At 44.0% G+C, this 70848-nt stretch overlaps 6 protein-coding genes and 1 pseudogene across 6 annotated transcripts; 1 reads left to right on the top strand and 6 right to left on the bottom strand.

The window, feature by feature from the left end:
• Positions 1-20049: 20049 nt before the first annotated feature.
• LOC117847759 (uncharacterized) lies at positions 20050-22293 on the bottom strand. The gene is made up of 2 exons (XM_072292862.1): positions 20478-22293; positions 20050-20383 (listed from the first exon to the last, which is right to left on the bottom strand). Exon 1 carries the CDS (start codon positions 22044-22046, stop codon positions 20505-20507), a length of 1542 nt encoding a protein of 513 aa, XP_072148963.1. The 5' UTR covers positions 22047-22293; the 3' UTR covers positions 20050-20383; positions 20478-20504.
• Positions 22294-26707: 4414 nt separating this feature from the next.
• Positions 26708-33043, bottom strand: LOC117850484 (uncharacterized). The gene is made up of 23 exons (XM_034732304.2): positions 32671-33043; positions 31786-31865; positions 31610-31696; positions 31484-31534; positions 31274-31391; positions 31137-31193; positions 30849-30913; positions 30607-30690; positions 30243-30293; positions 30100-30162; positions 29938-29984; positions 29353-29422; positions 29203-29265; positions 28853-28942; positions 28563-28601; positions 28324-28473; positions 28153-28230; positions 27993-28078; positions 27665-27713; positions 27489-27569; positions 27314-27407; positions 27031-27127; positions 26708-26922 (listed from the first exon to the last, which is right to left on the bottom strand). The coding sequence occupies exons 1-22, from the start codon at positions 33026-33028 to the stop codon at positions 27051-27053; spliced, it is 1938 nt and encodes a 645-aa protein (XP_034588195.1). The 5' UTR covers positions 33029-33043; the 3' UTR covers positions 26708-26922; positions 27031-27050.
• Positions 33044-38103: 5060 nt separating this feature from the next.
• On the top strand, positions 38104-39345 carry LOC117847654 (uncharacterized). The gene has a single exon (XM_034728894.2). The coding sequence runs from the start codon at positions 38154-38156 to the stop codon at positions 39075-39077; it is 924 nt and encodes a 307-aa protein (XP_034584785.1). The 5' UTR covers positions 38104-38153; the 3' UTR covers positions 39078-39345.
• Positions 39346-45268: 5923 nt separating this feature from the next.
• LOC117850744 (uncharacterized) lies at positions 45269-47663 on the bottom strand. The gene is made up of 2 exons (XM_072292861.1): positions 46399-47663; positions 45269-45551 (listed from the first exon to the last, which is right to left on the bottom strand). Exon 1 carries the CDS (start codon positions 47617-47619, stop codon positions 46402-46404), a length of 1218 nt encoding a protein of 405 aa, XP_072148962.1. The 5' UTR covers positions 47620-47663; the 3' UTR covers positions 45269-45551; positions 46399-46401.
• Positions 47664-47819: 156 nt separating this feature from the next.
• Positions 47820-50713, bottom strand: LOC140220138 (4-hydroxyphenylacetaldehyde oxime monooxygenase-like; annotated as a pseudogene).
• Positions 50714-50866: 153 nt separating this feature from the next.
• LOC117848963 (uncharacterized) lies at positions 50867-55128 on the bottom strand. Its single transcript, XM_034730563.2, has 3 exons — positions 54800-55128; positions 54391-54610; positions 50867-51285 (listed from the first exon to the last, which is right to left on the bottom strand). The coding sequence occupies exons 1-3, from the start codon at positions 54994-54996 to the stop codon at positions 51070-51072; spliced, it is 633 nt and encodes a 210-aa protein (XP_034586454.1). The 5' UTR covers positions 54997-55128; the 3' UTR covers positions 50867-51069.
• An 11689-nt stretch (positions 55129-66817) lies between these two features.
• Positions 66818-70632, bottom strand: LOC117849305 (uncharacterized). Its single transcript, XM_034730860.1, has 3 exons — positions 70436-70632; positions 70047-70272; positions 66818-67042 (listed from the first exon to the last, which is right to left on the bottom strand). The coding sequence occupies exons 1-3, from the start codon at positions 70630-70632 to the stop codon at positions 66818-66820; spliced, it is 648 nt and encodes a 215-aa protein (XP_034586751.1).
• Between the last annotated feature and the right edge of the window lie 216 nt (positions 70633-70848).

Below are 70848 nucleotides of genomic sequence, written 5' to 3'. Positions count from 1 at the left end.
AGGTTTTAGGGAGGAAGAAGAGGCCAGCAGGGGTTACCGCACTAGTAGAGAATTGGCTTTCGATGCGCCCCCTTTTCTCCCGGTTTAAAGTTGGCTCGGGACAAAAAGAGGTGCGCCACGGTAGGCAAAAATGGAGGGGGGAGTTAGTCCCGGTTGGTAATTGCAACCGGGACTAAATGGGGGCCTTTAGTCCCGGTTGAAATGGCTAGCTGGGGCGCGTCGGTGGCGGTACCATTTTATCCCGGTTGGAGCCTCCAACCGGGATACAAAGTTTAGTCCCGGTTGGAGCCTCCAACTGGGATAAAAGGGTGTTCCTTTTGTCCCGGTTGGAGCCTCCAACCGGGACTAAACTTTCAACCGGGACAAAAGGTGTTCCCTTTTGTCTCGGTTGGAGTTTTTAACTGGGATAAAAACTCATCCCCCATTATATCCCGAGACAGAGGACTTTCTTCCTCCTCCAACCCGAGCTAGTCCAGCACATTGACAGAGAGCTGAGTTTCACCTACTCTCCGGTGGTGCCGAAGCAAGGGAGGTGCTGCCCGAAGTTTTTTCCCTCATTTTCGTGGGAATTTGACTCAACCAACACAAGTGTTGTGAAGGTTTGCTACTTCATCCTCGTGTTATGCTTTGATTTATGCTTTGGAGATGGAAAGATTATTTGCTAGAATGTGATGAAGTAGAAAATGGAGAGGTATTTTGAGGTAGAATGTGAGGGAGATTGATGTGTCATATATAGTATGCATTCTTGCAGTGGTTTAAGAATGATGCTACCTTGTCTAGATGGTTTATCTTATCAAATTCAATAAGGTTTTTCAAATCCATACTTATTGAACTTGCATACCGTGTTCATCTCTCCGAGGATGTTCTCCGCCGAGCAGCAACGTATGTCAAGAAGGAGGTTCGATTCTACGAGAAAGAGTGGATACGGACATCGTGACCGTGTCCCCTTTTCCGTAGAATTGAACCTCTTTCATGACGAAGTGCGGTGCTGCCCAGTTGAGGACATGCTCGCGAGATGATCACGGTCTTCAAGTTCAACAACTTATGCAGTGTTAAGGTAATAATTTTTGTACATAGATGGCTTCTGCTACTGGAGGAAGTGACGATGGTGAGGGCGATCGTGGTTCCTATTTCGGCAAAGGGAAAATCATAGTTGGCCCTCAGCATAAGCCGAAGAAAAAGATCACGCTGAAAAAAGCAATGCTTCGTTATTTGCAGCAACGTCATGAAGAAGCTGTTGTCGCGGGTTAGGAACCTCCTTTTGGTGGTCGTTATGCTCCACCCTCAGTCCCGGGTGTTTCACGTCCACTTAGTACTACCGTTTCAGGTGGCACAAATAAACCTAAGGATGAGGCTGGGTCAGCGGAACCTTCATCTTCACCGTCCAAGGATGCTTAAAGTCCTCCTAGATAATAACCAATGGATGGCTTGTTGTATTGTATCATGTTGTTTGGATCTTTAATTTAAATATGTGTATTTGGATCTTCATGTTGTTGTATTGTACCATGTTGTTTGGATTTTTAATCAATTTTCACGCGTAATCCATTGTCAAGTGTAATCCATTTTCATGCGTAATACGATGCAGATGGACCGGCAATGGATGTATAATGCAGACAGGCGGAGCAAGGTGTTTATTGATGGCCTGCATTATTTTCTCGAAGTGGCCAAAGCGAACAAGCCAGAGAATGGGTTCGTATGTTGTCCATGCTTCCAATGCAATAACAAGAAGGAGTATTCAAAGGATTCCTGTGGGACTATTCACAGTCACTTGTTTAAATACGGTTTCATGCCTAACTATTTGGTTTGGACCAAGCACAGTGAACTAGGGGTCGTAATGGAAGATGGCGAGGAGGAGGAGGAAGATGACACCATTCCGGACTGGGTTGCAGGCCAAGCTTTTGCAGGTACTACAATGGGCGAGGCTGATGAAGATGAGTTTGTAGAAAATGGCCCTACTGATGACCTTGGTCAGGTGATACGAGATGCATACAGAGATTGCGAAACTGAGAAGGAAGCAGCAAAGTTGCAGCACATGATAGATGATCACCAAAAATTGTTGTACCCAGGTTGCCAGCAGGGCCATAAAAAACTAGGTACGACACTAGAATTTGTGCAATGGAAGGCAAAAAATGGTGTGTCCGATAAGGCATTTCAGGGGATGTTGAACATTGTCAAGAAGATTCTCCCCGAGAATAATGAATTACCGTCCACAACATATGAAGCTAAACAGATTATTTGCCCTCTCGGATTGGATGTTCAGAAGATACACGCATGCCCTAATGGTTGTATCCTCTATTGTGGTGATGAATACGAGAAATTGGATGCTTGTCCCGTCTGCGAAGCCCTGCGGTATAAGATTAGGCGAGATGATCCTGGTGATGTCGAGGAGCAGTCTCCCAAGAAGAGAGTTCCCGCGAAGGTGATGTGGTATTTCCCTATAATACCACGCTTGAAGCGCTTATTCAGGAACAAGGCGAATGCTAAATTGATGCGATGGCACAAAGAAGACCGTAAGGAAGATGAGATGCTGAGACACCCCGCAGATGGGGCACAGTGGAGATCAATTGATAGAACATTCCCGGACTTTGAAAGTGAAGCAAGGAACATAAGGTTTGGTTTAAGTACTGATGGATTCAATCCAGGTTTGGTTTAAGTACTGATGGATTCAATCCATTCGGCGGTGAGTTGAGTAGTGGCCATAGTACTTGGCCTGTGACCCTTTGATAACCTGATATATATATGGCTAGGTTTAATTGAGGTTTTAGGGAGGAAGAAGAGGCCAGCAGGGTTACCGGCGGCTAGGCCGTACGCGGTGCCGACGACGGCTCCGAAGCCCACACGCTCCAGGCAGCTGTCGCTACTCGCCATCGATCACCTCCTCTCGTCCACCTCTGGCTGCCTTCGTCTCGGAATTCACCTTGTTCTTGCGTGTAGTATCTGTCCGGGTCGCGGTTCGTGACAATTTTTGTTATTTGGGAGTTGGCCGGGACTAAAATTTTTAGTACGCCGGCCGTAGGGTTGGGATCTTAATACTTGTATAAGAACTGTCGTATCCGTTCATGTAATTTGCTCTACAAGGATATCCAGAAAGGTTAAGAAAGCACTGACCACTGATTTTAGACATGCGGAAGTTCCCTTTTAACTTTCAGCTGATTACCGTGGCCTTCTGTGAGCACGTATCGATCTATCCTTGTTGAGTTGTTTTTGACGTCTATTGTGCTGAGAACTTGGACATGGAGCACGTAAACTGCATGCTTTATCGCCTTGATCGCTTGGCAAAATATGCGCAACCGGAAGGTAGGATAGGATGTAACGGAGGCGTTTTTTTAATTCTTTTCGATCAAGCACACATACCATTCGACAGATCGGCACATACACTCGCATTTTATTGAATGCTATTTTTTTTTGTGGTTGGCGACGTACCTTTTCGCGATTACAAAATCCAAACTAGTGTTTGAGGTCGTAGGCATGTACTAATCGGTGCTCGTAGCCTAAGAGGGGGAGGGGTGAATTAGGCAAATTTAAACCTTAACCTATGACTTCCACTCCAAGTATCAAAACATAATCTAGATCATGCTATCTAGATGTGCATCTATGGTTGATCTAGTGAAACTTCCCACCAAAGAGTTTTGCAACCTATAGCCAATCCTAGAAAAAACTACTTTATGAAAGTAAAGGCATACAAGTTGCATGAAGGAAATGCGAAAACGTAAAGGAGTGGGTTAGGAAGGATGCAAACTCGGCACAATGATTTTATCCCGTGGTAGTGGTAGGCAAATGCCACCACTAATAAATGTTGGAGCTCCACCAAGGATATGCTCCCAGTCACCAAGTCTCTCCCGGTCAGGGTCTTGGACTCACCACAAAGGCTCTGGCCAAGCTGAATGAGAATCTTGCCACACAGGCAAGGCTCACCACTCCCTCTCTTCCGGTCACCTTAATGCCGCCTCCACTACGGAGCTTCTCCACAAAGGAAGGGATCTCCTCGTCCCCCACACACGGTCGTCGTCGTCGCTCCACACCAAGTCGGAGGGTCGAAAACTTACCGGCGGGCCACCAAAGCTCCAAGCCACCGGTGCACCAAGCTTACAATGGTGGTTCACTCCTTGAATCAATCACAAGGTTGCAACACCTTGCACTCACTCTCTCTAAGCCTATCCTAGCACTAATCACTCTTCTAAGCTTGTACTAATTGCCTTTTGATGATCACTTTAATACTTTGGTGGCATGGATGTGTTCTTATGTGTCTTGCACTCAAATGGACTCTTGCACACTCCAACAACTGCAAATGGGCAAGTAGGTGAGTGATGGTGGTATAAATAGCCTAAAGACCTCAAAGAGCCGTTGCTCCAACGGCTAGTAAAAATAGTGAGCATCGGATGTTCCGATGGTCACTTTTGGTAGGCATCGGAACATGCAGTGCCCCATGCTGACGCAAGTAGCCGTTGGACCCCTTGCCCAAATTCATCCGACGCTTCATCCGATGCCTCATCCGAACATCTGGTGCTGAAGGAGATTTGCCCGAAACCTCTCTGGAACTTCGCAAAGTAAATATGCTTCATCCGACGGTCACTCCACAAGGCATCGGATCATCCGGTGCTGTAGGTCTTTTCCCCTATGCTCTACGAGTTGCTCCGACGCTTGTAAAATTCATGTTGTCGGATCATCCGGTACGGTTCTTGATGCAACTCAAGTTGATTTTCCAGTTGTACCAATTGCTCCGATGGTTAATCTGATGGTTGCTCCGGTGGACCATTGGAATATCCGATGGTATTGATTTTTCTGAGTTGAATACCGCCACTTGCACCCCAAAGATATCATCACTTGGATGGTCTAGATTTTCTCAGTCATTTGGATGCTTGAATACCATAGAATAACCTAGATATCGTGGCTTGGTCATTTGAATACCACCATATGGATACGGAAAATACTGTCATTTGGATCACTTGAATACCATGATTTGGACTTTGCCATGGTTTGGTTTGCATACTTGGGAACTATAAAACCTACAAGGTACATGCTAGACAAATCATTAGTCCAATGACTATGTTGTCACTCAATCACTAAAATCATAAACAATAACCTAGTGAGGCCATGTTCATTACACCTTCTCGTCCTCATGCTTCTATAGGTCTAGGGGTTTCACCCCTCCCGAGCTAGTAACACATGGCCCCTTCCTACTCCATCCTCCTCTCGTACATGGTGTGTTGAGCTGTCCTGTAAACATCGTCGGTCACCTTGCAGATGGGTACGTGGTTAGCTTCTTCTTACGATATGAGGACCTCCTGGTGAAACCGCTAGGCCTGGAAGCATCGTGTGCTGGTGGGCTTCTGACCTCGTCAGTCAGTGGGGTATGCCATCCTGTACCCCCAACGCCCTTCATTGAGCCTTTCAGCACTTTGGGGGGCATCCAGGTGCTTCCCGTCCCCTGCTAGATTTTGGAGGTGACACCCTACCGAAGCTCCCCCGCCCCTGAGATATGCAGTGATTTTAGTGATCTATGATTATAGTCTTCCCTGATGGTAATCTATTTCTCAGCAGTGCCTGTTTTATAAAAAAAAGAAAAAAACTATGATTACCACTAACCCTCTTTCAGCCGTCGATAACCACACTTTGCTCTGGTCAAGCAGCCAATTGCGTCCTGGAAGGAAAGCCGGCCCTTGAAGGAGGACGATCGCCGGCCTCATTTTTCGTGTCTCTAAAATCTAAACTCTCAAGGGACCTGGAAGGAGGATAGCTGGCCTTCCGGTAGAAGTTTGTTGATCCCTGAAGCTTTTTTTTAGAAGCAGCGTCTACATCTTCGAACCAAAACAAGGTTAATTATCAAACACTACTGCACAGACCTACATCACTACCGGCTCCAAACCGGCCTTCACCGACGGTTTGGAAACCGTCGTTTCACTTTTGGCAATGATGAGGTACCTCATCACCGCCAATTCCAGAATCGACGGTGATGATGGATCATCACCGCCGGGTTGGCTCTCAAGCCGGCGGTGATGTTGGACGCCATCACCGCCGGTTTTCAACTCAAGGTGGCGGTGATGATCCCGTCATCACAGCCGATTCTTTCCACAGTCCAGCGGTGATGAAACAATTTCACCGCCGGTTCCAACCGGCTATGATGACCTTTTGCAGAGAAAAAAATCCATAAATTCAATTAAAATCACCCATTTTACAACAATTTATATACATATTTATATATATATATATATATATGTCACAAAACCAACCGAATATAGGAACCCATACACAAACCCACAATCAAGCATATAACAAGTCCACATAAAACATATTATTACAAGTCCATACAAAAGTTCAGAAACCGCAAGTCCATTGATCCAATTAGTTCACAAACCACAAGATACTTATAATTAATCCTCCCTAAGCAAGTAGTACTGCCCGCTTGGATTGATAACCTGATCGTGAATGAACCCGACTAGTTGTTCTTGAAGTGCTATTAGCTGTCCTAGGTGGAGCGCGGAAGTGTACACCCCTTCTCTCTACAAAATAAATCAAAGATGTATTAGTTAGGTTCAAATACTCAAGTGCTAGTCATGAATGGTAAATATGGAGGGTTTCAAACATACATGTTCACCAACCGCACTGAAGTTATCACCACTATAGGTATGCATCCACTACAACATAAAACCCACAATGATCATTACCATCAGGCTGCTTTAGGAACAATCTAACTAGGAAAAGCATACAAACTACCAATTACAAGAGAAGTTTCAAATACACCTTGAATCACGTGAGTTTTTGTGCTAACTTCACACTTTTGTGGCATCCATGAAGAAATTCCTCAAAAATGTCCTATAGACAAGAAAGACCCTCTCCATCACATTTTTCATAATTTTCCAAAATCTAACTAGGAAAAGCATAGAAGGAAAAGACCTCAATTTTGCAATAATCTAACTAAGCATACATGGAGTCATGAGCAAGATACTAACCTTCAAGCAAGGTGGTGATGAGCAACCTTCAAATTTCGGCTCACTCCATTGAAATTCCACCACAAATGAGCTCTAAAAAAGAAGCAAGAGAGCCTCTCCATCAAATTCATACCAAATTTTAAAAACTAGCCAAAGAAACAAGCTAAGAATTTAAAGGATTGGTAGTTACCAACCTCAAAATAAGATGTTAACGTGTATCCTTCAAAAATAGGAGTTTTGTTGAGCAATTGGAAGAAAAATGGCCGCAACAATGGAGGAAGGAGAGGAGGGCGTCAGGTGGAAGAAGGAGGAGGGGAGGAAGGGGGTTTTGTACTATGCAGGTCTATCACTACCAACCCTTATTACGAGCCGGCGATGATGGGGCACTTCACTGCCGGCCCGTTTAAAAAACTGACGGTACCTTCACTACCGGTTTGAACTACGAGCTGGCGGTGAAGGGGAGCATCACTGCTAGTTTTAGACTCTGACACGCGCACTCCCGCGCATAGCCGTTAGGCCTGGCGGTGAAGACACATCACTGCTGGCCCACCCAAAACCGGCGGTGATGGGCCGACAGTGATGGCACATTCTATAGTAGTGAGACTTGTCTTTGAAGCGTTCTGCTTCATCTTGCCTTGAATCTCTGAACTGTGCCAAAGACACACCTTCAACCTTCTCTCAGCTTCATTTGTGTTCCTCGGGGTATTACCTAGATTTTTTTGGACTTTTCTTGACTATATCTTAATTGCCGCAACGATGCGCTGGGATCTAACAGCATTATTTGGGGTTCATGATAAATCTTGACCGATTATGAGCAGTGTTGATCCACCGTAGGAGCATGAGATCGGAATTACTCTGATGCAACAAACATAGTTAATATAAGTCTCAGATGAGTCTGATTAGGAGAGACTTACGAAAATGATCAATATAAGTCTTGGCTCAGCTAAGAAATAAAGGTATATTTTCGACAAAAAAAGATTAAAAATTTCTGATTCATACAAATCCACTATATGTGGTTGTAATCTCAAAAGGTGAAGTCCTAGTTTCATAAAAAAAGGTGAAGTCCTACACTGAGAAGACTTGCATGCTGCAGTCGAAAGCCGTAACAAATTCATTTTAAAGATTGGGTGTAAATTACTTCTGTGCATATATGAAATACTCACCTATTTATCTTCTTGGCCAGTTTATACGTAGTTTTTTTTCTCACTTTTCCTTTGGAAACACGTGGCAGAAGCACAGTTTGTATATGGTCACAATTTGTTTTGTGTTCTGTTGTACAGTTATCCTGTTTTGGTGAAATCGTACAGTCATATAACAACAAGAGTTGTTGGAGGCGAAGTGACGAAAATAGAATGTTTTCTATCATGTGAAATTGTTTGCCTACTCACAAAGCAAAACTAATATGGACGATGAGTCTGGCAGACATAATAAGCTGGAGGGCATATTACACGATCAACGTTTAAATCTACAGAGCCTGTCTCTAAAAGATTTGAGAGAGATCACAAATGATTTCTCTTATGAGCGGCTACTTGGCCAAGGTGGTTTTGGTAGGGTTTATAAGGTAAGATTAAGTCGTATATATTCCATAACAAAACTTTATCAAGAAACTCATATCCATACCAATAACAGAGTTTAACCTCTAAATAGGGAGTGCTACAAAATGGGGAATGTAATTGCTGCGAAGAAGCTTACATTTTTTTAAAAAAAGAAAATGTTTCCGGCCTCTGCAACCGCACATAGCTAAGTTTTACAGCATTCTCAGCTCAAAAAGCTGATGAAAAAAAAGGAAAAGATGTACGCATACAAAGGGAATAAATCAAAAGCAAAGTCTATTATTGCTTCTCCGTCATAATGGGGATGTAATTGCTGTGAAGAAGCTTACATGGACAGCGGAAGGAATTCAGGATAAGCAGTGTGAGAATGAAGCTGGTCATCTCATGAAGCTTAAACATCCAAACATAGTGCAACTTGTGGAATACTGTTCTGAAACAGAGAAAGAACTTGTACTGCACAATGGGAAATACGTTTATGCTGAGAAGTTAGAAAGGTTACTTTGCTTGGAGTACCTGCCTAAAGGAAGCCTTTGCAGGCATCTATCTGGTATGGCGATCCAATATCAATATATCATGGGTGTAGCGTACTTTATGTGGTTAGAATCCTATTATTCGCATACTATCCCGAGAACAACTATATTTTATTCAGATATAGCTTCATGCATACTATAATTATAATTGCCGATGCATCTTCTGGACTTGATTGGGACACACGCTACAAAATATTAGTGGTATTTGCTATATTTTACACTTATCTTCATGAGGAGTGGCAAGCTAGTACACCTATTATTCATAGGGACCTAAAACCTGCTAACATATTGCTCACTGATAACACGGTGCCAAAAATTGCTGACTTTGGTTGTCGAGGCTCTTCGGTGAGCTACAAACTCGAACAATCACAAAAAATCAATATGGGACATTGTAAGTCAATTTCCTCTCAGATTCAATTTTTTGTCATCACCAAATGCCTTTTTGTTTACATTTCTCCCGAGGTTTCAAAGTTGACCCACTCATGTTGCGATATAGGGGTTACATGTCACCAGAATACTTAAACAGAGGTATAAACACAAAGAAGTTAGATATATTCAGTTTGGGCGTAATAATCATAGAAATAATGACAGGGGACAAGAACTACCCTGATAAGGTCGAAACACCATCCCAGGAGTTCATTGAGCTTGTAAGTAAATTATGTTTCAACTTTCAAGGAGGAGGCCACTTTTTCCATAGATATGCTATTACATTTTTTCCATTGCACTGTAGTAGTAACATTCTAGGCTTGTGATCGATCTAGTTTCACAGGTACTTGACAACTGGAAAAAAAAAGGCTGGAAAAGGTCCCAGGGTATACATCCCGAAAATTTGATTGCCAACAAATAAGAATGTGCATTGAGATCGGTCTACTCTGCGTGAAACTTGATCGGGCAGAAAGGCCAACAACACATCAAATTTCGAGATGCTCACATTGGTAGGTGCAGCATGCAGCAACGAGAGAGAGGTAAGGTCGCCAAAAAAAAAATATGACTTATTTCATTGTACCACAATAGTGATGGAACGAAACAAGTACATTCATTTGAAGATGATGGGATTTATATACCTCACCTTGTAGAGGTAGTTACCTCTTTGTAATAATTGTGGTCTGATGCATCTTTGGAAAACAAGATGTTTGAAGCTGGAACTTTCCTTCATTATCTAAGAAGTTGACAGGACTCGGTATCGAGATTTATAGGATTTAATTCTGATTTGAACCAACTACAAATGATTTGAATCCAATTGCTCCGTTTCAAATAACCAAAAGGATATATAAAAATAGCATCTTGTCAAACTATTTTAACCTTGGTTAACAACTTTCTGTAATTATATATCCATTACCAATAGAAAATTTATATTAATTGACATGTTTCCAGTCATACTTCTTTTTGGGATTGCTATATGACACCAGGGCGTTAGCTCCTCTTGCAACACATGAGTTGTTCCTTTCACTTTTTCTCCCCTTAATTTTTCCAAAGTAGCATGCTTATAAAAATGGAAGAAAACAAAATTAAGGTGTATTTAAGGTATCTGGTGCTTGAATTTCAAGTTATTTCCAGTTTATACTGGATTTATATTTAAGTTTTATTTAAAGTTACATTGATTCTTTGGTGTAATTTCCTAGTAGAAGTGTAGCTCAAAATTCAAGTGTTGAACTCCTCTAAAATACCTGGATTTTGCAACACCTTTAATCTAGATGCCAAACACCTAAAAAATACTCTCTTTTTTGTAAAAGGAAGTTGCATGCATGTTAACAAAATTCAAATGTGGCTAGCAGAAGCGAATACCCGGGTGCTAGTCAGACAATCCCTTTCTTCTGTAAGGAATTCATCTGAGGTTCATATGACACTGGTATAAAAAAAAATGCAGGGAAGAATGGCACGTCCGTGTTCCACTAGCAATGCTGAACAACATACCAGGTACGAAATGAACAATTTGTCTCAACCTCAAATGTTGCATCCCTCTGTTACAAAATGTAATGTTAGGTGTTTTAGTTTGTCCCGTGTCAAAGTTCTCTTATTTTGACTAAATTTATAGAAAAATATACAAACATCAATAAAACAAATAAATACACTATCAAGACATATTTTGCCCGTCGATGAATTTGTGGTGAAGTCATGCGACCCATTGAACATTATCTTTGTCATTTGGTGAATATCTTTTGTGGTTCACACAGGAAGGTGCTAATAAAGAAGAGGCCGAAGGCAAAGGTGAAAATGGAGCAACGTGTGAGGGTGTGTGCTCGGGTGACGACTGGGATGACGGCTTTAACTGGGAAAAGTATGGGCACAAGGAGATTCATGGATCTAAGCAACCAAGGTTGGAGCATCTCGATGGGAGATGTTTTGGGTTTTCTTTCCAGAGCTTTACCTGCATATGTGTGTTTCTTGCGAGCAGTAGCAGACCAGGGATTTCAACCATAACGTTACAAAATTATGCGATGCAATAAACCACCAAAGTTGAAGCTATAATATAATCTAGCAATCAAATTAGGAGCACTACGTGAAGTATATTCTCTTTTTTTTAAAAAAAAGATCCGAGGCTAGATTATGGTATCCAAACAATACTAACTACTCCATAAAGAGGTTTTGCAGAGTTATTTATAAATGAGCATTTTGTACAAAAAAAAAATCGACTGCTTTTTTTGCGCCGGATGGCACATGGGCTCAAAAGATTCATATTTGGCACCGTATTGCATAACCATTATATACTATGGGGGTATACATACTTGATATTTGAGCAAAAACTTTTGGGGTACAGCTGTGCCCCAGACCTTGCATCTAAAGTAGATATATCTGCCCGTGCTCACAAGTGGAATAATTGAAAATTCACAATTAAAATCTCTCCTTTTCTAGCGGCAAATTTCACACAGTTACAGCTTAGAAAAACACTATGCCTGACCTGCATTGTGCAAAAATTTGCAGTGGCTACTACCGGTGGACGCAACACTTGTCTCAAGGATGCTTGGCGACGAAGCAGGTGCAGCAGACCGACGAGGACCCGACGCAGTTCGACGTCATCTACCATGGGGCGCACACCTGCCACGACGAAGAGGACCTCCTCGACATGAGCGTGGCAAGCATTTGTAGGCGATCCAAGCCCTCTGATGATTTTATTTAGCTGATGAAGAATATGGAATCGGAGCAGCTGATGTGATGTGATCCAGTGGCTATGTCCATCTGGGTTCCTTGGCGTTCTCCCTGGAACAACGGGAGGGAAGAGCACGAGCTCTACTGCTTCCTGGGTCTATGCAGGTGTTGTAGACCATAGGAGATGAAGAGTAGTGCACGGAGTGCTCTCGAGAGTTTTTACCTCTAATGCGTGGAGTGCTCAACTTGATCATCTTGCCCTAATAACAACTTTGATCATCTAAATGGAATGCCTTTGTAATTCATACTTATTTTCTTGATGTTTTCTTCCAGCTTATAGAAGTGCTAGTACTTTTTTTAGATGCTCGAAATGCTATTTGGGGCCCATTGTTTGTTGGCACTAAACAGAAAGTGAGAAATGTATAGTGCATTTCAAATTTCAACAGGAAAGAAGAACCGCGAACTTGTTTCAAAGTTCAAACCGCAGAAGCAGCCCAGCCCAACCCTTCTTGGAGAAACCAGACCAGCAGCCCAGGGAAACCAAACGGGCTGGTTTGGAAAAACAGATGAAACCGGTGTAAACCTGAGTGAACAGGCCTACTAGGCTGTTCTTTGCGATCCATTTTGTTTATTTTGAGCAGCCTTTTCGTTAATCGATATATAAAGTAGTGACCTGATCAGATAAACTTAAATGATAATAATACCAATTGTTGATGAAAGATGACGATAAAGCTTACCAGATCAGAATATCAGGTTCCACTGGCCTTGAGAGTGTAGCTAGAATAGAACGCAGATGACACTGAAACCCGTCAGTAGGCTGATCCAACAGAAACAAAGGTAGCCTGTAGATGATATTATAGAAGTTGATGCAGTCCCCTTCCCTCCATCACTGGACCAAGGAAACGAGGGAACGAAAAGCGTCAGAAAACGTAGGGAAAATAGCAGGAAGGAAACACCAGGGGCGCCTCTCTTGTCTAGTGCGGTCGTTTTCCTAATAAGATTGCCCTTGGGGCTTTCTTGTCTAGTTCAGTCCCCGTTGCGGACACAACCCAAACATCCAAACATCTCTGGCGAGTTGCAAGAACGGGGGGGACGATCGAAACCCAAACCCAAACCCAAACATCTCTGCTCTCTAGTGCTCAACAAGTCAAGGCTGCTTTCCTTGGGTTGGTCGGTCATGAGTTTCCGCACCAAACATCACTGGGAATTTTGCATCGGTACAAATTTGTTGATGTTCTTTTAAAAAGATCATTTGCTGATACGAAAACTGGAGTTTTCCCGCTACATTCCCGTGAGAGGATCTTCTGCATCAGCACACTCACGTGGCTTCAGGGGGAAGACTTCCTCTGTTTGCTTGATATATCCCCTTTAATTTAGTTGAGCGTTTGTTTGCTGTAAATTAATCCCCTTAAAGTTGGCTCGATTTCTCCTTTTAGTGTGTACGGTACCATGTCCTAACTCAAACTGAACTATGATGCGCCTGCTTCGGCAATAACGTAACGCCTTCTTTAGTGCCTTGGCTCTGTTTAGTTCTCCTAAAATCTCAACTTTCGCACTATGCAAAAAGAAGATTTTCTATCACATCAAACTTACGATACATGCATGGAGTACTGAATGTAGACGAAATTAAAAACTAATTGCACAGTTTGGTTGTACTTTGCGAGACGAATCTTTTGAGCCTAATTAGTCAATATTTGGACAATAATTCACAAATACAAACGAAACGTTACAGTATGCTACAGTGCTGGTACAATGATTTTAGGCAACTAAACAGGACCTTAACAATAATGTAACGTCTTGGCAATAACGTAACGCCTTCTTGACACCCATCCAGTGGACCTTTCCTGAATTTTTCTGCTCGCCTCCCAGTAGCCTATGCAATTTTAAGTATGGTTGCTGTTTTTTCCTCATTTGATTGATCAATATCAATTTAACATTGTCGTCATGCCATGGTTGGTAACTTGACTATGACTTATTTGATCTATTTGTTTGGATAGATGCGGCATCAGATTTGTCGTTTCATGAATCCCTTGTTTTAGGTAAAATAAAATCTTGTTCCCTTCCCACTTAATCTCATATGTTACTACTTCAATTTCTTCGGTGCTTTAACAACAAAAGCCCTGTAATTTAGGGCTATCGGGTTAACCCTGAACAAATCTAAACCAATTCATATCCACACATATAGTGGTGTTGGTGCTGGCCCATCCTACATATCAAGTGAACAGACACATTGTTCTGTTGGCCTTGCGGCTGTTCAAGGTTAGGGGATACCAGTTACTTGTCTTAGCAGCATCCGGATGTGCCCTTTTTTTTAGAAAATGGATAAGGTTCCGGCGTCTGCGACCGCACACAACTAAATTTACAATATCTTTAGCTTACAAGCTGATCACAAATAAAATGGTAAATAGTACGCAAGTGAAGGAAAAAATCAAAAGCAAAATCTATTATTGTTTCTCTATCCATTCTTAGCAAATATATCCAAAGCGATCACCTCCAGTGCCTTGCTTGCTAAGAGGACAATCTCTCTTGCATCCTCACGCTGTAACAGGGATCAAATCGCAACCAATATGCTCCCATAAAAATAGCCTGCATAAAAGAGGTAAAGCGTTTTTTCTTAAAAATCAAATCATTACACGTACACTAAATTGCCCACATAAGAGCTGCCACACCCACAAAAATCAAACGTCGTTCTTTCTTGCTTATGCCTATTAACCAATTGCTAAGCATATGCGTTATAGATTTTGGTAGGGTTAACCCAGTAGCTATATTAACAACTCTTCAAATGGTCTTAGCACGTTGACACTCGAAAAAGATATGCTTAATTATTTCATTACCATCACAGAAGCAACATTTTTTGCTCCCAGACCGATTTCTTTTAGTTAAATTATCCTTTGTTAAAATAACACCTCGTTGGAGGTACTAAAGGAATATCTTATCTTTAGAGATATTTTCAGCTTTCATATAAATTTGTTGGTGAAGAAAATGCCTTGATTTATAAGATATTGGTACATAGACTGCACGGTGAAACTACCATGTCTATGCAAGTATCCGGATGTGCCCTGATACTGAAGAATTCCTTTTCAGTTGGAAGTACTGGCAGCTGAAGGAATGAGCCTTACTCGGATTGAGTCATCCTGTCAGAATGCAAACAATGACCCTGTCACCACCTCCTCCCTTCCTGGTCACAACAGCATAGTGCATAATTATCAAGGTGCTTATTTCAGTCCTGTAACTGTTTCCTTTTCTACAGAGTCTTCCTTTTGCAGATCATCACAGTGCACCGTAGTGGGTGGTCCATGGGCCCCTCGCTCAAAAAGAAAAATCAGCACTCTTGGCAGAAAGCTTTGATTTTTTTTTTTGTTAATTACTTGTCCGCTACTCTGCTTGTCTTGCAAACATGCAGTATGCAATACCCTAATATGGAGAATCTTCTTTCAGTTGATGGTATTCCAGTTCCACCACTTGAAGGCTTGAGCCATGCTCAGATATTATGTGCAAATGCAAGCAATAATGATCCTGGTCCTAGCTCCTCCATTGCCGGTCACCTGCACACATATAACTACCAAGGTACCAGTTTCGGTCCCCTAACTGTCTTCATTTCTGCACAAGCTGCCTTGCACAAGAACTTCTGATGCTCTGGTCCGTAAACATAGCAGAACAAGGATCTCGGCTTGCTGCTCAGGGGCTGTTCTCGTCTTTATCTAATGCCATGAATCAAGACCCCCTTGAAAGTGTGAGTGGTACGAGTCAATTCGTCTCCAACGAAGTTGCCCAACTGGCGTTTCTCCAGCTTCAAGCAGCCATTAGCAACTGCGGTGCGCCTATTTTGTGTGCAGTTGTCTTGGGCAAACACCTGGTACAGAACTGCCTAGCTGTTGATCATCCCTCTTTTTTGATGCAGTGACACCAGGTTTAGATGATGTTGCAATCCAAAGAATGCACCCCTGGCCAGGCAGTGGCACCTTAGGTGCATCAACATCTTCTGACATCAATATGGCATTAACACCACAACAACATATAATGGATGGTATGTCTTTCAAGCCTTCTCTACATCCTTAGATAGGTACCAAGTGGTGCCACTCGTATGGGCTCCCCTTTACCTCTTAATCTTTTTCTTAACAGATAAATAAAAAGTATGAGTACATGCATTTATCCTTCTCATACTTAAGCCAGCATGTAGGCTAAAAATGTTTGATGGGCGCACATATAGAAAAGGAAATGACCAGGCCATTACTTTTTGTTTGTATGATTGCTAAATAAAAAACAAAATTCAATGTAATAAAATAGATTTTTCATCGGGGAATAATAAAATTTAACTTTCAAGCTGTTTAACTGCGTTTAAATCTCTTTAGCTGAGAACATGTCGTGAATATCAACTGGCGTTTCTTATCGGTTCAGCAGGCCAGATGGCCCCTTTTTTAATCACCTACTGAGATCAACCAAATATCTATCATGCAAAAAAATGAGTCTAGTATCTTGATTAGTTCAACATTTCTACTATAAAACTAGTGCAAATAAGAACTGACATATTTGTGCTTTCGGTTGAAATAGTTAAATTTCAAACCAAACTCAAATCTTTATCAAGAATTCAACTTTTTTGTACTTGAAATCTAAAATGATAACTGAAAGGTAGATATAGCAAGGTAAGTGAAATTCTACCAGCGGTTGTAAGAAACTAATTCATGACTCTTACCACCATGAGGTAACAGAATTATAAACTTCAGGATCTATTTGCAGTGGATGGTACACAGTAACTTGGTGTACCTTAATAAAAGAAAGCCCTTATTGCAACATAAGAGGTACTAAAAATTAGTACCTTAGATTCCAATCTTTTGTACCTCCAGTACCATTATCAAGACATAAATTTGGTATCTCTTGGTATCGTTTCGAAGATACCAAACGTACAAGGGCAGCTCCAAGTATAAATTAGCTGGTTTAATTATTAAAGAAAAACAAGTTAGTTCGGGAAAACAAAATGAAAGGGGGGAAGGGAGTTGTTGGTAACCAACATAACTTTGTTTTTTCGTGATACTTCTTTTGTGATAATATCGAAATAGTGATGGAGGTGGACATATTATTGCGTTCCAAGTGCTTTTCAAGCAGCTAATGCCATGTTTGCTTTGGCCTAATGTAGGTACCCCAAGACGAGCTCAAGGGAGCATGCAGAGCCAGATGCAAGCTCCCATGGCCCCCAGCAATGGTGTCCCAGAGGCAAAGGGTCATTCTGAAGATTGCCATACGGTGATCGGACTTACCATATCCCAGGATGGCAGGATCAGTAATGTCATTGGGTCTCGGTAGCCTAGCAGCTCTGCATTGATTTGATTCAGCGAACCAAAATGTAATGTGGTTTTACGGCACGTACTGTTCTGCTCTCTTGTTCTTGACTTCTTGTAATATAGAACCTGTACCGTGGTGTGTGATTCAACTTTACTGCCATAGGTTACAACCTGTATGTACGTCTTTAAGTTGTGATTATAATAATCTTCCTCAGATGCGTGACGAGGAGCAGACAGTGGCAGAGCTCATCCATCCTGTATTCCTGTTAACTCAATGGCAATAAGGCTTGGCAGCTTCAAGGAGAGAGATTTGCAATTGAACTACTCGAGAACAAGTTTGCACTTGTTCAATAAGTACTCGTAAATTCAGATGAGTTCATATGAATTCGCATGCTTGTTAACAATGTGCACTACGAATCTCCGACCGCTGTACTAACAATAGAAATACGGTGAAGGTTTTTTTTTTTTTTTTGTCAGGCATCCCGTCAGCTGATGAACTCTGCTACATAGAAGAGGGTAACGAAATCTGCAAAGATAGGAGATACATGAATGATGAACCTACTGCTTTGGTAGAGGAAAACATCCCATAAGAAGAGAATACACGAACATTGCATATTTCTGTGTTTTGGATTTTATTTTGAGCACACATGGATTGTTGAAAGAAAAATTTCTGTGTTGTTTCCTTTGAACAAATTCATATGGGCCTCGCCGTGCTCGACTCGGCCCGCGGAGAAAGAAAACGGCCGAGTTTGATGGCAGGCAGAGCGGGCTGGCCGAACAAAAACATATGGGCTATTGGGCCATTCAGTTCATGTCCTTTTCTTCGTGGTGCTGTTGTTGCATGCTCAAAGCAAGAACTATAATCAGCCAACCAATACGGACAATAGTTCTGCATTAGCAACTTTGAGCACAAAAATTTAAGCAAATTCATAAGTAACTGTCCAATCTTTCTATATGTTGCAAACAGTGGAGCTAGAATTGAACATTTTGAAGCGTCGTACCCAACACGCGACGAACTCTGAACTCCCATATCCAAGTCTTTGAGCTCAAAACAGAGCGACTTTACATGAACAAGTTTCTGAAGTTTTCCACTCCACAGATGTCAAACTTACACAAGTCGGTACAAAACGTATTTTTTTTTGTTACTGAGTACGTATGTACTCCCTCCCTCCTCTTTTAATAGGGTTATTTTAAATCTTAAAAATTCTTTTTTGATAGTCTTATTTTAATCCAACTGTTCATTCTTTTAACGACTGTCTCGAGTTCGAGTTTGATGCGTGACCCTTCGTTCTTTCGTGATACGGGCATCAAAAAGTTCTGAATCTTAATAAATGGAGTAGCTAATGGTATGTTTAAATATATGATAAGTGGGGACATCGAACAGCCTCCCCATGAGCTCGCCGAACTTCTCCGCCTCAGACCTCATCTCCTCGATCTCCTGCTCGGCCCTCGCCGCCCTCGTCCTCAGCTTCTCCATCTCCTCGGCCCAGGCCAACCTGACCAGCAGCGCCAGCAGGAGGTGCCTGTCCCTCTCCTCTGCCGTCGCCACCGCGCCGCCGCGGCCGGCCGCCGCGTCGGTCTGCACCTGCCGGCGGAGGAAGTCGGCCAGCTCCTTTACTGTCCTGGCACGCTTCGCCTTGGCGATCTTGCTCTTGCCGGCGCTGGCGGCGGCGCCGTAGTCCTCGAGCACACTAGCTCCCGCAGCATCTCGTCCTTGGTGGCCTCCACCTTCGCGAGCGCCTGCTGCATCCTCCTCTCCTCCGCCGGTGCGTTTGGCTTCGTCTTCGTCGTGGAGAGGTGGCGACTGGCACTGGCCGTCATGGCCATTGCCGCCGCCGCTGCCGGTGGCGGCAGGGGAGAAGAGCCGGCGCCGACGACGCCGTGGAGGTGGTGGAGCCCTCCTCGCAGCGGGGGAAACGTGGCGGCGCTACTGCCGACGACCGGGCGGTGGCGGAGCGCGCCGGCAGCCGCGCCTCGGAGCATCGAGGCGGCGGCCATCGTTTTGGGGATGATCTCTGATCTCGATTGATCGATCAATGCATGCGGACGAATTTGCGTGGTTACGGTAGGAATCTGCCTGAGATGCAGCATATACACGATGCACGTGTTGTACTGGGACACGTACGCAAAAACAAATTGAAGACAAAATCAATAAGCCCGGCCGTATTTAGTGGCTTTGGAAAGAATTAAGCCCTTAAAATCTATATATAAATTAGGACACCACCTATATTATTGTGAAAAAATAATCCAAAATAACATTATAACCATCATTTAAATTACCTAGCAATGACATTGTAAAAAGTAATTTAAGGCAACCCCTAATTTGCATGTTAATTATCTATTTCCACTCTTACAAAAAAATAACCTAAATTACTCCACCTATGCCATTACGAGGTCCCAAGATTTACTTAAAGGCACCCTGCCATTATAAAAATAACCCAAATAAATCCCAAACCTGCATCTAAATCAACTACTGCCTTGGTAGAGGACAGCAGCAATTTTGAAATAACTGTAAAAGTGATTGTTCAATGTTTTATACTTACTGTTGATGATAGAAATGGCAGCTCATTGGCTGGGTTATTAAGCACTAACATGGCCGCATAAATACAGATTAGTAGAGTGATTTCAATTAACCTGGTTTTGGACATATATAAATCAATGCTCGGTCAGGTCAAGAAAGCATCGATCAATTAACGACTCACCACCAGAAAATTGGCTACAAAAGGGCTCCTTGGATGAACAGGTTTGGTGAAGTTCAAGAAATGAATTGAAAGGGAACAAGCAAAGGGGAAGGTTTCAGGAAGCAAAGCAAAAAGAAACAGCAGTGACAGAGGAAGAACCGCAACAGTGACAGGAAGCCCCCTCAGATCGCAGAGTCGGTCAACAACGCTCTGTCTCCACATCAAGCACTGAAGTCCACTAATACCACGAACTCCACATAGTTGGCACAATGGTGACGTGGGAAGCTTCACTCTGAAGTTAGTTCAATTTCAAACAACAGCGACCTATTTGCAGACAAACGGATAAGTTCAAATGACCTGCAGTGCAATTTACTCAAACAGAGATACGTTCTTTTAGTACCAGAAATTCAGAACTTACATAAACATGATTTATTTTGATCATGGCCTAGTTTGTCAGACCAGCCAGTTGCATTTCGTTCGCCTTCTGAATCCATTCGATGAAGGACCTCTGAAGCCTAGGAGGTGCATGTGGAACCCACAGATTGAGGAAGTCTTTGATAAGCCGTATCCATCTCTCCAGCTTAGGGTCTCGGCGTCGCTGGATCGCCCACCTTCTGTCCCCAACACTGCTGATGCATCTCGGTGGCATCTTCGTCAGGCATGTCTTCTCAACCAGAAGGAACGCAGTGCCATGCTTGGACTTCCAGAAAATCTGATACGCCGTCGTATCAGCCTTCCGGTGAAGACAATCGATTGCCTTGGGAAGCATCAACTCGTCGAGCTCCTCGAGGCTAACGTTCGTGCGCACACCACTCTGCTCCGTACCGTTGATCACCACGATCGCAGAGCTCTCAACTTGGGGATCCAGGTCTTCGGAGGAGCCATGGGGGCTGAAGAGGAGCCCAAGCTTCAGATGCGGCGAGTTCTTGAGGCAGCTACTTTCACCTTCAACAGCTTTGCTTCTATCCATGTTGTACTCATCAGACAGCGGGATGTGGCCCTGTAGGGACACTTCGATAACAGGTTCCAGATCTGACGACTGTTTTACTGTGCTGCTGCTGCTATAGGAGGGCCGTTTCTGCTTGCAGCACATTGGGTTGGGGCGAAACCACCGGGTCATGTTGCTGTGGATGGTGTTCCAGTGTTCCTTGTGACTGGCCTCAACATATGGAACCCACAAGAAGTCCTGCGTAGGCAGCTGAGAGATTTCTTTGCGGGCGGATTCAGCGGTGGGCTTGAACTGAGGAGTGAAGAACATTTCTAAGCACTTGATGATGGTCCCAACTACGTCCATGCTCTCGGAGAGCCGCAATTTAGAACCTAGGCACAGGTTCTTCTCCGGTGCCTCATCGTCTTCATACACAAACAGGAGCTTGGCCTCCATTCCCCGGTCCTCGAAGCGAACGGGACGCACACAGAATAGGTGGTACTTGCTTCTCCTGACGAGCCTGTACCGTAGCTCTTGGCCGGCGAGAAGGCGTCCGATGAGAGGGTGGAGCATCATGTACCTGCGAGGCGTGCCACCGAGCTCCACGAACCTCAGGAACTCGCTGGCGCCATCGGCGAGACGCTCGAATCTTTCAACGGCGTAGCTGCTCAAGACATCATGGTTGTCGTCGCGGTTGAAGAAAGCCTTGACGAGTGATTTGGTGGCATGAGCCAGTCGCCTGGGAAAGGAAGAGCTCTTCACCTCCTGCTCTCTCACTTCATCATCGATAGCGCGCTTCTTGCACTCACGCAGCACGTCGTCGCACTCCCGAGCTGCGCGCTTCAGCTTCTTGCGCCAGCGCAGCAGGGACGACGCGCCCTTGATGTGCCATTGGCGAGATGTCTCGAGCACGGCCTCCAGCTTGATCTTCGCCATCTCCAGCCTCTCCATGTGCTGCTCCTTCTCATCAGCTGGTCTCCCTACCTGCCTGCCAATCAGACCAGCAAAGACCTGCTTCACCGTCTCCTCTGCAACCGCAGAACCAACCATCTCCGCCATTACTGAGGATTATATCTGCCAAGAAAGAAAGAAATATGATTTTTGCTCGCATAAGGAATTCCCAAGGAAATTGTGCCTCATTTTCATCTGGAAGCCGGTAAATTTCCAAGAATAGTGGCAAATGGAAATCACCGAAGTCTTCTGTGTTTACTGGACTGTACACTTAATTACATGAAGTAGTCATCACGTACAGTGACAGAGGAAGCCCCCTCTAATCGCAGAGTCAGTCAACACTTTGTCTCCACATACTAGTTCCCGTGCTATTGACTTAGAGCCATGCAATAGAGACCTACGAACACCACAAACTCCACATAGTCGTCCTTGCAGAGGAAAAAAATTGGGTGGAGGAGGGCTGCGAACTCCCTCCCCATGCACAGTCCCGCCCCCCAATAATGCCCGCGATGATGATGGCTTCCGCAGCTCCGTAAAGGCTCACGCGCACGCTCAAGCTCATAGCCACTCGCGCGACTCGCTAGCTGAAGCTCAGAGCCGATTCGATGACTCGCTCACTCAGGCTTTGAGCCTATCACGTAACGCCTGTGTCGCCCTCCAATCTTCATCGCAACCAAGAGAAGGAAAGGCTCAGCCATTGACAAGACTAAGTTTTTGTTTAAGAAGTGTATCTATTGTTCTTTTGTCAAAACGGAACAAGATAATTTCTGAATTTTTTTTTCTACTCCGTATGAACCTGTCATTCTTCCGGATAGCACATTAATCATCCAGACATCACAGTCCAGATTTGACCCTTCCTTTCAAACTACACAATATTCCATATTTTTTTTGGAACGAATCAAAGAAACCGTCACAATTATGTAACACATCCATCACAGTGCAAATTACAAAACCCCAAACATGCCATCTGTATTTCAGATAGAAAAATAACATTTTACATATTGCTGCCTATAGCATCTGGAGTACTAATAACTAACACAAAAGCTACTCATATTAAGGGAGCCCTCAAGTAGCTTTCTTATATTTTACAATAGGTAGAGCTACTTGCAGAGGAGTTTCTAAAGGACTGAGTAGGCGACCAAATGAGGTGTGAATAGGAGCCTCCAAATTTCTCTCCAAGAATAAGGACTCCCATAATCAACCCATCACACCTCTCGTCTAACGATTATCAAGCTCAAGTAATCACAGTGGATCTACTATGCCAAGTAATGATGCTAGGGAGCTCTTGAAGCACAGCAAAAGAGATTCGCAAAGAACCAAGTTAAGAACAAGTTGAAATCAAGAACTTTCTTGAAAAAAGGAACCTCTGAAATAAAAAACGGAACCTCTCCTTTTCAAAAACCAGAATCTATGGTTTTGTATAGACACCTTCAAGAAAAATAGCAAAACTAGTCCAAATGACCACCAAAAATCACAAAACTTGGACCACCGATTTCTCTAGGTATAATGAGTCTATTTCAAGGAAATATTCTCAAAAGGAGCAAGTTGCAAAATCCAGAACTTATGGCTTTTAAAAAACCAGAACCTCTTTTTTTTCAAAGGTCAAGATCCAAAGAAAAAAGGAAACTCAATCAAATGACGTTCAAAATTCATAAAAAAATTGCCACAGTTTCGCCCAAATGTGGTGAGTCTTTACCCCAAAAGAAATCCTCATGATTTTGGTTAAGAACACAAGAGAGAGTAAGTTTTGGAGGAAACCAAATTCAAGGAGCTCGGGTGAGAAATTTGGATGGAAATCACCTTAGATGTGTTCATCCATGTCCCAGCATCCTTTAAAATTGAAATATAGTTTCCGCATTGAAATAAAGTTCTAAAAAGTGCATTTTTGTGAATTTATTTGGCTCTATGGTATGGACATCAGCTGGGTGTGTTACAGGCTTACAGCATGGATCTCGATGTTAATTACTACGTACTCGTTCGTGTTTTTTTACTAACCTGAAAAAAGTTTTAAAAGGTTCAAAATGTTACTGAGGTTCACTATCCTATGGTTTGAAAAGCAGGGTGTTAAAAAAAACATGGACCTCGATGATGATCTCTTTCTGGTTTTACTAAGATGACACAATATGGGTATTGTCGACTACCCCTTTCTTGTTTCAGCATGTAAAATTAACACTTGGAACACCTAGCTACCATCAGTGTCCTCATCTTTCTTGTTCCCATTTTCGAGCGGCATAAAAAGATAGATTTGGCCATATGAAGAAGGTTTACAAACCTACTACATTATATTAATATAATTATCCAGCATCTGATTCGATGGTCAGTTTGGAGAATGAAGTCACCCACATATAGACATTTCTGTAGTATTAGTGATATACTGATAGTCTTCGGAGTTTGATCATCATACATTATTACTACACAAGGGAGACTGTTCGTTTCGCAAGCAAGGTGTTGGAAGCCGTTGCCTTGGATATTTCATCAAAAATGGATGGAGAAGCAATAATAGACTTTGCTTTTGATTTCTTCCTACCGTTTGCGTAATATAGCCATTTTATTTGTAATCAGCCTGAGAATATTGTTAGAACTTAGCTATGTGTGATCGCAAAGGCTGGAATATTATCCTTTTCAAAAAAAAAATATTATTACTACAACAAGGTGGATGCTCCGATCCATTAGAGAGAAAATGCATTCCATGTTGAGGTACGGAGGAGTAGTACGTACTTGATTATTGTTTATGATTTGTACGTAAAGGTTTTAAATCTCATCCATTGTACTTTTTTTGCAAATATCTTTTAAGATTTAAACGGAGGGAGTACTTTATATCAAAATTAAGTAAAGTTAATGCTACCAGCTTTTATGGGATCTAGTCCCAGTTCAATAATATTCTCTTCTAAGGACTATATTCAGCAACTCTTAAAACCTCTCATGACCGATTCAAGTAGAAATAGTGATCATCTCACCATGAAAACATCCAGCTTCATTTATCTGACATATTACTACACTAAAAGGAAAATTAGTTTTGGAAGTGAATACCGTCAATAGATAAATTATACTAGGGCAAAGGAAATGTACGAGGAGCATGTGGACGGAAACAAGACAATAGAATCTTAGGAAAAACAGGGGGCATGTGCTCCAGTTCTTGCAAAACCTCCACTTGGTGACTAGAAAATTATGTAAAATTATGCATACAAAATCGCTAGGAGGTAGCATGCAGGGCCTCCTTTAGGCCCCAAGCCTCAGGCCCAGGCCAGCACTAGTAACATTGTCCCTACCTACAAGGTAAATCAATAATGTCCTCAATGCCAAATTGGTAAGAAAAACAAACTTCATAATAGACAAGTTTAGAGTTAGTTTCCTACTTGAGGTTTTTTATCAAAACATACAACAAATGCGGGTCCAGCGTGGGGGCTAGGGGCTAGAGCCCCCCTACCCCCGCGCAGTCAAGGGAGCCCCGAAGCTCCCCCTAAAAATTTCAGCCATGGATGAAGAGGAGGAAAAAGAAAATGAGGAGGAAGAAGAAGAGAAAGAGAGGAGGAAGAAGGAAGAAGAAGAAAATAAGCCCCCCCCCCCCTCAAATCCTAGATCCATCACTGCATTCATGCACACTCACCTCTATGTATACATACACGCAAATGCCCTATAAGCATCTCCGAATATCCGTGTCAAGTTGAGGACTCGAACCAGTACCAGATAAACTATGGTGGCTAACATTTTTGGCATGGTTGTTAGCTTTCTGCCTAATGGAATGTAATTTGTTCTGGGCTATGTGTTGTGCAGATGATATGGCAGTTCTCCAGCCTTCAATTTCAAAAAGAAAAAAAAACAAAGCTCCAGTTGTTACAGATAAAATTATGTATCTGGACATTGCTATCAGCAGGCGTAGTTAGCATTTAAGGTATATTGAATTGGTCATCAACGTATCAAAATTCTTCGGCCAATGGGTGCCATATATATCCACATTCAATCTCCAAATGTCGAAGCAATCTTGATTTCCTAGAAATTACTCCGTGCTAAATATACTGATTCTTGTCTTGTATAGAAGCTCAGGAACAATCTACCTATATCTTCAAACATATGTCTATGGTTGGATGGGTATGGTCAACCGTCAACATAATTGTTTTTTTAAGAAATAATATAACGGATTTTTTGGGAGGGCCAAGCACCTAATGGTCATATTATATTAAAAAACAATATTGTGTGTGGTTATTGATATAAGAGTCTTGGCAAAGTTCAGCTAATTAAACTATTATGTGGTTTTTCAGTACATTCTTGAGATGTATTTATTGGTGTTAAAATGACTCAAAATTAATTAAGCCCTACGGGGATTATGTCAAACTGGACAGTAGCATGCGTTTGGCTCCTAAAATGGCTAGTTTTGGCTTCAACAATGAAATAGTTTTTTTTCAGAATTAAAGCCCTTCAAAAACATTTTGCAAAAGCACTATCAGAAGGCAATGTCGTCGGTAATTTCAGGTGGACTTATCGCTTGGGTAGGGAGAAGCCAGTGAAGCCACTGTTTTGGCTCCGGCTCCTTCACTCTAATGTAAGCCACTTTAGGGCTTCTAGGGGGCGTCCTAGGTGAAGCCTTTTTCTGTTTACCCGTTTCGCAATGGCTTCACCAAATGACGGAGGAGAAGCCTCCTCAAACAGGCCCTTAAATGGGAAGCAAATCCTCTGCAGAAACTGCAGACAGACTGAACCACTGCCATGTGGGCCCCGTGGCGATCAGGCCCACACAGCAGTGGGGCATGACAGTTAGAATCGCAATCACGGGGGTGACAGGACATGCTCATAAAAGTCGACAAAGTCATGAGGTTCGACCCCATTCACTATGATCATCAGCTACGCCACTCAAGTGGTCTCTACGGCAAAAAAGTCTCTTCCATCGCAGTTTCATTTCTGGTACATGTAATGTGTACAGAAAACAGCTTGAGCCTCAGCAGCAAGGTGCAAAATGCTTCAACTCCACCCAAAGGGAGATACCTATCTGCAAAAGAAACAAAAATTCAACTCATCAACGGAATGTTCAGAAACATTAGTTACATATCCCAAGAAAATGCCTTCGAGGGATAACCAAAGTTTCAGAACCCTTTACCTTACGTCGATTGAATGACATTACTCAGAAGCTCCAACATAACCATTCGAGTTATTTGAATTTGTTCCCAGTTGTTTAGTAGCTGCCATTATCAGCCCTGCGTAGCCCAAAACAAATAATATTAGACCTGCACAGCAAATTAGGTACTGCAGCATTCCAACTAGTGCAGATTACTAAAGAAGCAAAGCAGTGCATATTTTCTCGGAAAGGGGATCTAAACACTCAATAAGTTTTCAGTTTTGATTTCATAAGTTAACTTTTCAAGTATGACAAAAAAAATCACCTGTAAAAGGAGGTGAAGGTCTTCGAGGCCTCGATTTGAACTCTGGATGGAACTGAACACCTACGTAGAAAGGATGATCCTGTAGCTCCACAATCTGCTCATAGGTGCAAGCAGGTTCAGCCTTTGAAAAAAGAAAATCAAGACACAAGAACAGTGCAGGCTGTTTGCTTTGTACCTCCATCCGTTTTCCACTTTCATCAGAACCAACAAAATGAAGACCGGCCTTTTCAAGCATGGGAACAAAAGAGGGATTGACCTATTTAAACAAAAGAATGAATAATCAGTTCAAAAATGAGCTACAGTGTACACCAAGAATAAAAGGATGTTTAGAAACAAAGATAGAAGGCAAACCTCATATCTATGACGATGCCGCTCATCTACATGTGGAGGACTCCCATACCTAAGAGTTACGTAATAGTCCAAATCAGAATGTGCATAATAATTTTGTATAAGGCAACTCTTAGATAACCAAGGGCTTGCACCACAATTTATAACTAAACAAAAGCCAAATTTGGAATGCAATGCAGCAAAAATATAAATTTCCAAGTAAGGAAAACTCCAGACAACACAACCATGTGGGACATTATTTTTGTATGGTGGTCCCAATGGAGCCAAACAAACTAAATTCAATAGTGCCAAAGAAAATATGATTAACCAAGAAAGAACCAAATGTCCGTACAGTTTTGATGTAAGACAATCAGGTTTGCGGAAGAATGTTCTCCTGCAGCCCAACCTCATCGTGTTTCCCATATGTGTTTTTGAAACCTGAACACAGTTCCTTGTCAAGGCATTAGATCAAAGCCCTGTCTCCTCCATAATCATAGCAGGAAAGGAAGTACCTCAGGCATGTACATAACAACATGGTTTGGTGTATCCTTGTTGAACTCTTCACTGTCTGCATCTCCCAGGCCCAAGACCTAGCGAAGGATAATCAAAGTGAGAATCTATATGGATAGGTTCATAAGGTAAAAGGAAGGGGGGGGGGGGGGGGAGGGGGTAAGCAAACACACATGTCTGGACATCTCAATCACTGATATCTGCATGCCCAAGCAAATACCAAGATATGGAACTTTATTCTCACGGGCATATTTTGCAGCCAATATCATTCCTGAGATTCCACGATCCCCAAATCCTCCAGGTATCAAAATGCTTGCTGAATCCTGAAATTTTCAGCATTCATGAATATTAACTTCTAAAATTGAGTTTATCAATATTTAAAATAGGAAGGAAATACAATGGGCATACTCACTTTAAGAGTTTCCCAGGCTTTTGCATGGGCATCTGGTGCCTATAAAAAAAACTGTCATCATGTGATACAATAACATACAAACAAAGAATGAACAAAAAATATAATAGGAGGAAATGAGTGTAGCTACAAATGTGACAATGAAAGTATAACCACCTTAATACAGAAACTTGATGAGCCAGCAAAGATACAAATGCAATTTTGTACTGAGATACTAAAAATGGATCACTGATTCATCATGTGCTATTACTGTAGTTGTCCCTATCTTACTGAACACATGATTAGTGACTTACATTTATTGCAGTTGCATCTTCAAGATCTGAAGCTGCAATCCACTGGATAGATGGCTTTAATGAACAGGCAACACTGGCATGTAGGAGAGCCTGGAACAAATTGAGACATGTTTCATGTATAGTAACATAAGCCCAAATCAAATTAACAGTAAAACACAATAATGTGGCAGCTAAAAATCTCAGTTGTTTAACTAATAGAGAACAATTGTTTCTACTCTAGGAAACCATGGAAACAACTGTAACTATAATAATTATCGCACCACATAAAATATAAGTAAAAGCTAGTGGACTAATTTTCACCATTGGCAAGCTATTTAAAAAAAGCTACATTTGTGTATATATGGACCAACCTTCACCACTGATAGATAAGAATCTGTCAAGTTAGTATACTTCCCAACCAAAGCAATTTTAACCTGCATAAGATTGATATTTATTCAGACCTATTCTGCACCAACAAAAGAGCCAATTGCCAATCAAATACTACTGTGTGCAATACTAACAGAGTTCTTAAGGTTGTCATATGACTCAGCCATCTCTGTCCAATCTTGTAACTCAGGCGGTCCAGCAGACCTATGAAAAAAAGCAAAGATGATATAGCTCCCAGACACTAACCATAACACTATACATAAAAACTGGTGATGCCATTGCAGTAATACGATGTAAACATCTCAAGTCAACCATCATAGATCTCTGAGTAAGCCTTTCCACTAATAATGACTTCAACATAGGTCCAGTATTGGAATTTAAGCCAATCGTCTATCAATATTGGTAATATATAATTCCTTAACAGTATATGAGTCACTGCTTAAAAAACAAACACCTAGAGCATCTAAGTTGGTGCCTAGGTGCTAGGTACAATTGAAAAACCCTCCCACCTAGCACCTAGATGCTGCCCATGACTGTCTAGGCGCGGCCGCCTTAGCCTGCCAAATGGCCGCCTAGGCACTAGGTACCACCTCACCACCCAACAAGTTCCTAGCAGTTCCAAAAACACTGAAATGGGTAAATTACAAATTCTATGTGCAGAAATATCCAAATACTATAAGTGCATTGGAGCAATCATTTTAAGTAATCATCTGACTCACCCTGCAAGGTTTAGCTGTTTGATTATAGCTTCATGAGCCTTTTGATTCTGCAAAATAATACTCATCAAAATTTGAGCTGCAGCCAATACTAAATGCAAACAATATAGATTTAATATATTTCTAGAAAACCACAAGGTTAAGGTTCTTGTGGAAGTTACTCACTCTAAGGATAAGTGGGACATGCCATAAATTTGGAACATCATGGATGTTCAGTATGTTCTCGACCTACAGGAATGAAGACAGAATGTGAGTCAGAAAACAATGTGGATAAATGTCAATTTTTCAGACTTAATCATGAAACATACCGGGACATGGCAAAATTGTGAAAGCTTCTCCTTAACAGATCCTATTAGTGGCTGAAAGAGCAGATAAATATAGCTCAGATTGGAAAGGAACACTTAAATCTAATTGGACAATAGAAGAAAATGATTAGAGCACAAAAGACATGAACACAAAAGGTATATGCTAAGCCAAGGCAGATTAGAATGAGCTAATGGCTGCTTGAAAAAATCATTATGAGGAAAATAAAATACAAACTGAACAGCAAATGTGCCATGACAAGTATCCAATGCACAGGGAAAAGTATCAGAAATCTCTACAATGACTTAAATATGGCATTTTAAAGCATCTACTATTAGCTATTCATACTTTTTTATGCTTTTACATTACCTGTGCTGACCGGCATGCTAGAAGATCAGGAGTCAGACCCAAGGCCCTCAATTCTCGTACACTGTGTTGTGTTGGCTTGGTTTTCTACAAAAGGGGAAAAAATAATGTCAGATTCCCACTACCAGCAACTATTTGTCAAGATAGAAGACTTGAAAAGTGCAATGTGGATTTTTCCCCACATGTAAGGATAGAAGATGTGATAATCAGAATTCATCATTGCCGTTATAGGAAGAATTATTTACCTGCTCACCAACTACACCCAATACCGGAACAAGGCTAACATGTATGAGGCAGAAATTCTCCTTGCCTAGAGAATAGATAAAAGTATGGGTCACATTCATGATAGCCACTAAAAAATAAAGATATTTTTGCTTCCAAAAAAATGTAAAGCATGACTGGCACATTAGCACCAAAAATGGCAGCACAGAAAGTGTACGCTAATCTATTTTGTAGTAAGTTGTAACACCAAAACACATCACAGCATGCATAAAATGTGGAAACTGAAATGACGATGGAAAAGCCAGCTATACCAAGAGAAAAGGACAACTGGCGCAAAGCTTCAATGAATGGCATTGACTCAATATCACCTGAAACAAGAGCAAAATCAATTTATCTGCTACACTAATAATTACAAAATGTCAGATCATAACATGTCAACAAACCCTACCAACAGTGCCTCCCAATTCAATAACACAAACATCAGCTGGACGAGTCTGCCCATCTACAGGAACAGAGGACACTGACTGTATCCACTGTTTTATTTCATCAGTGACATGAGGGACAACCTGTATATTTAAAACCATAAGAATTTCATATTTTTGCCATATGGGCATACCATACAATGCAACTCCAGCAACAAATGCCGCAAGGGAATTACCTGGACTGTCTTTCCAAGATAATCGCCCTTCCTCTCCTTCTCAATGACAGACTGAAAGAAACAGAAACTATCTGTTTACAATCTCCAATGAGAACAAGCGAGCATCCCCATGGAGCATACACTCACCTGATATATCTTTCCAGTGGTAATATTGTTGTCCCTGGTCAGAGTAACATCTATGAAACGCTCATAATTTCCTAAATCCAAATCAACCTACATTGCCACATGTCAGTCATAACTCAGCACCTTGATTGCAAACTTAAGCATTGTGTGATTGATGAAAGCATGGAGGGAAACTGTACCTCTCCACCATCATCAAGGACAAACACCTCACCATGCTCGAAGGGGGACATGGTACCGGCATCTGTGTTCAGGTAAGGATCTACAAAACCAGGAGATGAACTAGTTAAGACAAGTGAGACACCAAAGCTGAGGAAAATCCATACTAGTTAACTCTAGACATGGAGAACATGTGGATTTCAAAATCCCGTGAAAAAAAGGAGGCGCTGATTTAACCTTTTCACATACCAAAAGATCCTAAAAGGTACCAGTCTTTATACAAAAGTCTTTAAAAAGCCAATCACAAAAGGCCATTCAAAAGCCTAAAAGCTTGAGTGCACCATCCCACCAATAAAACGAAAATCAAAGGACACATGTTTATCCCTAAAAGGCCCAACACCAAACTTCACAATGGAACCGAAAGCTTACCTAAAACACGCCACAGGTTCCACCTCTAAAGGCCACTAAAAGCAACAGCAACAAACTGTACTAGTAAGACAGCGACAAGCCTTTAAAACCTGACATCGAGGGCTCATCAATTCATGAGGTACCGCTAAATTTCGCCAGAGAGGAGGTAGACGAAGTAACTGGAACCCCTCAAAGAGGTAATCTTTGACTGTAGCCCCAATTTCCACCAAGAACCAGTAAAGAATTGCCTCCGACAACTGAGACTCCACGCAGAAACCAACAAACTACCGCTTTCCACACCCAATTACCTAATCAAGAAAAGGCTAAATCCTAGTAGGATCACGGAAGCGAGTCGCATTCACTCCAACAATAGCACACCCCAGCTTTCCCCGGCCAATCCCCGCCCAAGAACAAGCAAGATTCCTTAGGGTTTAAGGAGGGGGGCACCAGCAAGAACCCCTCGCAACTCCGCGTAGGGGGTTCGAGGGGAGGGGGCGTACCGATCTTGATGCAGGTGACGCGGAGGCCGCAGGCCTTGAGGACGACGCCGACGCTGCTGGCGGTGACGCCCTTGCCGAGCCCGCTGACGACGCCGCCCGTGATCAGCACGTACTTGGTCGCCGCGGCCCGCGGCTCCACCCCCGCCGGCGCCGGCGGCGAAGACATGAGGCCGGAGGAGGGGGATATGCCGGTGGGAGATGCTGCGCTGTGCGCTTCCGTGGGGGGAAAGAACTGTAGCAGCAGCAAGCGCACGCTCGCCCCGTGGTGTGCCAAGCTTTTGTTTGGGAGTGGCCCGGATTTGTCCGGGCCTGGGCTCAGGTTTTGGGCCGTTGGTCCTGGATCTGGATTTTGGACCATTGTGCCTGGGCCCTGGTTTTGGACTTTTGTAAGCATAAAGACCAAGCCCAGGCCAGGCCTGGCCCAATTTTAGTCCGGCTCAAGAAGCATGTAAATTGTTGTGGGTGGGTTTGGACAACAACTAGTATCGTGCCCGTGCATTGCTACGAGCAAAGAAAAATTTATCTATAATCGCCTATCTAGTTGCATGGATTCGACAACGATTTGGGCTCATTTAACTTTAATGTAGATATTATTCCAAAACATTTAACTTTTACATAGATAGGTAGATACGTGTATGTTACTACGGGCAAAAAAACATCATAATCCAACATTATTGTTATCTAGAAACGCGCGGTACTAATCCTTGATAGCTATGGACTGTGGAAGAATTTTAAAAATACAATATCAAGATGCAACACATATCATGGTTGCTAAAAAAAAGTTTAACGTAATGCACGGAGCATGACAAATATATGGTATTGAAAGTACCGAGGTGTGAACAAAAACTACCTCTCTGCACACTCCAACCGAACACTCAAATCTATGCCTCTGTTACTCTATGTGCTCATTCACGTTCCGAATTCTTACTTCTGTGCACACTACGGTCAATCCTTGTTTGCAATCCTATAGTTTCACACACATATATTTTATTCATATTCTTATAACTAATAAGTTAACCGCTTTTTATGTGAATTGTAACTTTGCACTAACTATTTTATGGAACAACTATATTTGAAACATATAATTTTGAAGGAACATTTACTTTTTAATGATTATTTTCAATGCTATATTTTGAATTAATTTACAGCACAAAGTGAATCACAACGCAAAAGGAAATACAAAAGAAAATTGCCATAAATTGAGGGTCTATATGCATGGCTTCGCTCCTCCAAAAATGACTTCGGTTTTGACTCCTCTTGTGGTGCGGAGCGGCTTTTCTAATGGAGGTAAAGCCGTTTTGAAAAACGTTTAGCAAAACAGCTCCTTCCTATTGATGTATAGAAAATATAAAATGTCTAATATGACCCTAGCTATATTGCTTGTTATACAAATTAATTTTATGTTTTCAAATGATTTAAAATGTAATTTCATATACGAAATAAAAAGTTTAGTAAATAGAATTATAGATTTAACCAATTATTTCTTATTTCTTTTTCCTTCTCTCCATGTCGTTCACTCCAGTGTCCAGCTCCACCACGCAACACCGCCTGCTACTGCTATGGCCCCTCTCCGCGCCGTCCTGCTCTGCCCCCTCGCTGCGTTGCGGCTGTCCCAGGCTCCCGGCCGCCGCCCGGACGCTCATGCGCCCCAACTGCGCCGGGTGGGGCTGGAACTGGGCGGGGCCGCGGGGGGCTACGCGGCCGTCGATGGAGGAGCTTGACATCCCTTTCCCTAACCCCGCTACTGCTACTCCGTCGCCCCCGTGCTCGAACGGCGCCCTCGCCCCCGTGCTCGAATAGGCAGCGCCCGTTGGTGTTTCACCGTGCTGGATCCGGCGGCTGCCGCTTCGGCACTGGATTCGCCGGCACGGATCCAAACCATTATATATTTTTTGAAAGGAAAAAAACCATCATATACATTAAAAAGTTTTCCAGTATAGAAATCATCACGGGTGACCTTCCAACGCCCATGCCCCAGATTTGATACCCAAGGGGAATTTAGGGCCGGACCTAGGCACTCGTTTTGGATCCGAAACAAGCCCACGCTCCTCGAGTCGCTATTTCTTCTGCTATACAAAAACTCTCCCATTTTCCCACGAAACCAAAATCGATTTCGATGGAGTTCCTATAGGCCACGTATCAACGTTCTACCATAATTTGCTACTAAAAGGGTTTAAAATCTTTTGAAAGGAGTAGTAGGTATTTCATATCCGCGCACATCCACGCGTATATTCTGCCAAATTTTTGAACGAAGAAACAAATGTTTGATTTCACCACGGAGATGTGCGCGGGTGCCGTTACGAAATTCCACGGCCATGCTTTATCCGGGCCCCCATTGGAATTCGGCGAGGGCGACCAGTTGGATCCGCGCGGAGATTTTCCGAAAACGAAACGCCACTCGCGTCATGTCTCATGTGAAAAACCTGAGACAGTGACAGACGGGGCCCGGAGGTGATGGAGCCACGTGGCGCTTTGTGCTGAGATCTTGGCAATTCGAAGCTGCCAGCGTGGCGGCCAACGCAACAACGCGGGGGGGGGGGGGGGGGGGGGGGGGCGGGGAGCGGAGCGTACCTTGCCGGCCAGTGACGTCGCCCTCTGCAGCTCTTCTTATCGCTACGCACGGAAAAAAGGGCGGCACCAGGGATCGGCCGTACGATCGCGCACGGACGGCTGTTGGTGTGGCTTCCGCCTTTTGACGTCCTCTTTGTTTCGTGCAACCTCCAGGCTCTTGTTCAGCCACAAACAAAGTGACGTCTTGAGGTGTTTTTTTTTTACCTAAAAAGTCAAACGATCGTTAAATTTAAACAAGCACGTTTTACTTTGAGGTTGGATATCTGAAAACGGTGGGAAATAGATTCGTATCGATAGTTTGTTCAGTTGTCAAATTTATGCTTTGGAGGTCACGTTTGTATCCAGAACATGACTTGTTCTTTGTAAGAAAAGGAATTACTTTTTTTACCATAATATAATTTCCAAAACGCAGGAAATTAAAAAAGCATATACACTTGGATTAGGCTACTTTAATTTTCCAAAAAATATATACATACTCATAACATTTTCAGAGATATCCAAAATTACAAAGTAAAATGATTAGATCAAGGTTTGAAAATGATTGACTTAATTCTGGTGTGCAGCGTCCTTGAACCTTTTATTTACGGTACCGTCAGATAATGGGCTAATACCAATTCCACTAATTCGATTTGATCCGCGAAATTTCCATCCTTTATTTGCAACACGAGCATCCGATGAGTGCATGAAAAATGCGAGCGCTATGCTCTGCTGTTCCATGCATGCATGCACATCGAGAGACCGTAGACGACTAGCAACGAGTGAGCAGACGTGGCACGTGTAGACAGGCGCATGAAATTAGGAGACAGGAACCGTGCGTAATGGAATTTTAGTGACGACTCCTCGCAAAAAAAAAAAAAGAAGAAGAGGGAATTTAGTGACGAGGCTACCGAATAAAGCGTACGGGCATACGCTAACACGTCGTAGGATCCGAACGCGAGAAGGGCGCATGAAAGACGCCTTTGCCATGGAAGGTGCGTGTGGCATGCATGCTTCACGGCAAGAACAACTCACCAGTTAAATACTAACCACCGGAGAACATCGCAAGGATTTAAAGCTTCGATCGCAAACGGTCGTGGACCTCGATGCTTTTGAAAGGTTCTTGCGCTTACCTACTCCATATGTTTTGGTTTTTGGAAAGATCCTCGACCACTGCAAATTCTAGCTACAATAATTTATCATTGACAGTTACAGAGGAATCATAATCATTAGAAAGTACTTTCAAATTCGATTCCCATAATACCATCAATTTTATGAAATTTGATTGCTCTGATCCCAAGCGGTTCAACTTCGTTCGTCTAATTCACCTCTTAATGAAATTTATACTTTTTTTTTATTACTCCTCGTACTATTTTAGTTTCGGGTTTCAAATTTGTGGATGATATATACGCGACATCATAACACGTGGTAATAAAGTACTTTGTTGACAACTTTTTGTAATTATTTTTCATGCGCTTTTGTGTCTACAGGGTTGGTGTAGTGTACCAATACTCTCAACTAATAACAGAATAATCACGTTCTTAAATTCTTTCACCGTTACCCTCCAAACTTTGAACCTAAACCCAAATGTAAATGTATAGTAGTTCAAATCACACTTTTTAAAACTATATTAAGCATGAACTAGTTTAGCCATTGGATCCTAATCTCGTGCTCACAGACGCCACTATATTCATTACTCTTCTTCGAGCTTCATTGCCAGAGGTTTCATGACTCTAGGCATGGGGCAGAAGAGAAAGTTAGACAAAGCACTAGGCAACACTCCCTCCTTCCTAACTTATGAATCGTTTTAGCTTTTCTAAATTCATAGATAATATTATGCATCTAGATATAAGATATATCTAAGGGTGCGTTTGGCAGCGTTCCCGTCGCTCTGCTCCGTGCGAGAATCAGTGAAGCGCTACCAAACGGTCACCATCCGATTCTTGAGTGAATCGAGTCGGAGCGCTCCGTTGGCTTCCACATCAGAGGGGGGAGCGGAAAAAACCTGCTCCCCCCGATTCCTTTCCGCTCCTCGCCTACCTCGTCCGCCCGTCGGTAGCTCGCCCCCATCCACCCTTCCATCTGCCGGCAGCTCGCCCCGTCTGCCCGTCCCTCGACCACTCCTCCCTACCTGCACGCCAGAGCTTGACTGAAGGTCGGTTCACACGATTCGTGGCCGCCGGAGCTCGGCCGGAGGTCCATTTGTGGCTGATGGAGGTCGAATCAGTTGTCCGTCCTCTCGATCTGTGGTTGCGTCTGCTGCATATGGTCGCTGGAGCTCGATTGGTACTGTTGGAGGTTGATTTGCTGCACTGAAGCTCGATTACGCATCACCAGAGGTGGATTTGTGGTGCCGGAGCTCGATTTGCTGCCACTGGCTGATAGGCGTCATCATCGTCGGGAGCTGGAGCTTGGGGTGCGCTACCAAATAGCTATTTGGGGGGGGGGTAAGAGTGGCTCGGAGTGGGAGTCGCTGGGAGCGAGGAGCGGAGTGGAGTGAAGCTGATTTGGAGCGCCATCAAACGCACTAAATGCATAACAAAATCTATTAATTTAAAAAAGTCAAAACAAGGATCGAGGGAGTACTAAGAAACACGTCACTATAAAAAAATGATAATAATTTCATGAGAAAATCGTTTGATTTGTGCAGCATATGAAAGGTGAGTTTATCTTCTAACATCTCTCCCTTTATTACCATTCTACCTCTGTAGTCCAGATAAGACATATTTGAATGTTTACTTGTTTAATAAAATTTGCTTCCAATTCAAAGATGGGGTTGTCACTAAGACATTGAAGAAAATCGCATTTTTCAGGGGGCAGATCGAAAAAATCCCAGCATCAACCAACTCCTCGCTAGCGCTTTAAATCCTCATTACTTCCGCCGTTCCGCGTCTCGCCATCCCCACCGGCCACCACCACCACCACTCGCCGGCTCAATGGCCGCCATCCCCGGCGACCACTGTCCCAGCAGCAGCGGCGGCGGAGGGGGTGGGGACGGAAGCGCGTGCTCCACCCCCTTCGTCAGCGCGCCGTCCAGCCCCGCCCGCGACCCCTCCTTCTCCGCCGCCGGCTGCTTCTACAGCGCGCCGGCAAGCCCCGCGCGCGGCGGACCCGGCACCGAGGATGACTACGGCTGCGAGCTGGGGTTCGACTTCGACTTCGACTTCTCCTCGCGATGCCCGTCGCCAGCCGCGGCCGCGATGTCCTCCGCCGACGAGCTCTTCCACAACGGCCAGATCCGGCCAATGCGGCTCGCGTCGTTCCTCCTCCGCCCGCAGGCTCTCCCGCCGCTGAACGGAGACGTCCAAGCAGGCCGTCCGGCGCCGCCGCCGCCGGAGGCGGAGGCGAAAGCGGCGCCGGCGGACGAGCGCGGCCGTTTCAGGAGCCGGTCGGTGCACCGCCGGTCCCGCTCCCTCTCCGCGGCGAGCTCCGGCGAGGCAGTGGCTGGGGAGGTGGCCCCATCGGCGTCTCGGTCGTCTTCCTCCTCGTCGACCGCGTCCTCCGCGTCCTCCTCCTCTTCAAGAAGCTACCGTAGGTGGGGGTTCTTGAAGGACTTCCTCCACCGGAGCAAGTCCGACAGCAGCAAGCACCCACCTCAACCCTCTAATCCGTTGCCTCCGCCGCCGGCGCCCAAGAGGAACCTCTCCCCGGCGGCGTCGCGAGGCCGCGGGAGGGCGAGGGGGTCGGCGCACGCGCGCCTGTACGAGGCCCGGCGCGCGGAGACGGAGGAGATGCGGCGGCGCACGTTCCTGCCGTACCGGCAGGGCCTCCTCCTCGGCTGCTTGGGGCTCGGCTCCCCGGGCTACGGCGCCATGCACGGCCTCGCCGCCGCGGTCGCGGCCGGCAAGTCCAGACCGTGACGCGCGCCGTCACCACCTCAACCTCCATGAACGCCTATCCTCTTCCTCCTTGAGCTGCCGTTCTTGGAGCTCATCTGTTCATGGCTTAGCTTAGTGTTAAGTAAGTATTGTAATGTCAAGTAAGTGAGTAGCTGGGAAAAAAGGGGTTGACTTTATTTTGTTGTATAGAAAAGGGATCAGTGGGCTGTTTGTTCTCTGTTTGTAGTAATCGCATGGTGTTGTAATGCAAGTGTTTTGACTGCTGGAAAAGCTGGTCTTTTGATGGTGATTCTTGTTCTTGTTGGAGTTCTTTGGTTGAGTGGTCATGGTGGTGACATGGCAAGAGCCAGGAACTGGAATTTTGTGCTCTGTGAAGCAGCGATTTAGTTTGAAAATCTTTATTTGTCAGTTTAATTTTGATATTTTTAGGGCGTCTCACTGTGTTTTTAATGATTAGGATCCAGTTTTGTTTTTTTAAAGGCCGTTAATCAATCCCATGCCTTTTTTTTTCCCAATGGGGAAGCTGATGTCCAGCTAATGTCTGTAAGTAGGATGGTACAAGCAAGAGCAAAGAGAACCATTTTCTTGGTTTTGAACGATTCATTAAACACATTTTCCCTAAATTGGTTGGGTTGCCGTATTATATTTATATCTGGATATAATCACAGTTTAAAGTGTGTAAGCTTTGTTAAATCTGGAGTAAGATCATGGATGCAATTAGTATAGGAAGATCAACAGTAAAGAACCAACAAGAATCTGGTGTTAAGATACTCGGTTTCCTCCTGTCATTGCATTCTTTCTGTACATCGACCATCGTAGCTGCTTCACACAGCTGAGATGATGAATGAGCCACATCGGTTGGTTGGTGAGCTGAGGCTCTCCAAAAACTGACATCTTCCAGCAGGTTCCAGCCTAATCACAAGCAGTGCACTAATGTTGTTGCTAACTAACATTACATTGGGTGGACAAAGGCCAACTGACGTGACAGTTCTTTTTGATCCCCTGCTCCTTGGGTTCGGTAACTTCCAAGACACAATCATAGCAACATGTGAGTAAATCAAGAAGTTCGCAACGTTTTGTTTACTTTACAGAAACAGTTCTTTGTTGTTTGGAGCAACTGTTTCAGAGAAAGTAATGACGAGCTGTTTCTCCTGGCCTCCTCACTTCAGCGTTGGTTGGTGAAGGTTGTTTTGCAGCAATGCAGCTGCGGCTGGGGCTGCTGGATCACTGTATGGCTTGTGTTGTTTGAGCCTTTGAGGATCTTGAGCAACCAGCAGTGAAGAATCTGGCAAAAGCCTGCAAGAGCTTTTTGGAGTAATTAAGCACGGCATGGAGAAAGTTGGTGAAAGTGATGAATGATCACTGGTAGAAAGAGCCAAAGAGGGATGCTGGGGGGCAGCAGTGTGCACTGCAAAATGTGGTACTGGTAGATCTTCCTTTCCTTGTGATTTTGCTCCAGTTTTCTTTATTCAGGATGAAATATTTTGGCAGGTGTAAAAGACCAAACAGGGCTCCTGCACTTTGCATGCAGAGGAGCTGACTACTGTGCAGTGACAAGTGGAACAGTGCTGCAACTTTTACTCTGAACACAAGAAATGTAGGGGGGTATGGATATGTTTTTTTATTACTAGTGTATCTTTTTCAATGCTCCAGTCTGATTCTTGTGCCTTGTGGGGGCAACACGGCAAGGCATGCCACTCCATGTCGTCTGACTGACTGAAACAACAATTCAGAGGATGAGAGGATGCTGGATCAGATGAACCGTGTGGCAATGTTGCATGAAGCTATGTGCCTATATGTGTTGCTTTGCCGGGGAATGTTATTAGTACGTGGCTGCTAATTGCTATAGTGGTGCCACGTTACTGAAGCTTAAAAAAGAACTGTTTATAAGTAGGATCGTGCCACCACCTCCCAACTTAGGGGGTGTTTGGATCCCCGAGCTAAATTTTAGTCCCTGTCACATCGAATGTTTAGATACTAATTAGGAGTATTAAACATAGACTATTTACAAAATCCATTATACAGATGGAGGCTAAACAACAAGATGAATCTATTAAGCCTAATTAGTCCATGACAAATGTGTTGCTACAGTAACCATTTGTTAATGATGGATTAATTAGGCTTAATAGATTCGTCTCGCCGTTTAGCCTCCATCTGTGTAATTAGTTTTATAATTAACTCATTTAATCCTCCTAATTAGCCTCCGAATATTCGATGTGACACGGACTAAACTTTAGCTCCAGAATCCAAACACCCCCTTAGAGAATGAAGCCCTACATCCTATAACCCTAATTTTAATCTTCAATCCTGAATCTAGATGCCACTTATCTTTGGATGTTAGAGCTAGTTTGGCTGAGCTCCTCCTGACAGCGGCACTGTACCGTCAGAGGAGCCGGAGTCGGAGGAGCCACCAGCTCCTCCACCGGCTGTGAGAGGGAGGGAGAGGAGAAAAATTTAGCTCCAATGAACAGTGCAGGAACAATAAATGAATAGTGATTGAATAGTGCATGAACAATAAATGAATAGTGATTGAACAGTGCGGTGTTAGACGGAACTGGTACTGGGCGGAGCCGCTCCAAAAGGCGCCCTTAGGTCTTGTTTAGTTACCCCAAAATCCCAACTTTGGCACTATGCAAAAAGAAGATTCCTCATCACATCAAACTTACGGTACATGCATGGAGTACTGAATGTAGACGAAATCAAAAACTAATTGCACAGTTTGGTTGTACTTTGCGAGACGAATCTTTTGAGCCTAATTAGTCAATATTTGGACAATAATTCACAAATACAAACGAAACGCTACAGTATGCTACAGTGCTGGTACAGTGATTTTGGTTGTCCAAAATCGGGTAACTAAACAAGGCCTAGTTTGGCTGCTCAATCTTGTCTTGTCACGACTATAAGATACTATAGCTAGGGTAAGGAAAAAAAACTGTATCTGGAAAGATCTATACCTGATATGCCTTAGTTTGGCTGCTCAATCTTGTCTTGTCACGACTATAAGATACTATAGCTAGGGTAAGGAAAAAAAACTGTATCTGGAAAGATCTATACCTGATATGTGTTTGGAGCTCCTGAATTTTAGTAAATACGAATCTTGAGAATGTGACGTACAAGGAATTTCTTAAATGGAGATATCATAAAGAAATTCCCATGTTCCACAGCACACTTGCCGGATGTTTATTTCACTGCTTTGTCATTCAAAATGTCACATCAGAAAGGAATTCATAAATTATGGGCACTGAACATGATCTCAATGAACATGAACATTCCCGTTTTGAACCATAAGGATCACAGGGATAGGAAGTGATTAGATGCAAAATGGCCAACCAAATGATGGCGCCTAGATGATTAGTCCATCCAATGGCTAGTTGATGATTCCTGTCTAGGCGTTTTAACCTGAAGACCGGTGCCAGCTTTTGACTGGGAAAGAAGCTGCCTGTCATTGAATTGCATGCTTTTTTCTATCATGGCGAAGGAGCAACTGCTCGCCCAGATACCTGATCACTTTTACCTTTTTTCCTCTCATATTCTAAATCCATTTTTCAAGTCATGACAGAGTGATCGCATGATGTCTAGATTTACAACGTGATATTTTTTTTTTCAAGAAATAGCTTTTGATTTGCTAAAGAAAGATGCTACTGTATTATAGAACAGAAATGATTTTAGGAAAAATAAATCAAACCGCCACTGACGTTAGCGAGATGGTTCAAAATCGTAAAGAAACGTGGCACTTATTATGATATTAAATGCTAATGATATGGATTTTTTGTGGACCCTAAATGCACAAAAGAAGAGTCAAGAATTGAGGCAAACCTAATGTGATTGCAAACAATCCGTATCTTGAAGATATAATTCAGTTTGACGATAGCTTAAGAAGGGATCAGCAGCCTCTTTTATCATTCTTAATGGCCCATTTGTAGGACATCCATGCAGGAATCTTCAGTAATCATCACAAACAAGCATGTTGCATGTGCATGTCGATATGTGTGTTTGTTTTATGTATTTTCAATTATTTTGGCACACCTCTCCATTTGTAGAAGGCATCTAAACAATGCATGTAGATATTTGAAGAACTTTTGGAACCCATAGTAAAGTACTCACAAAATACACTTTTATGTATTTGCCAGACCTTTTTACCTGTAGAAAAAACATCTAAAATAATGCATGTCAGTAACTGAAACTTTTGATTCACATGGTTAAAGCACACAAAATAAATTAAGCAACATATGGATATCAAGCATTAAGTCGTTCTTACAAAGGAAAATAAAGATTGTATCAAGTACCATAGCTGCAGATGCAGATGGTGCTGCTACCATTGTACCAAGCAGAGGGAAACTAACATATGAAATTTATGAAATGTGAAATGAATTCATGTGTTGTATGCGTGTTGCGTGTGATGTGTGTTCTCATTTATGTAGTTACAGATGCAGGTATCGTGCGATTCAAACATGCACAAATGATTGTTGGCATTAGTAATTTTTCCCCTTAGGAAAAATGTATTGAAGATTGGTGAGATTGTTTTTCAAGATAGCAAACATTCCAACCAAAAAAAAAAGTGTTGCACACTAGAACTGGAACGTTTGGTTTGAGGAGCCATCAGTAGGAGAGAGGATGTGGGCAAATGTGTAGAACACAAGTCAATAGGGTAATATATTAAACACATAAGATGCATGAAGAAATGAAGGCAGTCATGCATCCATCTTCTGTGAACTTAGTTGTTCATATCGATGATAACCACATCACGTATATCAGCTAACTTAGCTGGAAGACCAACCTCGACATCAGGAGCTATTCGAGGCCCTAGGAAAAAGAATGTGTAAAACACACAAATTTCTGTAAAAGGAAATGTGTACAGCACATGAGCAAATGTAGTTCTATTTCACCATGGATGAAACATGGAACCACAGTTATTGTCAGCAGTAAAGTTTTGCTACATGCTGCAAAAGAGGTCTAGACATCATTAAAGTTAACATCCCAAGCTTTGCCTTCCCCTGCCTCCACAATGGCGTGCTCAGAAGCTTCATTGTTGGGACTTGGGAGGGAGTTCAACGATGGAGAATTTCATCTCACGTGTGTCAAGCACAAGCAAATAGCTGATCGGAATGAACGGATCAACAATCCAGTAGAACCAGCCATGTGATTGTAGCGATTGGTATATAAAAATGTGTAAAATACACCAAAAAAAAGCAAAAACTGTGTACAACACAATGCAAAAGAGCTCGTCTCTGTAAGAGGGATTACGCAGAGAAAATGAGCAATGTAGTTCTATCATGGATGAAGCATTCAACCAGAGTTATAGTGACAGTGGTGGATAAGAGATAATTTGGGAGGGAGTTCAGTGATGGAGAATTTCATCTCGCCTGTGTTAAGCACAAGTGAATAGCCTATCAGAATGAACAGGTCAACAATCCAGTAGCAGCAGCCGTGTGCATAGTAGCGTGGGTATTTATATCCAAAACATCAATCAGGCATCACAGTCATGGCAGCCGTGCCACATCTAGTAGAGGCCGGGGAGCAAGTGTTTAGAACACAGATTTTCTGCCAAAAATGTGTACAACACAAAGGAGCACATGTTCTATCATGGCTGAAGCACGGAACCACAGTTGGGCATATGGATATGGTCAGCAGCAGCAGCAACATTTGGGCCTGGTAAGTAAGTATATACATTCCAACAGCTGCCTGATGGAAGCATAGAAGGCACATGGTATCAATAATTTAACATGTCAAACTTTAGCAATGTCACCAGAACATCTCCCTTGAGATTCACAACAGAAAGAAAAGGATCGCAAATTACAAGGGATCACAATACCATCCACAAAGCTTCCTGAGATGTATAACAATAATTCAACAAAGCACCTGTTGGCTGCAGATAACAGTACCTAAGATGAATAATCAGTTACGATCCACATATTTTTGAGAAACAGATATTCACAAGCATAAGAGCAATGGAGTGGACACAGGCCTTCAGGGATCATCCATTTTCAATGCATTTTTTCATAGACCAGCGGACCAAGTGACTTGAAACCAACTTATCTGAAAGGTGAATGTTCCAACAAGAACTGAACTATTTTTCCATATGCTTTCTTTGCTCCAAGCTGGAAATACCACGCAGTTGTTGCAGCAGCTAACTTAGCTGGGATTTTAGCAGTTATTGTAACGACAGATCACAAGATTCTCACAGGCAAAAAGAAGCAAATGCTAGAAGCCAGTTGTGTAACCGTTTGTTTGTCTTCTTTGGAATTGTACCAGGAACCTCAACAAGCCATGAGTACAGATTACAAACACAAATCAGGGCAAAAAGGCAAACAGGAGGAATAAGATTGCAGAAACTAAACCGCTACAGAACAGCTGATCGTACTACATACATATGTCAATATGTCATAAACACCAGTAGTTGCTGATGTCTTGCACAATATGTTAAGCCATCCATGACCATGTTGCCAACTATGCTGCTCTGCCAGACTGCCACCTTGAGAACTCACGAGAGGATACCTAACAAAGATTACATATTAGAATAATCAAGATGGATTCAAGAAAAATTAGCATTATTAGGCCAACATAAAGGCGCTATATGCTTGTGCATGTGAAAGTGTGAAACAAGCTACTAATTTTGTATGGAGATGCAAATTTGAAATCTACAAACAGAGATAGAGAGGACTGATTTTAACTCGATGCATTTTTCCCACAAAAAAATGGATAAAAATTTGTCTGCCCTGGCTTTGGTGATTTGGTGATATCCATAGGCTAAGAACCAAAATAAGTAAATGGCACATTGAAGTGTAATGAAGGACTGATAAGTTCATCAAACATGGTAGTTTTTGTAGATCCAAGAAACTCTACATATTTTGTTAATGTCAAATTCATCCATAAGCTTTTATAGAAAGCAGACCAAACAAAAGCACATATAGAAGGAAACTGAGCACATGTACATTTACACATAATTAAGCTCTTCCTCCATTCAATTACAGATATGTGAGGGTAGGGTCAATTACTAAATTATTCTCATTCATTTCAGAAACAAGCGACAGGGGATACACTTATAAGGATATGCCAATCATCCAAAAGTGGCAAATTTGTTAGAACACGATAACTTTATATGACGATATTGATTAGAACAAAATAGTTTGTCGCAAAATGCTACAGGATTTCCCAAACTTCATATAAAATCAATCATAACTATGAAAGCAAGGAGCACAAGAGGTGCATGGTTAAACAGTTGATGCGAGATAATTTAGAGATGCAAGCAGCAAGATAACCATGGTAACAAGTAGGATGATGGGGAAACCCAACAACACAAACTAATCCCAGTGGCTGAAGAAACAAGAAAGATGGTTCTTACATTTCATAAACTTGGCGGTGCCAACAGTGGTGGAAAGCTTGCATACAGATGAGATACTAAAAACGCTCTAGCATTAAGTGTGCAGAGCCTCTCCAAAAGCAATGTCTTGATGTCCAATATAAAATACTGTCCGGGCGATTCACGATGGACCATGTGAAGCGCTAGTAGATTTAAGTAGCGCTCTGCTGCACCCATAATGTACCAAATATAGTTGATCCCACCACAGTCTTTGGGCAAAGGAATCATCTTGCAATGCTGCCACCCTTCTGCACCGGCATCATTATTTCGCCAAATCTTGCAAGAGAGGTCAATTGTGCTGCCAACAAGAGTTAACAACCCAAGCCTGCCTTCCCCTGCCTCCACAAAGGCAAATCTGTTCGAAACGTCATTGTTTGGAGGGAGGTCAATGATGGAGAATTTCATCTGACGTGTGTCAAGCATAAGTGCATATCCTTTTGAATCAACCACCCAGAAGAAACAGCCATGCGCATAGCAGCGCCTGTATCCAAAAGAGCTCGAGCTGTGGTAAGTGATGAGTCCCCACTTCTGGTTGGCCGAAGAGAAGAAGAAGGCTATGAACTTGTTTTCGAACCTCACAGTGCAGATAACTCTCAATGACGATTCCTCCTCATCCTTCAATTTTTCATCTTTGCCGTCGCCGGCTGGAGCCAGAAAGGGTTCGAAATTCTTGCCAAGTTTTGTGATGGAGGCCGTTAGGTCGTCGGGGATGGGAGGAATCATGACATACCGGCGGTGCAAGGGGTCGCAGACGACGAGGTCATCAAAGGCGGCTGCATTGGCGACGCGCCGGGAGAGGACGACGCGCCCGTCGCGGCTGTCGCGGGGCCGCCACGAGCAGGCGTCGGGGAGGAAGGAGAAGGTGAAGTCTGCGGCACGCGCGAGCGCGCGGGCCGCCGGGGCGGAGCGGTGGGGAGGCTCGATGGGGATGAATCGCTCGATGGGGATGAATCGCTCGACGGGGAGGCGGGATCCTCCGTACCCTTCGTCGTCGAGCAATCCGAGGACGGGCGGGGAGTGGAGGGACCGGAAGCGGCGGAGGAACCGGCGCGCGGAGATGAGGCGGCGGAAGGAGGAGCAGGCTGCGGAGGTGCGGGCGAGGTCGGCCGCAGCGTCGAGGCGCAGGAAGATCTCCTCCAGGATCTCGTCGGGGAGGACGGGCTGCGCCGTCGGGGCGCTGGGGATCCGGCGCGCCGCCGCCATCGACGGAGGGGAGGGGAGGGGAGGGGAGGGGAGAGGACAGTGGAGTAGAAGGCAGCAGCCGGAGCTTAAAATGGGCTTTGCTCTCTCTGCTGAGCTGGGCCAGCCCGTTTTGTGGGATTTTCAATTGCTTTTTTGGTTTGGCCCAATCAGCGTCAAGCAAGATTTGGAATGGTAAACTTGGTTCAAATTCAAACATTCCCTTTTTCCGAAAGCGGATTCAAATAAGCCATGTGCAGGAATACTTTGCCCAACCAGAACAAGGTTCTTTTTTAAAGTTTCAAAGTGTTCGGAATTCCATCGAGTTTTCGAAGGCTCAAAAGAAAGGTGGAATTCAGGTTCCAAAGGAGGAGTAAACGAACACACTGAAACAGAAACATCAATGAGCCATGAGTACATATTTAAGAGCACAAAGCCTTGAAACAGAATGAAATTGACCTGTAGTTTCTTTTGTGGCTCCATTCTTTATTTGTTTATAGTTCAAACTATAACTTACGCTAGGGCCGCATGAGTGACACGTTTACTAAGATCGATCAGCGCCGCCACTTGTACCTGGTCGGCACAAGCAGGAGCGGCGTCTTCTTATGGACAGTGAGCCCTCCGGCCTCCTCCATGCTGACGTCCTCGCTCCCCACCCCATCGGGAAGCTCCCAGTCGAAGCAGTAGAGCAGGTTCGCCAGCGTGAACTCCGTCGTCGCCACGCCCATGTCGATCCCCGGGCACATCCGGCGGCCGGCGCCGAACGGCAGGAACTCGAACCGCGCCCGGCTGAAGCCGCCGCCGCCGCCGACCTCCCCCTCGAACCTGCCCGGGTCGAACACCTCGGCGTTCTCCCAGCTCGCCGGGTCCCTCCCGATCGCCCACGCGTTCACCAACACCCTCGCCCCCGCCGGCACGTCGTAGCCGGCGACCTTCATGTCCCGCAGCGCCTCCCTCGGCACCAGCAGCCGCAGCGTCTCCATCACCACCATCTTCAGGTACCTGAGCTTGGGCACGTCGTCGGGGTGCACCCGATCCTTGTCGTCGCCCACCATGGATCTGATCTCGCCCTGCACCTTCTTCAGCAGGCTTGGGTTCCGGACCAGCTCCGCCATTGCCCAAACAATGGTCACCGCGCCCGTGTCGACGGCGCCGATGAACGTGTTCTGCAGAAAGATTTAGTATTAGTTTACATGATGTAATAACAAGTTTAAAAGTTTGTTAATTAATCATACCGTTAGGAGTGCCTTGACGGCATCTCTGCTTAACCTGTGCTCCTTCATGAGGCCGATGAGGACGTCGATGAGGCCGGAGCCATTGTCGGGCTTGGCGCGTGACGGGTCGAGGTGGTGCTCGAGCATCATCTCGAAGAAGGCGTCGAACTCCGCGAACACGCGCTCGCGGAGCGCGGCGGCGCCGGCGAGGCGGTCGGCGAGGCGGCCGAGCGCATTGGGGAAGTAGTCCTCGGCGGAGAAGCTTGACCGCACGACCATGGCCTCGTCGATCACGTGGTGGAAGTGCTCCTTGTACGCGAAGTGCTCCGTGCCGTAGACGTTGCCGAACGCCACCGTGCCCACGATACCGTCCATGTACGCGAACACGTGCTCCTCCAGCAGCACGGGCCGCTCCCGTCCGGCGCCGGCTAGCCGGCCGATGAGCTTGTCCACCTCGGCCTCCCTGGCGTGCCAGGTGTCCTGGACGCGGCGCTTGCTGAGGAACTCGGCGACCATGAGCCTGCGCCGCTCGCGCCACCGCTCGCTGTAGGGGCTGAAGGCCACGTCGTTGTGCTCGTACGACAGCCGGCGGGGCCCCGGCGTGTCGGGGGTCGGGGCGGCTGCAGCAGTCGGCGTCGTGCGTCCGGAGCACGTCGCGCGCCGCCGACGCCGAGGAGACCACCACGGCGGGCACCGCACCCAGACGCAGTGCCATCACGGGGCCGTGACGCCGCGCGAGGTCACGGAGGCGACGGTGCGGCAGGGCGCCGGCCATCTGGTGAAGGTTGCCGAGGATCGGCAGCCGAGCAGGCCCCGGCGGCAGGCGGTGGTTCTTCGTGCTGATAATGCTCCTGCGCCGTGATGCTGCGAGGAGGATGGAGACGAGGAGGGCGGTTATTAGGAGCTGCCATTGTTGAGGCAACAAGTCGTCTAGCACGGTTATTAGCGATTGCAAAACCATCTTGTTTTTTGGAGGGGGCCAGTGTTCTCTACCACTCTGAGCTGAGTTGCTATGCTTTCCTTTTTGTGTGTAGTGTGCACGTAGTGTATATATACACAAATAGAAGTAGCTATGAATACATGCAGATGCTCCCCATACACGCATGCGCACCGACCACTTTGAATACACGCAGTCAGTGCCCTATGAACACATTTGAAAGATTTTATCATCATATCTTGAGGATTGAGGAAGACAACACACACGCCCTCCTTGCGGATAGGCAAGTACCCTAACGTTGTAGTGAGTTAATTTCGGATAATGCTAAGTTGAGAACTTAAGTCTAGGAATACAATGGCTTCACGGGCCATTCTCAGTGCCAATTTCATTCTCAGTGCCAATTTCATTTCACTCTTTGAAAGACTGCCACATCATCTGCAGCATAATAAAATCACGACTTCTACAATGCAAGATTTCATTTCACTAATTCCAATGCTAGTGTATTTAGTTCATGCATGGTGTGGAGGTGTTTGATTTGACGAGAGATATAATAAAATGAAACTGTAGCATATGAGTTTCGTAGGTAAATCAAGTTTCATGGCGATGAAACCCATTCCTTCTCTTTTTTTCATAACTTTGATGCCATATATTATTTTTGCTTACGTGGCACATCATCTATGAAGAACAAGCCTCCACTGAGAATGGCTTTACTGAAATTGTACAATTTATTAATGAAAAACATCTCCCTACAATTATTGGACCAGAGCAGTGCGTGAACCAGAACAGACCTACCCGAAAAAAAGCTGCTATATATGGTGCAAATTGCTTCTAAGGGGACCATGCTGATCAATTGAACTAGCAAACAACGAAAATACCGCGCTTGCGACACATTATCAAAATACCAACAGGGAATGTATCAAAAAGATAACTAGCAATCTTCTCGACACGTCTCTCAAATTCTGGCCTTCCGAATGAAAACAGAGAAGTGGGGGCATTGGACAATGCAGTGACAGAGCTCCCACCAAACGCCGTTGCCTAATGCATAACATGATCAGAAGGGCCACTCATCTCTGATCTCAATCAACGGCGCACAGAAAGCAAGGGCCCAGCCAACGAGAAAGATCAAACAGAGGCCGTCAACGTGGCTCAATTATTCTGATCTTGAATAGCTGGTTTGGGACCAGCATGCATTCCATAGGATCTCTTTCAGCTACAATTTATCTCCTGTGAAGTCAATAGTAGTACAGCTTGATCTACTTGCGATCTCACAGCATGAGGTGCAGAGCCAATTGGTGATATGATTCACCGCGGTGAAGGGTGTCTTCAGAGCTCGATCTTGCTGGCCAGGTACCAGGAGTGCATGGCCAGGCTGCCGAAGGACATGATGTTGGCCAGCGACGAGAGCCCGTGGATCATCCCAAACTTCTTGTTCATCGCGGCAAGGGTAGGGTTGGATTTCGCCACCTGCTGGTTCTTGGACCACCCGACCTCCTCGCCAATGCTCAGGTCCCGCTCGATCTTGTGCCTCTTCTTCATCATCTGAAATGAGCAATCAACCATATCAAGCAAGTGCGCAACAGAAGATGTAGGTGAAGAAATGGGCATTTTCCAGATAGTCTGAGAATACTTTCCAACTTGCCATATGTACTTTTGTTCATACTAGGGGGAAATACAGAAGTGTTGTGCCAGTGCCAATGTCATATCGTATACAGATATATTGCATCAAAAAGCTAACTGTTGCATGCTCCCTTCCCTTTGTAAGAACTAGGAAACCTTTAACTGGCTTGCCAGCAACATCCCAAATATACGGCGAATATCTGGGAAACTTTGAATAATCATACTAGGGGAAAGGTAATTTTTTGAGATAGATTTTGAAATTGAAAAATAAAATTTCTTTTCCCTAGAGACATAGTATCAATGAGGGAAAAGAACGTGGACAGATTTGGTCAGAATAAAATTGATTGTTTAAAAAAAAGAATAAAAGAAGTTCGCCTGGTAGTGTACCTTTGCTTGCCAACTTCATATAGGTCACAGGGTTCACACAAAATCCCAATCACTTGCAGATCCGATAAATAACCAATTTTGATCCAAAAATAATTTGTTAACTGCACTATCATAACCTTACATGCCAACTAGCATCCCCTTTGTGGGTTGAATGGGACACTGAACTGTCAATCTGCCATCTAAAACTTACCTTGAATCCTAGTTTGAGTCTTAAAATATTCAATGGAAAATAAAACTGCTTTTCATCACAATATTACAGGGTACCAACAAATGCAATGTTTCTGATATATTGGCACCTAAGTTTAGGCTTTTCACAGTGGTGACAAAATCCAATGCTAAACCATAATTCGATAATATACTGCATTAAAGAAAGCTGACTGTTACCATGTTCTATTGAGGGAGCATATGAGTAAGTGGTTGACGACTGGGAAACCTTTCCCTGGGCATATTACCATACTGCCGATGAGGGAACACAAATCAACAAGTTTAGCCAAATACTGATTGTAAAGAATGAGTAAATATCACAAAACTACACTTCTTTAGGGAACTATCCCAAAATTACTCTTTTTTGTTTATATTCACAAAAACACACTTCTTTTGGTTATATCATTAAACCCACACTTTTTTGTATTGATTTTGAAGAAATACACTTTCTTTGGAGCAAATTTTAATAGCACTTTGAGGAGTCTGGAACCGCACATCATTACCCACACCCTCCATAATATGCCATGTGGGTCCAGGACTCCAGGCTGCTCAACCCAACAAAAATACCGAGACTAAAGTCATTCAACGGTTCAACCACATGCCATGTGGTACTATATTGCATCAAAAAGCTAACTGTTGCATGCTCCCTTCCCCTCGTAGGAACTAGGAAACCTTGAACTGGCTTGCCAGCAACATCCCAATTTTTTGAACAATCACAATACTTTGAATAAAAAAAATTACTTTTTCATCAGTACTTTAAATAGTACCAACTGATTGGCAACTTTAACTTAATTAAGCTTTTCAAAGTGGCAACAGAAGTCAATGTCAAACCATCTGTGCAATTTTATGTCGATGACGCAGAACTATCATACCATTAAAGCCATTCAACCACGATCATTTTAGAGAAAGCGGTGTATCATAGCAACAACCATCATACTTACAAAAATCATATGTGTTAAAGAAAACAGGCTTTTGGGACCAAACACCACCATACTGTTACAGGTGATTTTGCACTATTTTTTCTTCAAATTTTGGCTATAATTCCTGTTTGGCAAAAACAATAAACTGAAGGCTAATTTGCTCGCTGGACATTAGTCAATATGGCTGCAACCCAACCAAGACTGCAAAAATTATCTTTATAATATAGTAGGATGAAACAATAACTTTTTAAGACTAAAAAAATCCAGAAATAAAAAGAGTCATATAGCCTGATATCAACTTCCAGCAACTAGGCTACTAGTATTAGCTTATAAGAAAGCTACAAATTAACATGAGCATAACTAAAACAGTTTATTGACTAAAACAACTTATTATTAGTTCATTGACTACATCAAGATTTTGCATTCAACTGTCAATTATAAAAACCGCCAACTAACTCTATTGTCTAATAAACTGCAGCGGCAGCAGATAAAGTACTACTCAATTTCCTAGAAGTTAAGATAATTAGTGAAAAGTGATTTATTCTCTAACTTGTATACATTCCTGCAATCATATATAGCCATCACAAATCCTGAATTCTCATAGCATCTGTTCTTTTTCTGTAGAGCTATCTTACACAAGTTAATTGCATTCACTCGGTGTGTTGTGCAAGACACTATGAAGGTGCATAGCTCATGTTTTCTAGTATAAATCACGAAGTGAACTTATTGATTACATGAAAAACTTGGTATTTTTAGCACAATATCATAAGGAATATTTTTGGCACCTACTTAGGCTTCTCAGAATAGTGCAAATTCAAATTCCACACCCATATATGCACATATTAACTGCACTATATAGAATCACCATTGCCACCTTAGCATTTAATGATGAAAGTTATTCAACCACAATGATTGAGCAATCATTTTAGTAAAAACAATATGTATCATCGCCACAATTACCATATTGTACAAGGCATATTCGTGTGGAAGATATAGGTTTTAGGCTGCAGAAATAACACCATACGATTGGCATATTTGTGTGGAAAATTAGCTTTTGGCTGTATTAACAAGTAGAACTAGATTACAACTTCTGTTTTGAGAAGTTTTGGTCACTACGCATTATCTAACATGTCTGCCCACTTTTCGCAAAAAATAAAAAAGGTCTGCCCACTGAACCAAGGCTATCCAAAATTAGCCTTCTAATAGATCCAAATCAAACAACAGCCCGATATTCCACGACTTGGCTGATGGTATTAACTAACACAAAATCAATCAACATAACAAGTAGTTAAATTGAACTGACAGTTATAGCACAGCGCTAGTCGATTGACCCCTCTAAGTATCTGCAAAACGGGCAAAGCATAACTCACTTTCCTAGAACTGCCATTTATATTTAGTGATGAGCTACATCCACTAACTAATGAACAAATCCACAGCCATCACAAATCCTAGATTCTCATAGCATCTAAGGCGATCGCTCTTTCTTAACAGAAAAAAAGAAGAGGAATGCGCCCACCTCGATGGTCATGGGGGTGAAAACGAGCAGGTTGGAGAGGTTGCAGCCGAGAGCAGAGAGGAGGAATCCAAGCTGGTAGCGCTCCACAGTGGACGCCGTCTTCCACGGGTGGAGATACGCGAAGGCAGCGATGGAGATGGCGGCGCAGGCGGAGATGAGCATGAAGTATGCCGGGAACATCTTGCTCTGCAGGTTCCCGAACATGTGCCTCGGCAGGTTCCTACAAAGACCAAGATTCAACATCACGACAACACACAGCACGGCGTCAGCTCAATCAATCGATCGATTCTTAAATCCCCCCCCCCCCCCCACCCCACCCCAAAGCGATTCTTACTCAATTCCTAAAATTGGGGGGCAAGAAGAGGAGGGAGGAGGAAAAAAGGTGGGATTTTTAGGGGCGGGAGCTTACTTGAACATGATGATGCCGCCGATGAAGGTTGCCCAGAGGGCGGCGCCCCAGGAGGTGGCGAAGGAGAGGAGGTGGGCCAGCTTGGCGGCGGTTACGGCGCCGGCGCCGGAGGGGGAGCCGAGGATAGCCTCGGGGACGAAGAGTACGCCCGCGGCGAAGAAGCACACCGCCGCTAGGAACCGCGTCGCCCACCCCATCGCCTCGACGCCGGTCGCCGGTGGAGAGAGAGGAGGGAGGCGGCGAGGGAGAGTTTGGGGGTAGTTGGGGAGTCGGGCAGCCGAGGGAATTGAAGGAAAGTTGGGGAAGGAGTTGGTAGCTTCCCGACGGATGGAGTCGATTGTACTTCCCCGCTATAAAAGTGTATGCATCGATTATGAATTTTTACAGGCTTCTCGATACAATTTTGACCATATTTATTTGATTAAATAAAGTTTACCTTCTTTTTATGTTTATTTATCTCAACATAGTTAAACATTTGAAATTGAACTACTAATTTTTCATAATTTTAATTCTAAGTTCTTCACGGACTTTTTATTTAGGTATTGCACTTCTTAATTTGTCCTCAAATCACACTACTAATTAATTGACTTGAATTTTACTTCCAAATTTATTATTTTATTAATTGTGCTTGACACTATGTAGTTTAATTTAGAATAGCTAGATGATCGTAACAACTCAATGGAGTAATTTTTTTTATTTCTTGTTCAGGCTAGCATGGCAACCCTAGCCCTGAAGTGCAATTTTAGTGGCTTTTTTCGAGTCTCCTTTGCTTTGCAAATTGCTCGGGCCAAGCATTGATATTTTATGTAACTTGGAGTAGCCCTGTTCATGGGCTGGTTTTTCCGATTTCCGGTTTGTTTCCAGACCAGCCCAAGGCAAATGTTTTGGTCCAGGGCGGGTTGGCTTTACACGGGCTGCTACGCGGGTTGACCACTATGTTGGGTTGGGCTGGTTTCACGGGTGGGCCTCTAATTCTCTCGCATGTTGTTCTGCTGGTCGTCCTGCCTGGTCGGATGTTTAGGGCCTGTTAGCCTTACTTTTGTTACTACTACACTTGATTTGGCTACACATGAAAGGTGAGAATGAATACATATTGAATATCACGTCTGAAACATTATCAAGCCCTGGCAGAACATTATGATTTAATTTAATCTGAGATAGACAGATAGTAGTAATTTATCTTAACAAAAACGCTAGAAACACTCAGAATGGATAAACAGAATTTATCTATCTTCATAATTTAGCCAAGGAACTGTTACATCATATGTTTCCCAATTCAATTCAACATTTTGCATAGCAGGGACCCAACAGAGAGCACAACTCATGATCTGGTCCACTGCTGGGGAAACGAATGCACACATGGTTTAGCTACTACCAATAGTTGCCGAGAAAATTTAACTTGCATCAAAAGGCTATGTGTCCAGCTCAATGAAATCTGCAGCATAACAAAGAAAAAGAAGCTTTGTCATCAGTGGCAATAACGATGAAATCTGCATCATAATAAGTAAATAATCTCTAATGCAGCAGGTGTTTAGCTATGACGATGGGCAGGCCATGATAACTTATTTTTATTTTATCTCTAAAAATAAATATGAACAACATGTCATGGTAACAACATCACTCAGGATGAACCATGCTACTGATATTGACGGCCAAATTCTCCAAAGCACAAACATAATGGATAATTGCACTAGGAATAAAACTTTAGCCAGACTGAAAGGCAACCGAAGGAAGCTCCAACGGGAGCACAACGGGTCAACAGCAAATTAAAATGGATAACCAAATCAGCTATTCCAAGTTGGTCACCATGTGATGACATTTTTGGGCGGAGGGAGAATGGTGAGCTCCGCCCCACCCTCACCGGTGGCCACCCCAGCCTCGATGTCCACCTAAGCGTCAGAGCCTTCCCGCTGGTGATCACTCCGGTCCCGATGTCCACATCCCGCTTCGCTCTCTTCCCCCTAACCTTCTTCACCAGCTGCTCCTTTGCTCTCCCCAAGGTAAGGCCTCATGGGTTGCTTCCAACTTGTTCACAGCCATGGCCTTGCCTTCGTGGCCAAGGTGAAGGATTTGCTCAGTTGTCAAGTCGTTTCTTCTCCATCCTTGGAAAGTCCAAGCTTTTCCATGGTGGTTGCTTTTAGTAGAAACAACTTTAAGCTTTCACCTGCCTCTGTTGGCCTCTGCCTCAATGCTCAATGCTGTTCTTGGTGGAGACACATCTAGGTTTCTAGTTTCGCAGATTGCTCAACAGGTCTTCAGGTTTTCTTTGTTCTCTAGACATGTGGGTTTCCTTTGCCTTGATCTCAAGTGTTTCTCTTGTGATGATTTCAACCTGGGTTTCTTTTTCCACAATGATTCTGGTTTAGCTCGGGCTTTCTCCTTTGTTAAGAAGGACTCTGGATCTGCTTATCACTGGGAACTTGCTCGCTCCAGGAAAGGAAAAGTAGTGTATTTGTGGCAGAACCGCCCAAATTAACTCGGCTAAAGCATACTTAAGTTGCTTGACATGCGATCGTGCACCTTAATCAAGCCAATTTGGTCGTCCATCGGATTCTTTCCGATGAAACCACACTACAGGATCGCGAAACCGGACTCACCCAAGAGTGAGCGGTTGCAGAGATTACAACAATCCATTCTTTTAACAAGTGCATAAGTTTATTACAACAAAAGGGTTCGAAATTCAACACAAGTTTGCAAAGTGTTCAGCAGCGGAAATAAACAACGGTAACTAAACGTCGACGCCCGACACCGTGACGAAGCCGGTCACGACATCAGTAACCTCAATCCTCGCCGTCCGAGGAGGGAGCCCACTCGACGGTCCATCCCGAAGGGAGCTGGGAGGGCCAAGCGGTACCTTCTTCCACAACAAAACCTGAAAAGATACGTCACAACAAGGCTGAGCGACTACGCTCAACAAGACTTACCCATCGGTGGTACTAATCCACCAACACCTAGACATGCAGGCTGTTTGGCCAGAGGGGTTGTTTTGCCAAAAGTGACTAGTGGTGGATCCTTACTTTCAACATTTTAGCCATGAGTTCTAGTTCATTAACCATTCTACCTTTGCAATTCATACTGAACAAGCATGGTTATACAAACAATTAATAGAAAACAACAGCATTAACATCATCAACATGTCCTCTTCTTACTCAGTGTAGCATAGTGATCAAGTAGTCTCAAGCTGTGAGAGGCAGACGAATCGATCCGAGTTTTAACCATGCATGGTGGAAATAATCCCACGACATCCGCTCACCACAAAGGATAGCTTCACTTGTCCACCGTCCCCATCAATTCCCAGGCGCGTGTCAGGTCCAAACCGCCTCTGGCATGCAATGCTCCACAGTCCCAGTCTCTACTATACTGTGACCGCACTTGCACCCACATGGTGCACCATGGGAACCACGTTCCAAGGACAGCAGGGGTATAAGCCACTTGCCGGTTCAATCAGGTACTAGGCTTCCCCATCCCATACTAGGTATGAGATTAGTACTGTTCAAACACTTGATCACAAACACTAGCACATCTCGACCTTAGTCAAATTCATTTAGACAGACGGGGCAATCTACCGACCACCAAAATAATTCACAAGGCCCTGCCCCGTCCATCGTCCTTATAGTTGTTGCAAAAAGAAAGCAAGCAACTCCTATAACTCGTGAGTGACAGGAAATCACTCGACTTTAACCGAGTCCTATTTAAGTAAAGCAGCTACTTGAGATCCTGTCATACTAGTATTCAGAACAAAGGAACCTAGGATCATGCAACTAGAGTTTTCAAACAACTCCTGTAAATGTAAATGCACAAACATTAATAACAGAAGGCATGCACAAGTTTAGAAAAACTGGGTTATGCTCCGGGGCTTGCCTTCACACGCTAAGTTAGCTTGAGGGCCTTCGGCGGGATCAGCAACGAGCTCTGCTCCGGCTTGGAGTAGCTCTACAACAGGGTCCTCGTCAAGCACTTGATGTAGCTCATAGGTGCCGTCGGCAACGCTCAGTTCTACACGAGATGCAATGCAAGGATAAGACACTTAGACGGTGAATTCAATAGTATTGCAAGGATTTTAGACCCAAAACTATAGCAAAACTACAGGAAAAGGTGCGAAACCTACTTTATTGGATTCTACTCAGAACGAGGATTCCAACCAAACCGATTTCACATTTTTCTGATTTTTCCTCGATTTAAGATGTAATTTCCAAGTTTTTGTCGATTTAAATCGAGTTTAAAGAGTCGGATCGAGGAAAACTTACCTAGTATGGGATGGGGAAGCCTAGTACCTGATTGAACCGGCAAGTGGCTTATACCCCTACTGTCCTTGGAACGTGGTTCCCATGGTGCATCATGTGGGTGCAAGTGCGGTCACAGTACGGTAGAGACCGGGACTGTGGAGCATTGCATGCCAAAGGTGGTTTGGACCTGACACGCGCCTGGGAATTGATGGGGACGGTGGACAAGTGAAGCTATCCTTTGTGGTGAGCGGATGTCGTGGGATTATTTCCACCATGCATGGTTAAAACTTGGATCGATTCGTCTGCCTCTCACAGCTTGAGACTACTTGATCACTATGCTACACTGAGTAAGAAGAGGATATGTTGATGATGTTAATGCTGTTGTTTTCTATTAATTGTTTGTATAACCATGCTTGTTCAGTATGAGTTGCAAAGGTAGAATGGTTAATTAACTAGAACTCATGGCTGAAATGTTGAAAGTAAGGATCCACCACTAGTCACTTTTGGCAAAACAACCCCTCTGGCCAAACAGCCTGCATGTCTAGGTGTTGGTGGATTAGTACCACCGACGGGTAAGTCTTGTTGAGCGTAGTCGCTCAGCCTTGTTGTGACGTATCTTTTCAGGTTTTGTTGTGGAAGAAGGTACCGCTTGGCCCTCCCAGCTCCCTTCGGGATGGACGATCGAGTGGGCTCCCTCCTCGGACGACGAGGATGGAGGTTACTGATGTCGTGACCGGCTTCGTCACGGTGTCGGGCGTCGACGTTTAGTTACCGTTGTTTATTTCCGCTGCTGAACACTTTGCAAACTTGTGTTGAATTTCGAACTCTTTTATTGTAATAAACTCATGCACTTGTTAAAAGAATGGATTGTTGTAATCTCTGCAACCACTCACTCTCGGGTGAGTCCGGTTTCACGATCTTGTAGCGTGGTTTCATCGGAAAGAAACCGACAGACGACCAAATTGGCTTGATTAAGGTGCACGATCGCATGTCAGGCGACTTAAGTGTGCTTTAGCTGAGTTAATTTGGGCAGTTCTGCCATAGTATTCCACTAATCATGGCACCATAGATTCTCCCCTCAATGTCCTGGGATCAACTGGTTATTATAAGAAATTGGATTTCATCTCGGATCTAAAGCCTCGCAATGATGTTTTTCTTAATCTATCTTCAAGGGGGTATCCTTTTTTGAGGAATTCATATTCTTTTGCTGATGTTGTTGAATTCGGTGGTAAAAACACAAATCCTCTTCCCGGGGCCAATTTGGCATTCCTCGGTTCTAAAAAGGTTTATTGTAAAGTGGCTTCTCTCTCGTCTGGAAGTCCTGGTGTTCTTAGGTCTTTTTCTCATGCAACTGGAAAAACTAGAAAATTGGTTTTCTAGCGGTTGGATTTCAAACTTTCAAATCAACAGCTCAAGATGGCTTCTCAGCCTACCGCAACCCATGGGGCTTCTTCCTTTAGGCTCAATAGGTCTGCGCCTCAGGATCATCGGGATTTCTTGTGTTCTCGATGCCTATCCCCCAACCACCAAAGATCCTCCTATCAAAATTATATCTGTTGTTGGCACTACGAACAAGAGGGGCACACGGTTAAAGTTTGTAGACTTTACCACGATCTCCAGAGCTTCATTAACCGTTGTGGCTCCTCTTTCAGCTGTAACTTTCCCCCAGGTATTTTGACCTCTGCCTGGCCTCTGGATTGCTCCATCACTTGGTTCAAAGCAGGCCCGTCTAAGGAATCGGAGCCCAATTCAAGTGGCCTACCAACATTCACAAGTCTCAAGGAACTGTCGATGCACCTGAACGGCAACACAACCGTCACTGCCCCTGACTCTTCATCTCCATTGCCGTCCTCCCCGCAGCAACAGTTTTCCCCAGCCTCCGAGAGTTTTCCCCATTGCCATTCTGCAACTCCTCAAGTGAAGGATTCTATGGCCTTCCTTAACCTAGACCTGCAACCAATGATGCTACCCAGCTTCCATCGGGTCATTATCCAGGGGCGGTAGCAGTTCACGAGTGTGGTCGTTATCCGGGCTCTCCAAGAAATGAAGACCTCGCCATAGTCACCGTAACGAACCTCCCTCCTGGTGAGATTCCTTTTGGTCTTTTGCACAAAGGTATCCTAGATTTTCTTGGTCAAGATTTGGGTCTAGAAATTAAAGAGGTTCAGAGGTGTCCTTTTGGAAGGGGGCAAGCATATGTCAGAATGGGCTGTCCGTCGGATAGAGATGCTCTCATCGCTCATAGCCCTCACTTTCGCAATGGTCTGAGTTTTTCATTTGTGCAACACAATTGGGCTGTCAATGCCCGAAGGGTAGGCTTTAACAGAGAATGCTGGCTTATGTTGATAGGCTTCCCTCCAGATAGTCGCTCTGCTGCTGAAATTGAGGATTCCATCAGGTCCTTTGGTAGATTGATTCTTTGGCAAAAGGATAATGTTTTAGCCAGGGTGATTCTAAAAGCTAGAGTAACAGACCTGATTGACATTCCTCATTATCTCATCCTGTCAGAAGGGGATGATTTCGAGGGAATTTCATATACCGTTCGTGTGAAATTTTGCAGCAAAATCTGTTGGGTGGACAACTTCGAGATGAAGATATTCCACCTAGAGGCTTAGATGGAAATTTTGTTTTCCCTGGGTTCCAGTTGCATGGGCAACCTGAGGGGCCTGCCTTTCCTCAACCGATGGCCTTGAATAATCAGGAAGGACAAAATAATCATGGCTTAGGGGCTATCCTGACCTCAACGATAATCCTGAACCTGATAACCAGGAGAATGAAGAGCAGGACTAAGAGGAAGGCATCGATGATGAGGAACTGCTGGATATCCTTCTAGAAGAAGCCCAAGCTCTGCATGAGGAAGAGGAGCCTCAGATAGAGTTGGACCTACACCTTAACTTGTGCCCACCTGCTTTTTCCTCCAGTTCTTCTGGTCAAGAAGACACTCCTTTTCCCATGGTGATCTACAATGTAGGCATTCCTCAGACTATTGTTCAGGAACCATTGGAGCAAGTTGCAGCACCACCCCTAGGCTAGACATTGGACTTTCATGCACAGCAAGCTGGGGCTCAACATGGGCACATGGATATGCACCAGAATGTGGTACATGGGCTACCTCCTATTAACCAGGGGCCCCAAGCCATTGTGCAGGACCAAGCCCAAGAGGGACCTATTTTGGTTAATCTTAATGTTAACATGGTCCTCACCCCAGAGCAACAAGTTCATCCTGAAATTGCAGGCCTGTTTAACAGAGTCAGATAATCAGCCCCCTTGCCAGAGATTTTCCTCCCATCAGATAGCAGCACCAAAAGGGTTTCTATCACTCCACAAAACCCCAATGTTTACAGACTCTAGGCCCATAATTTCTCACCTGTAGGTTGCCCTGATCAAGTGATCCACATACCAACAAATTGGGCCGCTTTCTTCATAGCTATGCTTCTGTCCCCTGAGCACTTCGACTGGGCCAAAAAGTTTCTTGCCTCCAAAGCTTGGGAGTTCATGCTAAGTTGCACTAGCAAATCGGCTATGATGGCCTTTGCCATCCCTTCTTCCTGCCCCAGTAGCAGCCTAGTGCTTTGCATTAGCCAGTCAGAGGAGGTTTGCACCTCACCATGTAAAGGGGATTCCTCTGTTGATCCTAAGATTGATGAGCAAAGCACTCCAAGAAAGCCAGGGTCAGACTGGGGTGTAGGGAAGCTCCATAATGAAAATCTAGTGTTCGAAGGAGCGACAGGATCAAGGCCAGAAGTGGAGGCTTTCGCAGGGCCTCTTGCCATGACAAAAATTGCTTAGCCTGCAATGCAACTCCTCCAACCATTCCCACTGCAAACATCCAGAGCCTTGGGGACAAGGTATGTGGGATAAATCCCTTGAAGACCTCTCTTGAACTTCTGTCCGCCAAGGCAGGACCGCAGAAGAACATTGGGATAAGAAAGGAAAGGACCCAATCGGCCCTCCGTGCAAGGGGATGTCTGTCAAGCCTCAAGGTTCTACAAGCAGCGCTGCAGGTCCATTGAAGAGTGCGTAAGCACAGTTCAAAAGGAGGAGCTTTCATTTTGGGAATTTTGCATCTGATCTTTCTTTATTGTGTTTTATCAATGAACTTTCTGCTAATGTATTGGTGGGCTAAGTACTCTTGGAACCATGTTACCTTTCTGTGGTTAATGTTGGTTACCATAGCTTTTGGGTATTCATCGTCCAACAGTATGTTTCTACAAATGCTTTGTCCGCCTATCCCAACGACACAGATGTTCTTGTGTCCTAATCTACTGCCAGTTATGCTTGCGGTGATTCTCATAATGGTACTTCACATTGTTTAAATGAATCAGAAATGATCATCGAATGTTTTATCTTGGAATGTGAGGGGTATCAATTCCAAGACAAGATGGAACGCCATTAAAAGTAAGATTGTAGAATCAAATAGTGATATAGTTTGCTTGCAAGAGACAAAACGAGAGTCCTTCAATGAATCTTACATTAGGAATTTCTGTCCGCCACATTTCAATCAGTTTGACTTCGCCCCGTCCAACGATAATTCAGGAGGTTTTCTAATGGCTTGGAATGCAAATAAATTTTAGAGAGAGCCCATCTTCCAAAACAATTTTGCTCACTCAATAGAATTCCAATGCAAACTTTCGAGTGATAGGTGGATTCTGACTAATGTTTATGCACCTTGCACTCCGAAAGGGAAAGTTGAATTTCTGGATTGGTTCAAAAGGATTTCGATGCTCGATGACGAAAGATGGCTAATAGTAGGGGATTTCAACCTACTTAGGAAGCCAGAAGATAGAAATAAACCTAGGGGTAGCATCCAGAAAATGTTTCCTTTTAACGAAGCCATCAGCCGGCTCAGATTAACAGAGATTCAACTAAAAGGAGGCAAGTACACTTGGACTAATAAACAGACTAGCCCTCTGCTTGAAAGGTTATATTGGTTTTTTACCTCTTCATCTTGGATCACAAGATACCCAAACACATGTGCCTCAGTCCTTTCCAGGGACTTGTCTGATCATAATCCGTGTGTGATCTCTATATCCACCACAATGCCTATCCCACAAGTCTTTCATTTTGAAAATTACTAGCTACAACATGAGCAATTCTCGACAGTACTCCAACAGGGATGGGACATTGCTGTCTACCAGATTGATAAAGCAAAGGCCATTGGTGCCAAATTAAAAAATTTGAGGAAGGTCCTAAGATCTTGGAAATCAAAGCTACCCAGTCTGGCTAAAACAGTTCAGAATACCAAACATTTTTTTACATTTTCTTGATACCATTGACGAGTATAGGGATTTAACTCTTCAGGAGTGGAACTTTAGACAAATCATCTCCTCTCACCTTAACAACCTACTACAACAACAAAAATTTTAGTAGCAGCAACGCAGTTCCATCAATTGGGTTAAAATGGGAGACGAAAGCACAAGGTTTTTCCATGCACGTGCCTCTACTAGAAACAAGATTAATCACATATCCTTCCTGAATGACACCAATGGACTAGCGATCTCTGAGCACGAAGCTAAGGCACAGCTTCTTTGGGAAGCTTATAAGGACAGAATGGGGAAGACCGAATTCTCTCACATGTACTTTGATCTCCCATCTCTCCTGACTTCAATTGAGGGACTGGACTGGTTGGAGGCACCTTTCTCTAGGGAAGAGATAGACAAAGTTATTTAGGACCTGCCAGGCAACAAATCTCCTAGCCCAGATGGCTTTAATGGGAAATTTCTCAAGAAATGTTGGCAGGTGGTTGCTGAGGATTTTTATGCTCTATGTGAGGCCTTTTTTGATTGGGAAGTTTGTGTGTAGAGTATTAATGCCTCTTACATTACCCTTATTCTGAAAAAGGATTGCCCTATCGAGGTGGGAGACTTTAGGCCTATATCTCTTCTAAACTCAACAATCAAGCTAATCACAAAGATCCTAGCAGAAAGGCTTCAGAAAGTTATTCTAAGGCTCATTCACCAGAACCAGTATGGCTTCATCAAATCAAGAACTATTCAGGACTGCCTGGCATGGTCATTTGAATATTTGCATATCTGTAAACCCTCCAAGAAAGAGCTTATCATCCTAAAACTGGACTTTGAAAAGGCTTTTGATAAGATAGAGCATCAGGCAATCCTAGAAATTCTGAAGCACAAAGGCTTTGGAAACAGATGGATTGGATGGATTAAGGACATCCTAGGCTCGGGAACCTCTTCAATCCTCCTTAATGGAGTTCCAGGAAAGGTCTTCTATTGTAGAAGGGGGGGGTAAGGCAAGGAGATCCTCTCTCTCCACTTCTATTTGTCCTAGCAGCCGACCTCCTGCAATCCATCCTGAACAAAGCAAAGGAAGAAGGAAGCATAAGACTTCCAATCCCAAATAGAGCTGGCAATGACTTTCCGGTGATACAGTATGTAGATGACACTCTTTTAGTCATGGAAGCTGATCCTGACCAGCTCCTACACCTCAAGCACATACTCGATCTGTTTGCTGGTTCCATAGGGCTGAAGGTCAATTACAACAAATCAGTTACGGTTCCAATAAATACTTCACAGGACAGACTTCATCATCTTGCAGATCTCTTTGATTGCCAGGCTAGATCACTCCCCTTCACTTATCTAGGTCTATCCTTGGGATTGACCAAGCCGACGATTGAGGAATTCTTCCCTCTCATCAAGAAGGTAGAAAGAAGGTTGGGGGCATTTCTAACATGCTATCTCAGGGAGGCAAATTGTAGCTAGTAAATTCTGTGCTCACCTCCACTGCAATGTTTCACATGGCCACTATAAAACTGCCCAAGGGAGTGATTGATCATATTGACAAATATAGGAAACACTGTCTTTGGAGAGGATCGGATCTTGATTCCAGGAAACTATCAAAAGCATCCTGGCCTCTGGTTTACTTGCCTAAGCAGCAAGGAGGATTAGGAGTCATTAATATCAACACCCAAAATGAGGCTTTGCTTTTAAAATTCTTGCATAAATTCTTCTCCAAAGCAGATCTACCGTGGGTACATCTCCTTTGGAATAATTATTATCATCGGGGCCGACTTCCTGGGCAACAGAGAAAAGGATCTTTTTGGTGGCAAGATATTGTAAAGCTCATCGACAAATACAAAGGAATAGCCTCAGCTTGGGTTTCAGATGGTGACACTGTACTCTTTTGGCAGGATACTTGGAATGATCACTTTCTGCCACTGGAGTTCCCACATCTTTTCTCGTTTGCAAAAAACTTGAAGATCACTTTCAAGGAGGAAGTCAGTGCAGCCTCTCTTTTGGAAATCATTCACCTACCGCTTTCAGAGGAGGCACATGATCAACTTCTCCAGTTACAGGATATTTTACAGCACATCAACTCACAGCAAACAAATGACCTTTGGTCTTACATTTGGGGTAATCCAATCTTCTCAGTTGCAAAAGCTTACAAGGCCCTGACTGGAGAAAGGGGTATTCATCCTATTCACCATTGGCTATGGAAGTCAAAATGCCAAAAGAAGCACAAAGTCTTTTTCTGGCTCCTAATTAAAGATATGCTTAGTACAAAAGATATCTTGCAAAGAAGATCAATGATCTTGGATTCTTTCACCTGTGAAATGTGCATCTTACAGAAGAGGGAAACAGTTGCTCATCTCTTCCTTCGGTGCAACTTTACCAAGGCTTGTTGGGTATCCATCGGCATCACCTATGTAGCTTCCAGGGAACCACTTAGAATCTTTAATCAAATTAGATATTTGTCATCAGACTTTTATCCTGCGACGCAATGGATAGATAGACATGATTCTACACCAGCTGTGATCTGACATTTTCCTAATACATCACAGCGCAAGCTTGCCGGCGAGGTAGCACGAGTGCGCGGCGAGCCCGGTGGCCGACGCGACGGTGGCTAGCACCGAGAGGGCGTGGGCCGCCCGGAACCTCCCGTTGGCCTCGACGAGGGCGGCGCAGGTCGCCGCCGCCCGTGTGTTAAGCCGCATGCCGTGGAAGGAGCCGACGCCGCCGATGCCGAGGCCCCTCTCCACCTTGTGCCTCACCCGCACCACCTGCATATAATAACATATATAATTATTGTCCTGTCACGCATGCACATTCACGTTCACAGATTGTTCAAGGATCAAATGCAAAAAAAAAACTATTGCTCTCGGAAGACCACGTCAGCTAGATCTGTTTCGTAACACACGTTACACACCATCGCCACTCAACGGTGATGGGAGCCCATAAAACTGAGCCGGTGCAACATAGCAACACGGGCAAGGGGCACACTGTGCCCACACAACGGTGCTATGGGCACTCTGGTCTGTGGCACGGTCCACATGCAATGGGTTGTGGCACATGAACATGAATAATAGAAGATTCATTCTTATTAAATAGAGTGTCACACCAATATTTTTAATGATGTGATAAAGAGTTAATGAAGAGAGATATGAAACAAAACATTGCATTGTATGGTATATCACGTAAATAATATTATCTAAGAAATATTAAAATATTAAAGTAAAATACACCTATGATGGCTTCGTTATTATTCACTTATGCCACTATCAATACACTACTGGAAAACTGAGCATTGGTCCTAGGTCTTAGTACCGGTTAGTTTTTGACCCGATACTAATGTGAGCATTGGTACCGGGTCTAACGGTTAGTTCCCCAGGAGCACCCCGTGACCCCCTTTAGTACTGGTTGGGAGCTCCACCCGGTACTAAAGGTCACCCATTAGTACCGGGTGGAGGCTCCACCCGGTACTAAAGGCTCTCAGGCACATTAATACCGGGTGAAGGCTTCACCTGGTACTAATGGGAGACCATTAGTACCGGTTGGAGCTACCAACCGGTACTAAAAGAGCTCCCAACCTTTAGCTCCCGTCACCCTATCCGTGTTATAATCCATCTTCCCCGTACCCGCTCCCATCTCTCTCCCCTATCTTCCTCTCTATCCTCTCTCGCTCATGCTCTCGTTCTCTTTGCTCTCTTATCCTCTCGTTCTCCTGCCACTGAGCTCATCCACCGAGCTCCTCTCTGCTCTCTCATCCTCTCATTCTCATTCGCGGCGGGAGGGCGGCGGGAGAGCGGTGGGCAGCGGCGGGAAGGAGGGGGCGGCGGGGGGAAGGCAGGGCGGTGGCAAGAGCGGCGGGAGGCAGGGACCGGGCGGGCGGGCGGTGGGATTTTTTTTAATAGTTTTTAATACCCCTTCAGTAATGGTTATTTGACCCGGTACTAAAGGCCCCCTCTTTAGTACCGAAGTAGCAATACCGGTTGCACAACTGGTACTAAAGGGGGGTTAGAAACCGGTACTGAAAGCCCTTTCCCCAGTAGTGATAATCAAGCAGAAAAAAAGAAATTTCGATGAATAAGTTTGTTGCACTGCACATGTGCATTTAAGATTTTTTACAATTCAAATGATATTTTGATGTACAACAAAATAGGGAAAATAGAAGGATACAATGCTGATACAAGAGGATGAAGGATCTGTACATATCATGCAAAATAGCACGTATCTGCTAAAAGAAAAAGAAAATCTCTCTCTATCTAGCTGGCGGTGTAGAAGACCATGACCAGAGTCGCAAGGGATGACGTCAACACTTAGATGTCACGAAGCAGAAAGATGTTGGCGTGGTATAAATGAGCTTGAACATATAGGCGCAGGTAAACCAGTTTTATTGCCCATGAATTAATATAGAGTTATGCTCCAGTGCACCTTTTTTTTAAAAAAGAACTTTGGGAACCTTAAAGCAAAAAAGTAGTTAGCACATTGTGCCATCGTCAATCGTGCTATGGATCAAGGGCATAGCAAGGGACATTGACGTCGAGCACTAGAACTAGAATCTGTTAGATCATGAGACATGCGTGTGGCCAGCGAAGCGGGATGAATTATGCAAACAGAGGACATAAGTACAGAATCCGGCGGATTTGATAAGTCCATCAATTACCAATGTAATTAGCCTACTAAAGATGTCGTACTAAGCTATTTCAACTATGAATTAAATTCTTTTGCGTATGTAAACATAAATATAAAACTCTTCATTGAGAATCAGCTTATTGTACTTCTATATCTCCATTGCAAATTATTTTTTAATCTCATTGGCCGACCATCATCCTGATTGAACGGATCCAGTCCGCCCGGGTACGGCCCCTCTACTCGCTTGACTCGCTCAAACCTTTCGCCGAATATGCCGTCATCGCCCCGCCATGACTGGTTGGTATCCTCTTGTCCGGCCATCTAACTCCGTCTCGCCACTACCCTTATCTCTCCGCTGCGGAACAAGTTTTGCCAGAGATAAAGACCACCTAACCTTTAGCCTTCTAGCTCGATTGGCAAAAACAACTGCTTGGCTCATTGAAGTTAAAAAAGTTCACTGAGCCGAGCCGAGCTAAGCCGATCCAGAAACTCGTTGAGCCCAAGCATGTGGATCGATGCTACATAGGAACTCCCCATACTATTGTATCTTATCCTATGCTAGCTTAGTTGAAATATTGAATCTCGGCAAGTGATCTACAACATCCCGCAGTCACATGTATTTCCATACTTAGAAATCAAGCAATGCAAAACAAATCTTGTAAAGCAAACAACATTAGTTTTTTCCTCGAACTTGCATACACACGTTCAAGTCTCCCACTCAACACACGATGCTTATATTTTTTTACTAACTAATCATTACTTAGGGGATGTGTCTAACGACAGTGAGACGTCCAGGTAGCTTCATCTTTTTCTTTTTTAAAAAAAGAATAGTCTCCGGCCTCTGCGACCGCACACAACTAAATTTGTACCCACTTCTTAGCTTAAAAGCTGATCAACAATAATAATAAAAGGTATGCGAGGAAATAATCAAAAGCAAAATCTACTATTGATTTTGCATCCATTGCTTTGCTTGATTATGTGCCTTTATCACGATATTCAAGGCAAAACGCCAATTTAATGGTGGCATCTGCATGCAGGTCGTGATTTCCGATCTTCATCATGCAGCGTGAAACATGATCTCAATTGTTCTAGTTCTCGTGGTATGGAGTATTACATAGCAATTACATAATAGTATATCGCGTACGTACGTACCTCGAGGGTCTTGGGGGTGAAGACGAGCAGGTTGGTGAGGTCGAGCCCGGCGGCGGCGACGAGGACCACGAGCTGCCGCCGCTCGGCGGCGGAAGCTGCTGCCTGCCACGGGAGGTGGAGCCACGCGAACGCCGCCGCGGAGGCTGCCGTGCACGCCGCGGTCAGCGCGAAGCACGCCGGGAACACCTTCCCCCGCAGGCTGCCCATCATGTGCCTCGGCAAGTTCCTTCCAATTCGCAGTCAATAAAAGAAGTCATAGAGAACTTGAACAATCGAGATTTTTGCAACAAATTAAAATGAGCTCATTCAACATTTTGAGAGAGAGAGAGAGAGAGAGAGAGACGGGCACATGAAAGCACTACTGCTTGCATGCGTTCTTAGTTTCTTACAAGAACATGATGACGCCGCTGATGAAGACGGCCCATAAGGTGGCGCCCCACGACGTGGCGAAGCAGAGAAGGTACGCCAGCTTCACGACCGCCGTCGGCGGCGGAGGCGAGCCGCCGAAGAGCCCCAAGGCCACGGGGTTAAAGGTGATGCCGCCGCCGGCGGCGAGCAGGACGGCTGCCACTAGAGGAAGTAACATCGCCGACGGCCGACCGCCGCAAGCACCCTAGCTAAGACTAACCGGCCGTGCAAACTGCAAAGACCGTGCAACCAAGCAGCAAGCGAACGGTACAATAAATAAGGTGTGATCTTTCGCGGATCTGGTCCATCGTCAGTGGTACGAAATCGAAGCAGGTCCTTAGGCAACTATGCTCACGTAATAACCTTATCATGCCAGAAGAGGCTTCGAGCGAAA

Source organism: Setaria viridis, chromosome 3 (genome assembly GCF_005286985.2).
Source record: "Setaria viridis chromosome 3, Setaria_viridis_v4.0, whole genome shotgun sequence".
NCBI lineage: Eukaryota > Viridiplantae > Streptophyta > Magnoliopsida > Poales > Poaceae > Setaria > Setaria viridis.
The sequence above is the reverse complement of the archived record's forward strand: the minus strand, read 5'-3'. Positions and strand labels throughout refer to the sequence as shown.

Coding starts and splice junctions, on each gene's coding strand:
- LOC117847654 (XM_034728894.2), top strand. CDS start 38,154: ATGGCCGCCATCCCCGGCGACCACTGTCCCAGCAGCAGCGGCGGCGGA.
- LOC117850484 (XM_034732304.2), bottom strand. CDS start 33,028: ATGGTCCAAAATCCAGATCCAGGACCAACGGCCCAAAACCTGAGCCCA. Junction 30,914..31,136: donor CCAGTTGTCCTTTTCTCTTG/GTATAGCTGGCT, acceptor TCTATTCTCTAG/GCAAGGAGAATTTCTGCCTC. Junction 29,985..30,099: donor ATGTCCCACTTATCCTTAGA/GTGAGTAACTTC, acceptor ATTATTTTGCAG/AATCAAAAGGCTCATGAAGC.
- LOC117849305 (XM_034730860.1), bottom strand. CDS start 70,632: ATGTTACTTCCTCTAGTGGCAGCCGTCCTGCTCGCCGCCGGCGGCGGC. Junction 70,273..70,435: donor AGCGGCGTCATCATGTTCTT/GTAAGAAACTAA, acceptor GCGAATTGGAAG/GAACTTGCCGAGGCACATGA. Junction 67,043..70,046: donor TCACCCCCAAGACCCTCGAG/GTACGTACGTAC, acceptor TATTATATGCAG/GTGGTGCGGGTGAGGCACAA.
- LOC117847759 (XM_072292862.1), bottom strand. CDS start 22,046: ATGGCGGAGATGGTTGGTTCTGCGGTTGCAGAGGAGACGGTGAAGCAG.
- LOC117850744 (XM_072292861.1), bottom strand. CDS start 47,619: ATGGCGGCGGCGCGCCGGATCCCCAGCGCCCCGACGGCGCAGCCCGTC.
- LOC117848963 (XM_034730563.2), bottom strand. CDS start 54,996: ATGGGGTGGGCGACGCGGTTCCTAGCGGCGGTGTGCTTCTTCGCCGCG. Junction 54,611..54,799: donor GGCGGCATCATCATGTTCAA/GTAAGCTCCCGC, acceptor TGGTCTTTGTAG/GAACCTGCCGAGGCACATGT. Junction 51,286..54,390: donor TCACCCCCATGACCATCGAG/GTGGGCGCATTC, acceptor TGCTCATTTCAG/ATGATGAAGAAGAGGCACAA.